The 65,393-nt window shown below is 46.2% G+C and overlaps 1 protein-coding gene and 1 pseudogene across 1 annotated transcript; one reads left to right on the top strand and one right to left on the bottom strand.

Moving 5' to 3' along the window:
* Positions 1 to 32,570: 32,570 nt before the first annotated feature.
* Positions 32,571 to 34,060, bottom strand: LOC119293873 (annotated as a pseudogene).
* A 17,086-nt stretch (positions 34,061 to 51,146) lies between these two features.
* On the top strand, positions 51,147 to 52,837 carry LOC119293872. The gene is made up of 5 exons (XM_037572209.1): positions 51,147 to 51,271; positions 51,371 to 51,430; positions 51,538 to 51,588; positions 52,289 to 52,396; positions 52,514 to 52,837. Exons 1-5 carry the CDS (start codon positions 51,263 to 51,265, stop codon positions 52,610 to 52,612), a joined length of 327 nt encoding a protein of 108 aa, XP_037428106.1. The 5' UTR covers positions 51,147 to 51,262; the 3' UTR covers positions 52,613 to 52,837.
* The last annotated feature ends 12,556 nt before the right edge of the window (positions 52,838 to 65,393 follow it).

The raw sequence follows: 65,393 nt of genomic DNA, 5'->3' as shown, positions 1-65,393 counted from the left end.
AACCCGCCGGCGGTTAGTCGCCGGCGAGGTCCGCGGCGTACATGTGCCCCGGGTTTCCTCTGTGGTGCTCCAAATGGCGCGCGGCTAGGTGCGTTGGAAAGCTAGCTCGATGGCGCGTCGGGCGGTGGCCGTGGCTGGGCCTGGGGTGGCCGGAGTCGACGGCGGCGAGCTCGGCTGCGGCCGCCGGAGTTTGGTCGTGCACGAAAACGCGGTTGGAGCTCGAAGGCAAGCGAAGCAAAGCACTAGGGATGCTCTACGGGGCCTTACGAACTTGTTGGACTTGCCGGGGTGACCAAATGGTCACCGGAGCTGCGTCGATGGCGAGCTCGGCGGCGGCGGAGGTTCGGCCGTGGTGGGGAACGGAGCTACGGCGCGGGAACGAGGGGGAGAAGAGAGGGGAAACGGGGAGATGCTCACGGTGGATCCAGTGAAGGCGTCAGCGGGCTCGGGGACGTCCTGCGTGCGGCGAATCGACGGCGGTGCTGGTCGGAGCCCGAGGTGGAAGACGACGGCGATGGCGGCTCCACAGGGCGTCCGGCATCTTGTGGCTTGACGGGGAGCTTCAGGGCGAGGGGGCGGAGCTCCTGCGCGTGTCGGGGAGGCGAGGGGAGGCCGGTGGCGGCGGCTATGGCGAACGGCGGCGACCGACGCGTTCGGACACGGGAGAGAGAGAGCGAGGGAGAGGAGAGGAAGAATCGGGGGAGAGTGAGAGGGTACGGGGGGGGGGGCGTGGCGACGCGCGGGATCGTCCAGAGCGACGAGGGGGGCGCCAGGCAAGCAGGGAGGCTGGTGGTGTGGCGCGGTGGCGCGCGCGCGCGCCGGGCACGCTCCCCTCCCTGTGTCGAGGACGAAGACGACAGAGGAGGAGGCGGGCTGGGCCGCCTGCTGGCTGGGCCGGCCTGCTGCTGCTGGGCTGCACAGGGAGGAGGCCCAGGTAAGTCTCCCTCTTTTATTTTTGTTTTCTAATTTTTCTGACATTTGTTTTGATTTAATTTAAAATATTAAATCATTTAATTACCTTATGCCAATTTTTGCAGGAGCTAGCTATATTATTCCAGAGCTCCCCAATAGGTGGCATAATTTTTGGACATATATTAATATATATAACTAATATATTTCCAATGCAAATATTTATGCATTAATTCCAAATGGCCAAAATAAATATCCATGAGCTCCTAAAAATATTGGTTTGATTTTTATCTCTGTCCAATATTTTCAGAGAGCAACATGAGCATTTTCTTGGACCCTTTTGGAGAAATTTTTATTTGGGTCATTTTCAAAAATGATTCTGAGGGTTCCACCAATCCTCATTTCAAATTTAAATGAAATTTAAACATGATGCACAACAACTAGCTAGTCTAGGTCATACCAGACTAGGGATGTGACAGAAGGATAAATCATCACCAACACTGCCACCCCACGGATTACACGGAGCAGGCATACCGGCATCGCCGCACGGTCGCTTCATCAAGCCGGCATCGACCACGTCACGACCTGCATCGGCAGGGCCGCGCTATTGGTTCTTCAAGATGGTGTCCATCACGCCGACCTACTTCGACATCTCGGCTGGACCGGGGGCTTCGCCATCACTTCATCAACCTACTCCGGACACTTCGGCGTCACTAGCCGACTAGGCAATGGGTGCGCGGATCGAGTCCCAATTTTGGGAGTCACCTTCCTTCGGATTGCTACAACAAATAAACCAGGTGCTATTAATCCTAGTATTTCTTTTTGCTTGTTTGGGTTAATTTTTCCCAAGGAATTATTACTCTGGTTAGTCCATCATATGTACACAGGTCTATCAAATATTGGCCGCATTATCGATGGTCGCATGATAGTTCGGTCAGTTTCTGTACATAGTCCGGTGAACGCCGCATCCGGAACTCGGACCGACCTGTGAATCCAAACTTTGCCACGCCTTTATTGCATTACGCCGATGACCTGCATCGACATCGACTTCGGCAGCATGCCATATTTCTTTTATTACTCACTTTGCATAAATTATTTATTATGCAACGATTTTTTTTACTATTATCTCTGGTTTGCACTATTTTTTATGCACAGGAAAATGATCCAGCCGGACTATATCCTTTGACGTCACCTCGGCTGGACGGGGGGCTTCATCAATGCTTCATTACCCCATGCCAGGGACTTCGGCATCACTCTGCCGTCCTGCATTGACCATGCTATGTCACCACTTCACAGTGCCGAGCTCTTTGCTCCGCCACCTCGGGACCGGCTTGGGGGATGGAACCTTGTCCCGCATCAAGCTCGGACCGCATCGTCAATACCGAACACATTAACCAGCTAAGTTGCCTTCATGCTCAAAGTTTTAAAATTTCTAACTTGTGTTCGGTTCGACCAAGCATTATACTTTCTCGGGAAAAAGTTGCTTATCTTCCTTGTCGAAACTTTGTTCGCACACACTTGACGCGCTACCCGCGCTCATTTTACCTGGGGCTTCTTTAACAGAAGCTTATTAATTCGGGCTTTATGCCCAACACATGTGTCACACTTCCGCATGTACCTTTTATTCACCATTATATGCATCGATATGACTTAAGTTTTGGCCAAGCTGGGTTGCCTGGCTCCAGTGCTTACCCCTACGTTCCCGATTGTTCGGCTAGGTGGTAAAGGGAGCACCTCTGCGATTGTTACTGCCGGGTCAGCCGGATGTGTACCTCGGACTGGGTGAAGCCGAAAGCTAGCGTTCTTAAGGGAATACTCGGTCGGTGAACTAAAAGATGATTTCTTACCTATTTATTTACCTGCCCCCAGATGTTTTTCTGCTCTTTTCACTGTCTGGACATGCACTTTAGGGCATGCCTCCCAGGGAAAGGAACCCCTAACGGAACTATTCTCCCTGGAAGATGTTTCTTACTAACCATGTAATATAACATAACTAGTTGGGCACTTGTCTGATAAAGCACTAATGACCCCTACGCCTGGTCTGCACGCATGCCCCGGTTTTTATAACCGCGAGGGTATTCGGACACACTCCGGACTATTGGGTCCAGAGGTTGAAGCGAAAAGGTCCGCTACGACAAACGATCTACAATCCGTCTAGAAGGCATTCTACATGTCACCTTACATTATCAACTTTTACCCAAGTCACTTGGGGGCTCTTATGTTTATTTGAGCCGTTTCATACTAAGTGTTTCTCTTCCTAGCCGTTGCAAAGTTTTTATTATTATTTATCACTCCTTTTTTCGACACAAGTGTGCGGTCACTAGCCGGGGAGCCTAATTTCTCTCTCAAAGCCGCTAAAGTTTAGTTTGCTAAACTGGCCTAGTAAGAAGTACTCCGTCTCCGGGATAGGAGGTTGAAGCCGTAGGCTGACCCGCTTGAAGTTTTGAGATAGGATGTGTCATGTTAAAGCACGACAGAAGCACCTTTTTTCTAAAGTCCAATTTTCGGATTGGCACCGAACACTTGATCTAGTTCGGACATTAATCTTTTGAATAAGTTTTTTGGCTTTTCGAGCCCATGGCACTTTTAAACTATTTGTGTGTTTTCAGCACAAGTCTTGCAGTGCAAAGCCGGACACCTTTTGAGATTCAGCAAAAACATTCTCGGATATTGCTATATATGCATCAGTTTTGAATTGTGTCTTCGGTCAATAGTTGGGTTGCCCGGCTCCCGCGCTTGCCTCCTACGTTCCGCTTTGTTCGGCTAGGTGTGCAAAGGGAGAACCACTGCGATTGTGCTTCCAGCTCGCATGGTCAAGCACCTCAGTGGAGAAAGCCGAAAACTGACTGTCACAATAGGTGTAAACTGGGCAGCGATCCGATGACTATATTAAATGACGGGCCATTCATTGGCCGAAGTGTTTCCGGCTTGACCTCGATTGTCGCCGAACACTATCGGGGGCTATTAACTGGCCTCCCAAACTAAATCCTCGATATTTTGCTCTTACATTGGAGCAGAGGTTTCATGATCATGCTTAGCATGACAACCCAAAGAAAGGAACCGATAGCGGGACTATTTTCTCTGGAAGACATTTCTTCTGTTAAACAGTAATATAACATGTCTCTCCGCGTACCTTTGTTTATAAAACCGTATGGCCAGATTGCCTTGTTTGTTGTAAATCTTTGCCCTCATAAAGGCTTTATAAAGTAGGACAAACACTCCTCGGCTATTGGCTGAGGAGGTGGAAGCCGATGGTCGGTCAATAAAGTTTTGTACAATGCGGATCCGAGCTTTAATAACGTAAAGTACTTGGATACATAGAGTCATTACACATAATTTGTGATTTTACTATGGATATCGATCCTTAATTCGGCCTCCCGTGCCTGCATTAAGGCTCGGGGGCTACTGGGCTTCGGGCTTATTATTTATACAAATATTAAAGGGGCACATCGATCCCCTGATCTGATATTGCCACCCGACCAGTGTCTCGGGGGCTACTGCATTGCCTGTTTTATGCAGAAAATTTTAAGTGCAATACAGTTTCCGAGGAGATTTTGATCCTCAGGTTGGTCGGCCGCACCCAACCTGAGTCTCGAGGACTAAGCGTGCCGCTTTTTGTGTCCCGAAGTATTCTGCCGAGCTAGGACTTGATCCTCAGACCGATTTTGCAAATCAACCTGAGTCTCAGCAGCTACGGGGATCAGCGGTCTTATGTCATCCTTCATGTGTATCTCGGGTTTTAGACCGATACCCACGTTGAGGGCTACTGGCACCAATCAAAAATATTGACAAAAATTGGCCCACATTCGGGGTGGTGCACCACCTCAGAAGCAGTCCGGCATAAAGCTCGGGCGCTAATGGCTGGCTCCATAGAGGGCATTTCCGGCATTAAGCTCGGCTAAACTCCTTCAACTTTTTTGGACCAAGATGATCTATGACATCTTGGATACAGTCCGGCGTTGGAGCTTGGATACACAGTCCGGCGTTGGAGCTCGGATACATAGTCCGGCGTTGGAGCTTGGATACATAGTCCGGCGTTAGAGCTCGGATACCGTCCGGCGTTGGAGCTCGGATACATAGTCCGGCGTTAGAGCTGGGAAGCAGTCCGGCATTGGTGCTCGACTGCAAAGGATACCTCGAATGCAGTCCGGCGTTGGAGCTCGAACGCAAGAGGATGTTGCCACCCGGGAACAACTTCAAACCCGAGGCATGGCATAAAAATAACAAGGCATTGATAAAGGTCGTAAACTTAAAGGGGCTCCTCAGATACCCGACGTATAAACTCGTCGAATGCATTTCGGCGATCCTCAAGATCGAAGATGAGAAGATTTGTTGAACCAGTTTTCAAGACCGGCAACCGAAGATGAAGAACAGTTCAGAAGAATCGAGGAGCGTCCCTAACTTGAAGACTGGTTCAGGGGGCTACTGACGGTGTCCTGGACTAGGGGGTACTCACCACGTCGTCTCCCAATCAGTTGGATTGGGCCGAGGACCCCCATGGCCGTATACTCATGGGCCAGTCCGGACAACTGCCGCATACAAGGAAGAATCAACAAGACTTGGCGATCAAGACAAGGACTCCTCCCCCCACCGGCGTATTCGGCTAGGACTCTTGTTATCCTAGGCCTCTGGTGCATTATATAAACCGAGGCCAGGCTAGTCGATAGAGATACAACAATCATACCATAGGCTAGCTTCTAGGGTTTAGCCTCCTTGATCTCGTGGTAGATCTACTCTTGTAATACCCACATTGTCAATATCAATCAAGCAGGACGTAGGGTTTTACCTCCATCAAGAGGGCCCGAACCTGGGTAAAACATCGTGTCCCTTGTCTCCTGTTACCATTGATCCTAAGACGCACTGCTTGGGACCCCCTACCCGAGATCCGCCGGTTTTGACATCGACAGCCGTCTTCCGTGCATATGAGGCAGAATGGAGGATTTTCACAGCGAGACTGAAAGTGGCCAGGGCGATGACACGCGAAGCAGGTGAGCATGGGGTTGGAGACCTGAGAGTGAGGGGGGATGCGACCAGGACCGTGAGAAGGAGGAGGGAGAATGCCATCACCAGACGCACCAGAACCACAGCCGGCGCCACGCCCCGCAGCACAGCCAACTGGACGACGAACTGGGGGCCCCTACGCGCCACGAAGCGAGACGGACCACCACCAGCCACCGCCGACGCTCGCGACGGCCCGCCACCCCGGGGGACAGCTCCCTTCAAAGGAGGCGATGGTACCGGCCCCGAAGAGCCCGCCCGACTCCCCAACGCCGCCAGCTCCCAGGGGTCGACCGCAGCCACCGGAGCACCATGCGCGGGGGGCGGAGGATCTAACGGGCCAGATCCAGAGGCACAGGGGGACGCACCGGCCAACACCGACACAGCCCCCGCACCCGGAGCAAGCGAGGCCTGAAGCTTAGCACGGAGCGCTGCCTCATACTCCAGATCGGCGGCATCCTCGCCGGAGCCATCGCGCCTCCGCTTCTGGCCGGAGACCACCTTGCTAGAGGACCCACAAGATCGATCCATCGCAGCCACCACCGTGAAGGAGAGAGAGAGCAGAGAGGGAGGAGCAGATCTGACGAAACAGCGGATGGGCAGGCGGCGCCGACGCAAATCGGACGAGGAAGCAGGAAACCCTAGAAAAGGGGGAATCGCACCCTTCCGAACCCATAAATAGCCGGAGCGAGCCAGGCCGTGCTCGCCAAGGGGGGACGCGGGAGGGGTGGGCTGAGCCTGGGCAAACCGCGGCCCAGGGGCCACCGACAGGAGGTGGGAAATCAAAAGGAGAAGCCAACGAAGGGACCAAAACAGGCCCACCCGGCCCAACATCATCCAAAGGGGCCCGCGGCCCAGACAGGGGCACCAGCGCCAACCCTGAACCAAGATCTAGGGTTGACACCAGCACCGACGCCGCCGGAGAGGTGGGAGCCGAGGCCGAAGGCGAGTCAGGGAGGGAATCCACCGGAGAGGAGGGCGTCGGCGACACCACCGCCGCCTCACCGGAGCCCAATGCCGACCCATCCAGAGGCCAAGACACACCACGCCGGCGACCACGAGAGACGCGACACCAGCCATCCACGCCCACGCCGGGCCTGACTGGCCGCTGATGACTCACAAGTATAGGGGATCGCAACATTTTTCGAGGGTAGAGTATTCAACCCAAATTTGTTGATTCGACACAAGGGGAGCCAAAGAATATTCTCAAGTATTAGCAGCTGAGTTGTCAATTCAACCACACCTGGAAACTTAGTATCTGCAGCAAGGTGTTTAGTAGCAAAGTAATATGATAGTGGGGGTAACGGTAACAAATGTAAAGACAGTAAAAGTAATGTTTTTGGTATTTTGTAGTGATTGTAACAGTAGCAACGAAAAAGTAAATAAGCGTAAGCCAGTATATGGAAAACTCGTAGGCACCAGATCAATGATGGATAATTATGCCGGATGTGGTTCATCATGTAACATTCATAACATAGGGTGACACAGAACTAGCTCCAGTTCATCAATGTAATGTAGGCATGTATTCCGAATATAGTCATGCGTGCTTATGGAAAAGAACTTGCATGACATCTTTTGTCCTACCCTCCCGTGGTAGCGGGGTCCTATTGGAAACTAAGGGATATTAAGGCCTCCTTTTAATAGAGAACCGGAACAAAGCATTAGCACAAAGTGAATACATGAACTCCTCAAACTATGGTCATCACCGGGAGTGGTTCCGATTATTGTCACTTCGGGGTTGCCGGATCATAACACATAGTAGGTGACTATAGACTTGCAAGATAGGATCAAGAACTCACATATATTCATGAAAACATAATAGGTTCAGATCTGAAATCATGGCACTCGGGCCCTAGTACAAGCATTAAGCATAGCAATGTCATAGCAACATCAATCTCAGAACATAGTGGATACTAGGGATCAAACCCTAAAAAAACTAACTCGATTACATGATAAATCTCATCCAACCCATCACCGTCCAGCAAGCCTACAATGGAATTACTCACGCATGACGGTGAGCATCATGAAATTGGTGATGGAGGATGGTTGATGATGATGACGACGATGAATCCCCCTCTCCAGAGCCCCGAACGGACTCCAGATCAGCCCTCCCGAGAGAGATTAGGGCTTGGCGGCGGCTCCGTATCGTAAAACGCGATGATTTCTTCTCTCTGATTTTTTTCTCCCCGAAAGCCAGTATATGGAGTTGGAGTTGGCGTCGGAGGGCCACCAGGGGGGCCACGAGGTAGGGGGCGCGCCCAGGGGGGCGCCCCCCACCCTCATGAGCAGGGTGTGGGCCCCTGGTCTTCATCTTTTGCGAGGATTTTTCTTTATTTTTTCTCAGGTGTTCCGTGGAGTTTCAGGACATTCCGAGAATCTTTATTTTCTGCACAAAAACAACACTATCGCAGTTCTGCTAAAAACAGCGTCAGTCCGGGTTAGTTCCATTCAAATCATACAAGTTAGAGTCCAAAACAAGGGCAAAAGTGTTCGGAAAAGTAGATACGATGGAGACATATCAACTTCCCCAAGCTTAAACCCTTGCTTGTCCTCAAGCAATTCAGTTGACAAACTAAAAGAGAAAAAGAATTTTTTTTACAAACTCTGTTTGCTCTTGTTGTTGTAAACATGAAAAGCCAGCATTCAAGTCTCAGCAATTATTATGAACTAACCATACTCACAATGACACGTAGGTCTCACAATTGCTCATATCAATAGCATAATCAGCTAGCGAGCCATAATAGCAAAACTCGGATGACAACACTTTCTCAAAATAGTCATAACATGGTATAACAAAATGGTATCTCGCTAGCCCTTTCTGAGACCGCAAAACATAAATGCAGAGCACCTTTAAAGATCAAGGACTGACTAAACATTGTAATTCATGGTAAAAGAGATCCAGTCAAGTCATACCCAATATAAACCAATAATAATGAATGCAAACGACAGTGTGCTTTCTAGCGGGTGCTTTTTAATAAGAAGGGTGATGACTCAACATAAAAGTAAATAGATAGGCCCTTCGCAGAGGGAAGCAGGGATTTGTAGAGGTGCTAGAGCTCGGTTTTGAAATAGAGATAAATTATATTTTGAGCAGCATACTTTCATTGTCAACATAACAACTAAAAGACGACGATATCTTCCATGCTAAACAGATTATAGGCGGTTCCCAAACAGAATGGTAAAGTTTATAGTCCCCTTCCTCCACAAGCATCAATCCATGGCTTGCTCGAAACAACGAGTGCCTCCAACATTCAACGGGTCCCAAGGGGAGTTTTGTTTGCAATTATTTTGATTTAGTTTGCATAAAGCATGGGACTGGGCATCCCGGATACCAGCCTTTTTCTCGTGAATGAGGAGCGGAGTCCACTCCTCTTGAGAATAACCCGCCTAACACGGAAGATAAGGGCAGCTCTAGTTGACATATGAGCTATTCGAGTATGCAAAACATAATGTTTATTTGAAGGTTTAGAGTTTGGCACATACAAATTTACTTGGAACGGCAGGTAAATACCGCATATAGGTAGGTATAGTGGACTCATATGGAATAACTTTGGGGTTTAAGGAGTTTGGATGCACAAGCAGTATTCCCGCTTAGTACAGGTGAAGGCTAGCAAAATACTGGGAAGCGACCAACTGAGAGAGTGACAACAGTCGTAAACATGCATTAAAATTAATTCACACCGAGTACAAGCATGAGTAGGATATAATCCACCATGAACATAAATATCATGAAGGCTATGTTGATTGGATTCAGCTACATGCGTGAACATGTGCCAAGTCGCGTCACTCAATTCATTTAAAGGAGGATACCACCCCATCATACCACATCATAATCATTCTAATAGCATGTTGGCACACAAGGTAAACCATTATAACTCATAGCTAGTCAAGCATGGCACAAGCAACTATAATCTCTAAATGTCATTGCAAATATGTTTACTTCATAATAGCTGAATCAAGAACGATGAATCATCATATTTACATAAACAAGAGAGGTCGAGTTCATACCAGCTTTTCTCCCCTCAATAAGTCCATCATATATCATCGTTATTGCCTTTCACTTGCACGACCGAACGATGTGGATAATAATAGGAGTGCACGTGCATTGGACTAAGCTGGAATATGCAAGCATTCAACTCAAGAGAGAAGACAAGTAATATGGGCTCTGAGTTTAAATAATCAATCATGCATATAAGAGCCACTAAGCATTTTGAATATAGTCTTCTTGACCCCCAAAAAAAGGAAACGAAATAAAAACTATTTACACGGGAAAGCTCCCAACAAACAAAAGAAGAACGGGAAATATTTTTGGGTTTTCTGTTTTAATTACTACAACAAAGAAATAAAGTACTACTAACTTTTTGTTTTTCTTAAGATTTATTAAACGCACAAGAAGAAAGCAGGAAAAAGAAAATAAACTAGCATGGATATTACAGTGAAAGAGTATGAACACCGACATCTAGCAATGAGTGTGTGTAAACATGAATGTAATGTCAGTGGGAAATACGTACCCCCCCAAGCTTAGGCTTTTAGCCTAAGTTGGTCTATTGCCAGGAATGGCCTGGCTGATACCCATAAGTGAAGCTGGGGTCATATTGTGATGAAGAAGGCTCCGGCTGCCATTGGCTGGCAGCCTCCTCTGGATCCCAAGAATAAACAGATAGTCGTGGAGGCTCATCTTCTGGCTTCGGTTCAGGGGCGGGTGCAGGATTTTGATAGGCTTGAATGGCCGCCCACGGAACGATGTGAGGACCTGCAGACAAGTTAAACAAAGAGGGAGCAGGCAAAGTAATAATCTCAGGGTGATGTTTATCAAAGTGCAATTTATATTTGAGCTCCCCTTCACGGCTTTTAACAAGAAAAACATGTGCTAGCATACTCCTATAATCTAAATAAGCACGAGGCAGCGATGTTTCCTCTTCCTCCTCATGCCTAAAAGGTATTTCAAAATGTTCAGCTAGGCGTGAGGCATAAATGCCTCCAAAGATGGGGCCCTTAGTATGGTTCAGACTTAACCGTCTAGCAACAATTCCACCCATACTAACAGAGTTATTTTGATATAAACCATGGAACAAAATGATAACATCAGGAATACTAAGGTTTCCACAGTTTCCGCGGCCTATCAGTCAACGACTAGCAAATAAGGCGAAGTAGCGTAAAACAGGAAAATGAATGCTAGTGATTCTTGCATCAAAAACCTTCCTGGTTTCTCCCACTGTGATAGTGTTAATAAAAGCTTCTATTTTGTTACGATGTGGTTCATCCAAGGTGCCCTCAAAAGGTATTTTGCAAACCTCGCAAAATTCAGCTAATGGCAACCGCTTAACAACGTCATATAAATGAAATTCTACCGATAGAGGTGAACTCTTAGGGAAAAAGTAGAAATTTTGCACAAAAGTATTTGTGAGTAAGAGATACTGATGACGTTGGTCGCGGAGGAAATCGGTGAGGCCAGCATTCTCAATTAATAAGTAGAAGTCTTCATAAATCCCAGCTCTCCTCAAGAAGTCATCGGAAGGCCATTCACATGGCCGGACCTCCGCGGTGCGAGGCAAATTAAATTTGGGTTTCTGTTCTTCTTCCTTTTGTTTTTCCTTCGAGCTTCGGCTCGATGAGCCCCTCAAAAATCTCTTCATTAATTCTAAAACAATCTGAATTTTTTAGTAACTTCAAATAAAAGTGAACCAACTTCAATAAAATTGATAGCAACAACTCCTGCAAGTGCCTAGAGCCTATATAAAGCATTGGAACTAATTGGAACCATATAAATTTGTCATGCAAGCTCAAGAACATGGTCACCTATGCAGCACAAATTTGCAATGAATAAAGCACTAGAACAAAAACTAATTGGACCAATGGAGGAGTCACATACCAAGGAACAATCTCCCCAAGCAGTTTTGCGAGAGGTGCTTTGAGCAAGGAGATCGAAAATCACAGCAACGAGGGCTGGAACTCGTGCTTGAGTTGGTTTTTCGTGTTTGTGTGAGACAGAGGAAGAAGATGGGTGCAGGAATAAGTGGACGAGGGCCACCGTGGGCCCACGAGGTAGGGGGCGCGCCCAGGGGTGTAGGGCGCGCCCTCCACCCTCGTGGCCAGGTGGCAGCTCCCCTCATGGTAATTTTTGCACAGCAAATTCTCAAATATTCCCGAAAAAATCATATAAAATTGGCATGGTATTCTGAGGACTTTTATTTTCGGGATATTTTAATATTGTACGGATAAGTCAGGAAACAGACAAAAAAATACTATTTTACTTTATTTCTACTAAATAACAGAAAATATAAAGAGGGTACAGAAGGTTGTGCTTCTAGTTTCATCCATCTCGTGATCATCAAAATGAACCCACTAACAAGGTTGATCAAGTCGTGTTAACAAACTCATTCCGAATAATCACGGAACCGGAGAAATTTCGAATGACACTAAGTTACCTCAACGGGGATATGAAAATCCCCAACAATAAGAATATCATACTTTTTCTTAACAGTACGGAGAGGAAATTCGAAACCTCCAAATATAATCGATGGAACTTTTCCAATAGAGTTGATACTATAAACTTGAGGTTGTTTCCTCGGAAAATGTACCGTGTGCTCATTGCCATTAACATGAAAAGTGATATTGCCTTTTGCAATCAATAACAGCCCCTGCAGTATTAAGGAAAGGTCTACCAAGAATGATGGACATACTATCATCCTCGGGAATATCAAGAATAACAAAGTCCGTTAAAATAGTAACGTTTGCAACTACAACAGGCACATCCTCACAAATACCGACAGGTATAGCAGTTGATTTATCAGCCATTTGCAAAGATATTTTAGTAGGTGTCAACTTATTCAAGTCAAGTCTACGATATAAAGAGAGAGGCATAACACAAACACCGGCTCCAAGATCACACAAAGCGGTTTTAACATAATTTCTCTTAATGGAGCATGGTATAGTAGGTACTCCGGGATCTCCAAGTTTCTTTGGTATTCCACCCTTAAAAATATAATTAGCAAGCATGGTGGAAATTTCAGCTTCAGGTATCTTTCTTTTATTAGTAATAATATCCTTCATATACTTAGCATAAGGATTTGTTTTGAGCACATCAGTTAATCGCATACGCAAAAAGATGGGTCTAATCATTTCAGCAAAGCGCTCAAAATCCTCATCATCCTTTTTCTTGGATGGTTTCGGAGGAAAAGGCATGGGTTTCTGAACCCATGGTTCCCTTTCTTTACCATGTTTCCTAGCAACAAAATCTCTTTTATCATAACGTTGATTCTTTGATTGTGGGTTATCAAGATCAACAGTAGGTTCAACTTCTACATCATTATCATTACTAGGTTGAGCATCAACATGAACATTATCATTAACATTATCACTAGGTTCATGTTCATCACCTGATTGTGTTTCAGCATCAGAAATAGAGATATCATTCGGATTCTCAGGTGACTCAGCGATAGGTTCACTAGAAGTTTGCAAAGTCCTATCATTTTTATTTTTCTTCCTTTTAGAAGAACTAGGTACATCAATATCATTTCTCTGAGAATCTTGCTCGATTCTCTTAGGGTGGCCTTCAGGATACAAAGGTTCCTGAGTCATTCTACCGGTTCTAGTAGCCACTCTAACAGCATAATCATTTTTCTTACTATTCATTTCATCAAGCACTTCTTTTTGAGCTTTAAGTACTTGTTCTACTTGAGTGGTAACCATAGAAGCATGTTTGCTAACAAGTTTAAGTTCACCTCTAATATCAGCCATATAATCACCCAAGCGTTTAATCATATAGGCATCTTGTTTTAATTGTCTACCAAAATAAGCATTAAAGTCATCTTGCTTAAACATAAAGTTATCAAACTCATCCAAGCACTAACTAGCAATTTTAGTAGGAGGGACTTCAGCTTTATCATATCTATAGAGAGAATTTACCTTTACCACCTATGTCGGGATATCGGGAGGTTCTTCAGTAAATAAGTAATTGAGATCATATACCTCTTCAACAGGCGGTAAATTAAGACCGTGTATTTCTTCAATAGGAGGTAGATTCTTAACATCTTCAGCTTTAATACCTTTTTCTTTCCTAGATTTCTTTGCCTCTTGCATATCTTCGGGACTAAGAAATAGAACACCTCTCTTCTTCGGAGTTGGTTTAGGAATAGGCTCAATAATTGGCTCAGAAGCTAGCTCTGGAGGTGCCGAATTATTATCATTATCCAACATATTATTCAATAGAATTTCAGCGTCATCTGGTGTTCTTTCCTTGAAAAGAGAACCAGCATAACTATCCAGGTAATCTCTGGAAGAATCAGTTAGTCCATTATAAAAGATATCAAATATTTCAGGTTTCTTAAGAGGATTTTCGGGCAAAGCATTAAGTAACTTGAGAAGCCTCCCCCAAGCTTGTGGGAGACTCTCTTCTTCAATTTGCACAAAATTGTATATTTCCCTCAAAGCAGCTTGCTTCTTATGAGCAGGGAAATATTTAGCAGAGAAGTAATAAATCATATCCTGGGGACTTTGCACACAACCAGGATCAAGAGAATTATACCATATCTTAGCATCACCCTTTAACGAGAACAGAAATATCTTAAGTAAATAAAGGTAGCGCGATCTCTCATTATTAGTAAACAGGGCAGCTATATCATTCAACTTAGTAAGATGTGCCACAACAGTTTCAGATTCATAGCCATAGAAAGGATCGGATTCAACCAAAGTAATTATATCTGGATCAACAGAAAAATCATAATAATCCTTATCGGGAACACAAATAGGTGAAGTGGCAAAAGCAGGGTCGGGTCTCATTCTATCTCTAAGAGATTCTTTACCCCATTTAATTAGCAACCTCTTAAGTTCATATCTATCCTGGCAAGCAAAAATAGCGGCAGAAGATTCTGCATCAAAAAGATAACCTTCAGGAATAGGAGGCATATTTTCATCATCACTCTCATCATTGTATTCAGGTGCAATAATTTCTCTTTCTTTAGACCTAGCAATTTGCTCATCAAGAAATTCACCAAGGGGCACAGTAGTATCAAGCATAGAAGTGGTTTCATCACAAGTATCATGCATAGCAGAAGTGGCATCATCAATAACATGCGACATATCAGAATTCATAGCGGTAGCAGGTTTAGGCGTCGCAAGCTTACTTATGACAGAAGGAGAATCTAGTGCAGAGCTAGATGGCAGTTCCTTACCTCCCCTCGTAGTTGAGGGCAAAATCTTGGTCTTAGCGTCTTTCAAGTTCTTCATAGTGTCCAACAGATATAAATCCCAAGTGACTCAAAGAATAGAGCTATGCTCCCCGGCAACGGTGCCAGAAAATAGTCTTGATAACCCACAAGTATAGGGGATCGCAACAGTTTTCGAGGGTAGAGTATTCAACCCAAATTTGTTGATTCGACACAAGGGGAGCCAAAGAATATTCTCAAGTATTAGCAGCTGAGTTGTCAATTCAACCACACCTGGAAACTTAGTATCTGCATCAAGGTGTTTAGTAGCAAAGTAATATGATAGTGGGGGTAACGGTAACAAAAGTGAAGACAGTAAAAGTAATGTTTTTGGTATTTTGTAGTGATTGTGACAGTAGCAACGAAAAAGTAAATAAGCGTAAGCCAGTACATGGAAAACTCGTAGGCACCGGATCAATGATGGATAATTATGCCGGATGTGGTTCATCATGTAACAGTCATAACATAGGGTGACACAAAACTAGCTCCAGTTCATCAATGTAATGTAGGCATGTATTCCGAATATAGTCATACATGCTTATGGAAAAGAACTTGCATGACATCTTTTGTCCTACCCTCCCGTGGCAGCGGGGTCCTATTGGAAACTAAGGGATATTAAGGCCTCCTTTTAATAGAGAACCGGAACAAAGCATTAGCACAAAGTGAATACATGAACTCCTCAAACTATGGTCATCACCGGGAGTGGTTCCGATTATTGTCACTTCGGGGTTGCCGGATCATAACACATAGTAGGTGACTATAGACTTGCAAGATAGGATCAAGATTTCACATATATTCATGAAAACATAATAGTTTCAGATCTGAAATCATGGCACTCGGGCCCTAGTGACAAGCATTAAGCATAGCAAAGTCATAGCAACATCAATCTCAGAACATAGTGGATACTAGGGATCAAACCCTAACAAAACTAACTCGATTACATGATAAATCTCATCCAACCCATCACCGTCCAGCAAGCCTACGATGGAATTACTCACGCACGGCGGTGAGCATCATGAAATTGGTGATGGAGGATGGTTGATGATGACGACGGCGACGAATCCCCCTCTCCGGAGCCCCGAACGGACTCCAGATCGGCCCTCCCGAGAGAGATTAGGGCTTGGTGGCGGCTCCGTATCGTAAAACGTGATGATTTCTTCTCTCTGATTTTTTCTCCCTGAAAGCCAATATATGGAGTTGGAGTTGGCGTCGGAGAGCCACCAGGGGCCCACGAGGTAGGGGGCGCGCCCAGGGGGGCGCCCCCCACCCTCGTGAGCAGGGTGTGGGCCCCCTGGTCTTCATCTTTTGCGAGGATTTTTCTTTATTTTTTCTAAGGTGTTCCGTGGAGTTTCAGGACACTCCGAGAATCTTTATTTTCTGCACAACAACAACACCATGGCAGTTCTGCTGAAAACAACGTCAGTCCGGGTTAGTTCCATTCAAATCATACAAGTTAGACTCCAAAACAAGGGCAAAAGTGTTTGGAAAAGTAGATACGACGGAGACGTATCAGCCGCCCCCTACCACCCGGAGTAAACTTACGCCGACGACCCACCGCCGGAGCCACAGGAGACCCAACCACCTGAGCCGGACGGGAAGGAGGAGGGAGGACCTCAGAGTCCGAGTCGGAATCTTCCGAATCGAGCGCCCAAAATCTGTTAGACCGGGGCGCACCCAGAGCCACAGAACGGGGCGGGAGGGTCTAGGAGAGGGGAAGGACGAGGCTCACTGTCGGCGAGGAGCCCAAAGAAGGCCTCGGAGGGGAGGGAGACGGGAATGCCGCACGGGGCAAGGTCACCAACGGGGGGGAGCCGCAGGCCGGCGACGCCCCAGGAGAGAGGGGAACGAGAGGAGAAAGAAGCACCATTCGTTCGCGTGGTGGACGGTAGTTGTTGTGCACAACTCTTATGGATGAGGCAAACTTTAAAGGATTATGGTGTCATTTGTGACAAAGTGCCTCTTTGGTGTGACAATGAAAGTGCCATCAAGATTTCTCTCAACCCGGTGCAACACTTCAAGACGAAGCATATTGAGATTCGGTATCACTTCATCCGGGATCATATTAGGCGAGGGGAGATCGAGCTCAAGTATGTCAACGCTCATGATAACCTTGTAGATATTTTCACGAAGCCCTTGGATAAAGCAAGATTTCGCGAGTTAAGGCATGAGCTAAATATCATTGATTCAAGAAATGTGACTTGAACCCTTGCACACCCCAACACACTCAATTTGTTGTCTAGTATAGGTGTAGGCATGGACATAGGGGGAGTATTGTTCTCTCAATGAATTCTCCCTCCCCCATTATGCATAAATTAATCAACTCTTTCACATTCGCCATTCTTGATGGTACTTGTGCTTCAAAGACGAGTTTTGGTCATGGGCCCAAGGATAATTCTTCGCGGTGCCATACCAATCGACTCAAACATAGGTGGCTCCGGCCACCGCCCTCTCCTTGGAGAGGTCGGTTCTCGTTTTGTGGTCCTTGTTGTCTCTTCATGCCTAGCTTGTGCTTGTGGTGCCTCGTCTTTCAGCTCGTTGGTGTGTTCGTTCGCTTGAAGGTTCCGTGCAAAGTTGTTTCTCCCTTTGGTTGGAACTGCATTTACTTGGGTTCACGGTACTACCGTGGCATGCCACGGTACTACCGCAAGGACACGGTACTACCGCAACCAGCACGGCAGTAATTTTTTATTGCCGCTGGTGGAGCAGTACTACCGCCCACGGCGCGGTACTTCCGCTCGGGCAGTACTACCGCGAGGACACGCGGTACTATCGTGGAGTAGCGAGCGCATGGGGGTTAAGAGCATGCAGGAGGAGTTCCAACTCCCCCATACCCATTCACTCTTCCTTCCCCATGCCACCTCTCTCTCTCCTGCCCATGAACAGCGCCGGAGGCCCTCGTCGGATCTCCGTCCCCGGCCGCTCTCCTCGGATTCCGACCAGTGGGATCGTTCCCCACCACGCCCTCTTGCCATGGACCAAGGTTTCTCCCCAAATCCCTTTCTTGTTGGTTCATTCTTGTGCTTCTAGGTCTTTGGGGAGATGGATGTGGTTCTTGAGATTTTAGGCTAAATCTATGAAAGAGTAGGATGTGGGAGAGTAGTAATGCATAGAGATAGTACTTGATATGTTGCCCCATGGTAGTTTTGATCGACCGTAGTACCGCTTTGTTGTCGCGGTAGTACTCAGATCCAGTGGCAGTTTCGGATCTAACTCTGTGCGGTACTACCACGCCCCACGAGCGGTACTACCGCCGGAGCGGTACTACCGCATCTCCAGCGCGGTACTACCGCCGTCGCGGTACTACCATGACTTGGAGCGGCACTAATTTTTTAGTACCGCACATCCAAACGGTTTTACGGTTGCTGTCAAACCTCTCATGTGGCAATTATCAAGCGCTAGTTCTACTTGTTTCACTGTTTTGTTGTGTTCTTTGCATTGATCCTTCTTGCTCTTTGTGTGTGTTCTTGTGCTTTGTGTCTTAGGTGGTGGCTCCGGTGCCTCTGCTCGCCGTTCCAATCCGAGCTGTGACACGAGCTCCAAGCGTTTGCGAAATCAAGATGAAGCTCCAGAGGGCTCCAGTGCCCTCAACGCAGGACCAAGACCACATCCACCAAGGACAAGGAACCCACCATGGGCATGGATGAGATGACACTTGCTGAGTACATCACTCGAAGGAAACTCAACCCCTATGTGAATCCTCGTGCCAACTTCCGAGGGAATGATCTGTTCTGGACCAAGCAGAAGAATCTCATTTATTTGGATGTGATCAAGGCCAAGCGAAACATCTATGTGGATGTGCACTGGATCGACATGCATCATCTGAGGGAAGCGAAGCACCGGGACTACTTTGGTGAGGCTCTGGATCTTGTGGAACAATTTGGCATTGAGCACATCATCTCTTTCCGCAAAGACTATGACCCTGAGATTGTGGCACAGTTCTTTGCCTCTGTGTACTTTCATCCTAATGAGGAACGGGCTATGACTTGGATGACCAATGGTCAGCAGCTGTCTGCTACTTGTAAGTAGTTCATGACTTTGCTTGGTGTTCAGGATGAGGGGCTCGCCACTCCCCAAGGCATTCATCCTCATGCCAATCCCGAGTCAGCTAACAAGAACAAAATTCAGCCTTTCTATGTTGAGAAGAATCTCTCCAATGCCAAGTCATCTTGGGTGATCAACTCCTTTCTTGATATCATGTACCGGATCTTCCGCAACTCTCTCTTTCCTCGCATTGGTGACAAGGACAAGGTGCATGCTTATCTTGTGGACATGATGTTTCTGTGTGAGGAAGCGCGCAACTCTCAGTCGCCACCACTTGATGTCTCACATATCATGTGGTGTGAGCTTCGGTTTGCGGTATTCAACCGCAAGGTCCCCATCTATGGACCTTATCTGTTTCATTTGATCTCTGCGACTTGGGAGAAGCAGTTCCCTCTGGAGGAGTTTGAGGCCCCTGGTTGGATCCGACACAAGTCCATCAGGCTCCGTGTCAAGTCTCAGTGGGCCAACACCACTTATCGTGTTGAGGCCGCGGCTGCCATGGATGTGGATGCAGATGAGGATGAGGAGGAGGCAGAGGACGAGGTTAGCTCTGAGGGTTTCATCCCTCCCACCTCTGAGCCATCTTGGGCTAAGAGGCTGAAGAACAAGATGAAGAACTTATTCTGCATGCAGGCAAAGGGGCAGTACAAGAATCGCGTTGCCTCCAAGGAGAGTCGCCGCCGTGACAAGAAGATTATGAGTCTCTTTGGAGAGGATGTTTCTGGCGGCTCTGAGGACCGCATCACTCCCGAGGCTGAGTGGATCGCTAAACAAGGCTACCAGTGGAATGATTCTGAGGAGGACGACGAGGAGACCATTCCCGATGCCGAGTCTAAGGAGGAGCGTGCGTCTGATTACTCCGCTTGATCCACCACTTGGGTTGTAGGTGTCCTATCTGCCTTTTTGGCATCTCAATGCCAACGGGGGAGAGAGTGTAGGGATTTCCGAGTCTTGTGTCGTGCATGTGTTTGCTTTGCTCGCGTTTGTTTCATTGAACCTTGCTTGCTTTGGTTTAGTTTGCTCATGAGACTTGGTCTATCATATGGTGTAAGACATATGCACCCTATCGTACCTTACTTGAGCTTATGTTATATTGTGCTAGTTATGCTATGCTCATATTTATCATATTTGTCTAGTGTTAGCCTTATTGTTGCCAATATGCCTTGCTTACAAAATATAGGGGGAGTGTTGATCCTAGTATACGTGCCGTGCAGTCCAAAGCACTTATCTAGTTAGCACGCATCTAGGGGGAGCTCGTCTATATTTTGGAGTTGTAGGGTTTGCATATGTTCTATTTTGTTTCCCTTTGTGCAAATCATGTATTGTCATCAATCCACAAAAAAGGGGGAGATTGTAAGGGCATATTTATCCCTAAGGCCTTGTTTGACAGGAAGGGATTGTGGAGGTTTGGAGAGGAGAGGATTCCAGGGGATTTGGTGAATCCCCCTCTTCCACCCAATCCCCTTGAAACCTCAAATCCCCGTCCAGCCACACATCCCTCAAATCCCCCTCCATATAGAACACTGTTTGACAGAGAGGGATTTCCATATTAAACTAAAATGGTGTAAAATAGTTAAAAATCTAATCTTGCAACAGTTTTTCACATGAACAACATAATTTGCTTGACTTCGAACCAATATATCATCACATAATTGCAATGTCACATAGCAGCAACATAATCTCTCACATCAGCATGACTTGAACCAAAAATATCTCATACGTTTTCGGCATTCACAAGTCCGAGGAAAGACATGCATACATTTAAGCATGCTGAGAATACATAAGACATGCGTACATTTAAGCATGCTGGCAACAATAGCACCGACACAAAAGCAACTGACGAGACTCTCAAACAAACGATTTCGAGGGACCATGCAAACGTCCCATTCTTCCTCTGTTTTGTTCCACTTCTCAACCTGGTTTAATGACACCAAAAAAAACTGATGATACTGAAGAAAACAAGGTAATGTTGCTACTGTTGACAAAATTATATCTCATTTGAATTCAATGCAGATATTTCTCATTCAATTTCAATTCCAAGACCCACAAACAGAGGAGCCAGTTGATAGAGGGAGTACTTATGTACAAGTAAATGATCAGGTATATTTCAAGTAAATGATATTAAGAGCAGAACAACAATCAGGTATATTTCAAGGAATTATATCATGGCCTTGTTAGAGCTACATCAAGACCAACAGAGGTTGTAGACTGTTTGCAAAGGGAAAAGTACAATGAAGAAATAGTATGAATTATTTCATGGCCTTGTTAGAGCTACATCAAGACCAACTTAATACAGAAACTTCTAGACCGAACAGATTTTTCGTGGAAGAGAAAAACTCACAACAAAGTCCGATGAGCAAACAATTTATTTGCAGTTTGAAACAGTCACAAGGCAAGACAAACACAAGAGTAGTCTCAAGTAATTTCTTTAAAAAATATTCAGTAATTTCTTTAAAAAATGTGCAGTCACAAACCAAATTGCCTCCCTTCTGAAACTCCAAACACTACTACTACACTGTCTTATCTTAAAAAGAATGTGCAGTAATTTCGTTTGCATATACTGTGTTAGTGAGCTAAGTAAATAAAGTACACTACCTTCGCCAAGCTCTGCTGCACACGGCGATAAATTCCTTTTGAAGTAATCTATCCATCCTGGAAAACAAGTGCAGCTTGTTGTTAGAGTGGCTGCAGTTTGGAATAAACTATTGCAATTGTTGGCCTCTTCTATTTATTCTCAAATTAAATCTTACCAAGGAAAAGGCCAGCTCTTCGGTCGGGGTTAAGGAGGCTGATGGTGGTGGAGCGTGGAAGAGGCTGCAAGGTCCGTGGAGGGAGAACAAGTTAGCAAGGTCCATTACATAGATTCAGTTCAATGTAAACTACAGCCAGAGGACTATTTGCTTCACCAAAAGTGCACAGAAATCAGACCTGTAGCTTGTAGTCGACAAAATAGGCAATTAAAACAGAACTACAGAACAATGGGTTCTGCACAAACTGATGCAGCAAAAACCTATGCGAGGGCCATGAATTTTAAGCACAGACTTTTGGAGCTGAAATGAAGAGTGGAGTACTTATTTTGGCAAAGTATTTGCGCTGGGATCACTGGATCACTCGGGGATGGTACTCAGGTAAATACATGGACTGATACTGGACTCGGCGAGTGCTACATCCTTTGTCAGCACAATAATCTACGGTACAAGAATAGAGGAAAGTAGGAAATCTCCACCAACCAAATAAGAAGTCAACAATGCTTCTTGCTGTTGATGCTAAATAAACAAGCAAGCAGGTGCACAGCATTGTAGAACAAGACGGAGCGCTGCTCGAATATCTATTACAGAGTTGCAGAAAAGATGCACAAATGGAGATCAACTTTGTCCCCAGCAAAACAACACAATGCATCAAATACACGTCTGTTCCTAAATCACAAATCCATCATAGATTATCTACTACTTGCAGATAACCACATCAAGCATTACCACTACTTGCAGTTCAAATCAAGATTCAGAGTCGATAGTGAATCACTAAACCCACAGTAACCTGCTACTAGATTCAGGGGACACAATCTAAGAGGAGGTGAACTTGGTGATGGCTTTGGTGCCCTCGGAGACGTCGTGCTTGGCGAGCTCGCCGGGGAAGATGAGGCGGCAACCATGGCCCGGCGGATTGAAGAACCCTAGACGACGAGGGGAAAGGAGGGGAGGTGAGGCGAGGGCTTACCACCAAGGAGAAGGCCAGCGGAGGAGGTACGCTGGCGTAGAGATGTCGTTCGATGATGGCGTGTTGTGGAGGAATCGAGCGGCGGCGTGGTGAGCAGGTGGCGGCGGCGTGGTGTCGTTCCTCCCAAATCCGCGAGGCCCCCCTCGAGGGTTCTGTACCACGTGGAAAGGAGGGTGTAGGAGGGGGTCGGAGGGGGTTGGGCCAATGAATACCCGCGTACCAAATGGGCCCTCGCGGTTCTGCTGGGTTTCTGGGCCACGCGAGGAAATTGTCTTCAAAACCCCTTGGATCCTCTCCTACCAAACGAGGCCTAAGGTGTTTTGGTGATTGATGACAATGCTTTTGCGGACTAATCATGTGCCTTGGGTATCTCAGACAATTCGTCACTAGGCACAAGACGGTTTGGTGCCCCTCGAAGACTATTGAAGACGACGTTTTTCTACGGTTCTTTTCGGTGGTGTGAGTCAAAGGAAAGCCGTACTATTAAGAGGGGGTCCGCGTTGGAAAGGTTCGGGTGGAATCATCACGTACACATTTTCCTCCTTTACACCACCTTTCCCTCTATGCTTTGGAGCATCCTCCATTTTCGTCATTTGCGCAAAAAGAAGGATTCCTAGTGTTGCTGTTCTGAGGCATGCGGTAGTACTGCTCTTAGGAGCGGTAGTACCGCAGGCCACCGTGGTAGTACCGCACGCCGTTGCGGTAGAACCGTAGGTTCCCACGGTAGTACCGCTCTTAAGGAGCGGTAGTACCGTGGCCTCGGACCAGACCCAGTCGCTCGTGCGATTGTAGGGGCGGATGTAACTTTTTACATCCGCGCCCCTGCGCGGTAGTACCGCCCCATGCGCGCGGTAGTACCATGGGTCCTGATCTAGTACAACAACACGAGCGGAAGTAGGGGCGGATGTAATTTTTTACATCCGCTCCCTGTGCGGTAGAACCGCATGTCAGGTGCGGTAGTACCGTGTCGTATTTTTGCACGGTCTGATTCTCAGCGGAAGTAGGCACGGATGTATTTTTATTCATCCGCGCCCTTTCCAGACTAGTCCATTCCAGCCTTGCGGTAGTACCACAATGGGGAGCGGTAGTACCGCGCCAGCGTAATTACCGCTCTTAGCCCTTGCGGCTCTGGCCTGGACTAGTGCCTGCCGTAGCAGCGGTAGTACCGCGGCCCACCGTGGTAGTACCGTGAGCCCTTGCGGTAGTACCACTGGTTTGGGGCGGTAGTACCGCAGGTCACGGGTTGAGTAAGTGGATAACGGTTGGATTTTTCTCTCCACTATATAAGGGGTGTCTTCTTTCTCTAGTTGACCACCTCTTCCAACCCTAAGCTCCATCGTTGCTTCAAGCTCCATTTTAGCCCGATCTCTCTCCCTAGCCAATCAAACTTGTTGATTTGCTCGGGATTGGTCGAGAAGGCCCCAATCTACACTTCCACCAAGAGAAATTTGATTCCCCCACTAATCCCTAGCGGATCTTGTTACTCTTGGGTGTTTGAGCACCCTAGACGGTTGAGGTCACCGCGGAGCCATAGTCCATTGTGGTGAAGCTTCATGGTGTCATTGGGAGCCTCCAATTAAGTTGTGGAGATAGCCCCAACCTTGTTTGTAAAGGTTCGGTCGCCGTCTTCAAGGGCACCAATAGTGGAATCTCGACATCTCGCATTGTGTGAGGGCGTGAGGAGAATACGGTGGCCCTAGTGGCTTCTTGGGGAGCATTGTGCCTCCACACTGCTCTAATGGAGACGTACTTCCCTTCAAAAGGAAGGAACTTCGGTAACACATCCTCGTCTCCATCGGCTCCACTCTTGGTTATCTCGTGGCTTTACTTGTGCAAGCTTATTTGTGTTGTATCCCTTGCTTGCTTGTGCACTTGTTGTTTGTTACATCATATAGGTTGCTCACCTAGTTGCATATCTAGACAACCTACTTTGATGCAAAGTTTAATTTGGTAAAGAAAAGCTAAAAATTGTTAGTTGCCTATTCACCCCCCCCCCTCTAGTCAACTATATCGATCCTTTCACCATCTATCTGATGGCCTATATAACGTGGCACTGGTCTGTGAAATGAACCCTAACTCACTCACTCACTCCTTGAACAACTCTAGCCGTCATCTACTGTTCCTCTCAGTGTGCTACTTCCAATGGTTTCATCCCGACGACCGCGTGCACGGTTGGTCGGGAGAGCAGGTGCCTCTGGATTCCTGTCGTTCGAGATCCTTCCCGGGAGGACAGCAATAAGGTTTTAGGGAGCATCTCTGCGAGACCGCTCCCGATCCGTCCCCGTCTCCATCCGCCTCTACTTCGACTACTTCCACTGCATCGGCTCCATGGCCGGCGCCGCGACCAATAAGAAGAAGGCCATGGACAGGAGCTCCCACTTAAGAAAAAAAAACCTAACTCATCATAGGTATACCGAGCCCATCTTTCGCTACTTCTGGGAAAGCTATAAGCTAAGTAAGTTAAGTTCGCATGTCAAAAAGTAAGTCAAGCTCAGGGATTTAAGTTTAGAGGAAGGACTAGTTTTTTTTGGAAATGGAGGCATGCCCCCGGCCTCTGCATCGTGATGATGCATGCAGCCATCTTATTAACAATCCACAAAATATCGTCATAAAAGTCTTACAACTCGCAAATGGAGCAGAACAAAGTAAAAAAGCAAAATCACATGCTGACAAAGATAACCGATACGGTAATAAGAAGGATAAGCTCCCTAGACTCCTATCATGTTATGCGAGCGCCATCCGAACCGGTTGAATATAACCCGAGCTACCATCTCCCATTGGTTGCACCCAGTAACCAAAGGCTCCATGGATGCCATAGGAGTGAGTAAGGACCAGGTCCGGATCCAAGCTGTAGCTCTGAAGATAACTTGCAAGAAAGTTAAAGTTTGTTGTCTGTTAAAAATCATATCATTCCTGCAGTCCCAGCGCACATATTCCAATCCGAATACGAGCCGCAGTAATCTGTTCAACCCCAGCTAGCCACGTCCCAAACAATGACGCAATATCGACTGGAGGATTAGTGTTGAAGGCTATATGAATCGTTCTCCAAAGTAACTTGGCAAGTGGGCATTCAAGAAATAAGTGTTGTATGTTTCCTCATGATCACAAAAACAGCACCGCGAACTTCCTACCCAATGCCTTTTAATTAAGTTGTCCTATGTGAGTATCACTTGCTTGTGGACAAACCGCATAAAAAATTTAATTCGCAAGGGAACCTTAACCTTCCAAATGTGCAACGACCTTGAGAGTGGGCCAGAATTAATCAAATCCATATAGAATGATTTCACCGTAAACATCCCATTCTTAGTTAACTTCCATTGTGTCGAATCCGGCTGGTCGGAGAGTTGAACTTCTATCAATCTTCGAACCAAGTGCATCCAGGCGGTCCATCTCTCACCAACTAACGTACGTCTAAACTGGATGTTCAAGGGAATGGTTTGAAGGACTGTGCCTACGTAATCCTCCTTACGTTGCACAATATTATAGAGGGTAGGATATTGGACGGCCAAGGGCGTCTCTCCTAACCACGTATCTTTCCAAAATCTTGTTGTCATCCCATTGCCAACCAAGAATTTGACTCTACGAAAGAACAAGTCCTTCGTTCGCATAAGTCCCTTCTAGAATGGCAAGTCATTCGGTCTCATGGTAATTTGGGCTAATGTTTTCGAGTGCAAATACTTATTGCGCGGGATTTGAGACCACATACCCTCCGCCTCTGTCTCTAACCTGTATAACCATTTGCTCATAAGACATTTATTCTTAATTTCTAGGTTCTCAATACCGATACCCCCTTGGTCTTTAGGTCGGCAAAGGATATCCCATCGCGCGAGACGGTATTTCCTCTTGGCCTCATCAGACTGCCAAAGGAAACGATATCTAAAGAAATCAAGTTGCTTTCGAACCCCTTTCGAAATTTCAAAGAACGAAAGTAGAAACATCGGCATACTAGTCAGTACTTAGTTAATCAGGACTAGCCGACCTCCATATGACATAAGCTTGCCCTTCCAGCAGCTAAGTTTTTTTTTCAATTCGTTCTTCAATACACTTCCATTCTTTATTGGATAGCTTATGGTGATGGATCGGAATACCCAAGTAACTGAAAGGTAAAGCACCTAATTCACATCCAAACAATTGTCTATAAGTGTGTTCCTCGTCTTTGGCCTTCCCAAAGCAGAACAACTCGCTCTTATGAAAATTAATTTTTAAGCCAGACAATTGTTCGAAAAGACATAAGATAAGTTTCATCTTACGTGCCTTAGCCATGTCATGTTCCATGAATAGGATAGTGTCATCAGCATACTGTAGAATGGATACCCCTCCATCGTCTAGATGAGGAACTAGACCCTCTACCTGGCCATGCTGCTTGGCCCTGCCAATAATGACGGCCAACATATCTGCGACAATATTGAACAAGAGAGGAGACATGGAGTCCCCTTGTCTCAAGCCCTTATGTGTATGAAAATAGTGACCAATATCATCGTTCACCTTGATTCCGACACTACCCCTCTGGACTTGGGCATCCACTTGGTTCCTCCAGGCTTCACTAAAACCTTTCATGGGCATGGCCTGTTGAAGAAAAAACCACTTTACTTTATCATACGCCTTCTCAAAATCCACTTTGAAGATAACCCCATTTAGTTTCTTCGAGTGGATCTCATGAAGCGTTTCATGTAGAACGACCACCCCTTCTAGTATGTGTCGCCCCGGCATGAACAAAGTCTGACTTGGTTGGATCACTGAATGAGCAATTTGTGTCAATCTATTGGTTTCAACCTTTGTGAAAATTTTGAAACTCACATTCAACAGGCATATGGGCCGCAATTTTTCGATCCGAACTGCCTCATCTTTCTTAGGTAGCAGCTTTATCGTACCAAAGTTAAGATGAAATAACTCTAAATGGCCGTTGAAAAAATCGTGAAATATAGGCATAAGATCATCTTTAATGATATGCCAACATTTCTTATAGAATTCAGCTGGAAACCCATCTGGTCCCGGTGCTTTATTCGGCTTCATTTGTGATATTGCCTGAAGAACCTCTTTTTCAGTAAACGGTGCAGAGAGAATATCATTCTCTGCTACCTGTAATTGAGGAATATCATCAATCACAGATTCATCAAGTGACACCGTACTTGAATTCGGGGGTCCAAAAAGTTTCTTATAATAATTTGAAATATATGCTTTCAGGTTTTCATGTCCCACTATTGTCCCCTCGTCCTGTTCAAGCTGTATAATTTTCTTCTTTCTTTGTTTACCATTTGCAACCATGTGGAAGAATTGTGTATTGTCGTCCCCATGGACAACCTTAAGCGCTTTCGCACGCAATACCCACTTAAGCTCCTCCTCTCTCAAGAGAGCTCATAGACCTTGCTCAGCCTCGGACTTGGTTCGTTGCTCATTAACAGAAAGAAGAGTGGCTTCAGCCTTTAAGTCTAGTGCCTCAATCAGCTGAGTAAGACGCTCTTTTTCTAGTTTGTAAATCCCACTCTCATTTCTGGCTCACCCTCTCAGAAACTGTCGGAGATGACTAATTTTATTTTGCCATCTCTCAACATGCGTCCTTCCACTAACCGACTTATCCCATTCGCGTGCAATGATCTCCAAAAACCCTTCTCGCTCAAACCAGCTTTGTTCGAAAGAGAAAGTATTTTTATTTGCCACATGGGTAGCCTCACCCGAGTCTAATAGAAGTGGTGTGTGATCCAAGATTGCTCTCTGCATCACATGGACCGACACCAATGGATATTTTTGTTCCCACTCCACACTAGCCAGTACCCTATCCAGCTTTTCATAAGTCGGAGTGGGTAACGAGTTGGCCCATGTAGATTGTCTACTGGTGAGTTCTATTTCTCTTAAATTAAGAATCTCGATAATCATATTAAACATCATAGACCAACGTCCATCAAAATTGTCATTGTTCTTTTCATCTCTCCTCCTGATGATATTAAAATCTCCCCCGACTAGTATTGGCAGATTTTCATCTCCACAAATCCGCACCAAACCAGCCAAAAAAGTCTGGTTTGAATTCAGGTTGTGCTGCCCCATATACAGCAACAAGAGACCACCGGACTAGTAATAGAGAAGTTTTGTTCCTCAAACTTTTGAGGAGTTAAGTTTAGTGGAGCAATATAAGGAGTTATTAATGTTTAGGAGAAAAGCTCGAGGCTTTGTAGCTAATACGTGTAGGGTGTGCTTCATAGAGGAGAGTGTATGTGGGTGTATGTGAGCATATTTGATTGTAATCTCTACTACTTAGAAAGAACATAAGGTTCTCATTTCACCTTTCTTTTCACCACCCCTTCGTCCAACCTTCCATGTGTCTCTACAACTTACTAGTTAGCATGCACGTGCAATGCACGTATTAAACATGAAAAATTCTAACCAAATAGTGATAGATTTCTTGAAATTTTTTTAAATCATACAGAGTGCATAATACCCAATTCTTGACTCATACAAACAATTTGATTTTCGGTTTTGGGCCTTGGTGCTCTTGTGTCTGGCTCTGACGATCTTCCTGATGTCGCATCTATGTTTACCCCAAGCTTTAGTGTTTTTCTTCTTCTGTTTTTAGGTTGTCACTCCGTTTTTCCTAATTATAACCAGAAAATGTTAGGGTTTTTTCTGGCTTCCTTTATAAACTGGATCATCTCTCTCTTCTTAATAAAATGCTGGACCCCTGCCCTCATGATGAGGTTCTTCCAAAAAAATGATATATCAATCTTCATGAATCAACATTCTTCTACAAACAAATATCTCTTATCTAAATGCACAGTTTCTCATTGCATAGTGCCCAAATTATTATAATCTCATGTAAATGAATTTCAGTGTGTGAAAAAAATATCCAAGCGGGCTTCGGCCCATTGCAGTATATGTCAAACATACTACCATTTGAATTTTTTGCAAATCATATAGTTATAGTAATCGAATCAGAAATTAGAACCCCCTTGTTGGACAATGGATTATTATAAAGTTTCATCACCATTCTCCATACACAGACACATACAAGTATTGTTCAGTAAATAACCATTTATGTATCAACAAAATTTAGTAAAGAACTATTACTAAGAGATAATCTAGTGTCGTTCACAAAAGTGAGAAGATGCCATTGTCAAAGTTCAGTGACAATTTCCTTGAGGGACTATGAAGGCTAAGGTGAAACAAGAAAAAACTGCTGGAGGTGGACGAACAGTGCTCGGGCGCCCTTGCTATCGGAATCGAGTCCGATTGTTATGTGTGGGTGATAATTGACAACTAATAAATCTGCAACATCAAACCAATAGAGCCAACGCCGACGTTGTTATCTCCTCCCTTCACCCATGTTTGGAAGTTCACATATTGGAATCGATCCGATTGTTATCTCCTCCCTTCTATTTGGCCTTCATATTGGAAACATCACACCTGTATATAAAAATTCACATTTAGATATGCTATATAAGAAAGAACATCTAGATACCAAAGGTATGCTTGGTTTGTAAGAAATTAACCACCTTTATTTAAAATTCAGAGAATATTGCAGTTCAAATGATTACCTTGATGCTATCTGCTCTTGCTGGCCTTCACATTCTAAATATATAGTCAATAGCATAAAGATTTAAGTTTATCTGGTTGTTAATATATAGTAGTACCGAACTGATTATAACGTACTATTCTGCTGAAGAATAAGTGATATACATATGTACGTAACCAAGACATCACAGTGTGGTAAAGAAATTAATGAGTATGGTAATCTCCAAATTTCAGTCCTACAAGAAAGAAAAGAAGACCGAGCCTTCAGTCTCTGCGTACACTACGTAACTAATATGACTATATGACAATACAATTACCATCTACAGTCCAAATGAAAACATACTAAATTGGAAGGACATGAAAGAAAAATACATCACTATGGCTGCCATGGCATGTCATTTCTAATCTTTTCTTCCTTATCAGGCTGCCCTGCGTCAGTCTCAACAGAATTTCGAGGACTAAACCTGCAAAGACATAAGTAATCTGCATATCCAAGGTTCCAGATATGGTAGGATATCTTCACTCATGTCTTCACAGAAAACCACTAATGCATAATATGATATCTCCTACAAAATCATATTGATTATTCGCATTACATAATTACCACGGAGTTGTCATGCAAAATTAACCAATATTTATATCCAAGGTCTCTCCCTATTTTACCTTAACCCCATCTGATGGGTCTTCAACTGCATTTAAGATGCATGGAACTACACTCTCATAGTGAGATCGAATTTCTGGCTGCACGTGTTCAGCAAACTGACCAAGAGCAAATGATGTATTGCCTCTGACCATCCGCTTTTGACCCTTTCAAGATTCTAAAACAACTCTGAGACATTCCTCCAATTAATCCTCAAATCGTTTCCGCCATAGAAGTTGAAAATGACTGCAGAAATACAAAATTATCGTGAATTAGTTTGCACCAACCGAATTCATGACCTGCATTTGCTTTCTACCTTGTGCGACAAAGTCAACAACCACGGCGGCAAGATAGGGCGTACGTGAACCATGCTTTGTCCGGTGGCACTGCCGAGTGTCGAGTTGCGAGAGGAGTTCGTTGCCGCCCTTTGCATTCATTGTGAGTGCCATGACCAACCCTCCATGGGCTCCCATTGATGCACTCAATCACAAGGCGGTGGTGGTCTGCGGCGTGTCCCCCATGTGCATGTGCTCTAGCATCACCAGATCAAAGCATTCCCGAACAAGTGGCGCTGCCGGCCGTCCCGCCCTCCCCTGCTCCCCCAGCCCACCGGCCCTCCCAACCTGACTCCGCTCCTTGGCTCAGTCCCTCATCACTCATCAGGCTGGTCGTACATGCCAGGCGGCGCTCTTGATCCGTCCACGAGCCATGGATCACCCAGGCTGGTGGCGGAAAGGCAACGACGCTCGCCGGCATGCTCCCCAGTGGCACACGGGACGACGGTGGGGCGAGGAGATCCGGCGGGCTCCGGCTCTAGGACGCAGGCGCTCAAGCGAAAGCTCCCCCCCCCCCTGGTGGTCAGCGGCGGATGGGATCGGGTAAGCGCACAATGGGGCTGGGTCTCCCAGCGGACGGCCTCTCACCATGGGATGTTAGCGCTAATTACGCGGTGGCATTAAGTGTATACGTAACGAACCTTCTTTTCATCCGATCGTGGGACAACAGAGTTTTCGTCCGCCTCTTCAAATTGCTAGAGGCACTTTTGATGAGGGTTTATTGTGATTTTGGCGGTTAGATCTAAATGAATGGGCTTAATCGTGTGACTCTAATTGCTATAATTGTTGTGTGTACGTTAGACGGGGTGCGCTTAGGAAAAATAATGTTCGCTTGTTTAATAGTAGTAGAGAAAAGAGAACATAAGGTTCCCATTTCACCTTTCTTTTCACCACCCCTTCGTCCAACCTTCCATGTGATAATCAATCACCTTAATTTACTTACTTTCTGTTTCACTTTAATTTATTTACCTCCTGAACCAATTCAACTTTAAGTTACTTACCAAATTTCTAATCAAAATATAAGGTAAATTTTTTTTTGCGATAAAAATATAAGGTAATTCACTGTCAGAATTTGATGAACATTTGTTTACACAATCGTATTATTATTGGCAGATAAATCACAAGCTAACGTACTAAAATATTTATATCCCGTTGCAACGCATGGGCATTGTTCTAGTGAAAAACAAGTTTAGGGGAAGGGCTTTTAGTTGAAGGCAGGTATTGAAATAGTCTGTGTGCCGGATCAAAGATATAGATTTGTCCAGCTTTGCTAGACAGCTATCGAAATAGTCTGTGTGCCGCAGTCGGAGTCCGGCATCATGAGTCTGCTATCGAAAAAGTATACTGTATTAAGTTACATTTCTCACAGCTCACAGCGTGCCGCAGTCGTAGTCCGGCATCATGAGGAGCCCCTTGGCGAGCATCCCGGACAGCAGCCTGTCCCGCGCAAACCTCACCACGGCGTGATCGCTCTGCTGCAGCAGCCCCACCATGTAGGACGCGGCGATCACCTGCGCGCTCCTCCACCGCCGGATCCCTGCGTACCGGCGCAGAGCCGCCTCGACCGACTCCCGTTCCTTCCCGACGATGGCGTCGCCGAGGCACCGCGCGAGGACGACCGCGTCCTCCAGCGCGACGCACGCGCCCTGCGCCAGGTCCGGCGTCGTCGGGTGGAGCGCGTCGCCGGCGACGCACACGTTCCCCTTGCTGATGCTGGCGAACAGGAGCGACAGCGGGGGACGGTACCGCAGGGGCGCCACGAGGACGTCGTTCATCTCGCTCCTCTCGACCGCTTCCAGCACATCGGCGGGGGGCTTGATGCTTCTGAGCTTCGCCAGCACGAACTGCTTCATCTCCGCCGGGTTCTGCTCGGTGTCATCCTTACCGTCCGGAGTAGGAGGAGACCATGTGAAGAACCAGTAGACGTCGGTGTGGTTGCAGGGGACCAAGCCCGCGCGGAATCCCTGGCCGCTGAACTGCAGCATCTTGTGCTCGAAGCCATGGCCGTCGGGGTACTTGGCGTTGGCCCCGCGTGGCCCTGCGCCCCGAGTCCCGCGGCTTGGCGAGCCCCAGCCATTTCGCCACCACCGAGTTGATCCCGTCACAGCTGATCAGCACCTTTGCACGGAGAGTTGAGCCGTCAGCAAGATGGAGGATCTTGGCGTCGCCGTCGCCGTCGCCGTCTTGGTCGTCGATGGAGACGATCTTGGAGGAGTAGCGGATGGTGCCTCTGGGCAGTTCTTCCTCCAGTGCCTGGAGCAACACGTTACGCTGCACGCACTGGGCTTCATGGGGTCCCCTGCATCGTCAAGGATTACTTCACGAAGAACAGAGTAGCTCTAAACCAACTCTGTAATTCAGGTTAAGGATCCGTGTCTCACCATTTTCCTTGCACCCGGAGATCAATCTCTCGCGCCACTTCCCCTGTTGTCGAAGACATGACACACGCCCTACCAACAACGAAGGAGAACATCTAATTAATTACAAACCCAACGACTGAAAATTGATGGGAAATCGAGTGATTAGAACCATGCGCACCCCTTGATCTGCAGGTGTTTCCTCCTAATGGTGTCGCCTACCCCAAGGGCATCAAGCGCGCGGAAGGCGTTCGTCCATGCGGCGATCGCGAATCCGGAAGTCCGGAGCACCGGCGACGACTCCAGCACCACGCACCAAACGCCCTTCCTGCGGTTCATCCCCGTCTGAGCACATCAGGATGCAGAATTGCAGACATATGTATGTATGTACAGGCTGGAGGACGAAGCTTTGCTTTACCTGTGGAGTCCCAGGGCGACGGCGAGGCCTGCCACGCCGGCGCCTGCGATGACGAATTAACGATCTCCTCGGCAGCGTCCTGCTGCTCCACCATGTTTACCATGTCTTATGGAGTGATGGGACAGGCTGACTGACTGACTATAGTTTGCTCGCGAGACTTGTGCTGAACAGTGGTGCGCTGGGAAGGCGTTGACCGTTGAGCGAATCGAGCATTCCTGGTGAGTGTATATATAAAAATATGTCTGCAGCGTTAGCAAGAGGGAGCATTGATGAGATGATATCAGATCAGAGAAAGGGTTTCCTTTGCTTGAAGAAAAAGAAGCCGAGAAGGAGAAGAATGGCGTCACTGCTGATGATGCAGTGAGCCAGGGAGGGAGGGAGCTTCGTGTCGAGCCGCATCCAAGGAAGTAAACAAAGAAAATGGCCCATGCCTCTCTTTTTCTTCTGAAGCAAATGGCCCATGCCTCCAAACTGAGTGAACATGATCAAGTGTTTGTGTCTGACTGCCCGAGGTGAGCTGGTCAATTTTTAATTTGATGCCGCGAGAAATTTGGCGGAAACTTTTCAATGGGATAAATTGAGTGTGAAACAAATGATCTGAGCAATCAGGCTAGGGTTGCTCTTTGTACATCTCATTTCAACTCTACAATCGGGAGATGTTGGGCTTGTTTGAGCTTTCCGCGTGCAGTGGGATAAGTTACAGATCACGGCCCGCTTGGTTGGAGAAATTGAGGAATAGGTGCAGTGGGATCGCTGGCTCCCGAGCTCTTAGGGGTTGTTTGGATAGCAAATATTAGGCGTTGATTTATATAAAACGAGTTTTTACCTGATTTTTAGCAAAACCAGTTTTACTATTTTTCTGTTACTACTAAGTGTGCACGTGCAACGCACGAATAACCGTACAAAGGAAATTCCCCCTTCATAATAAGATGATTTTTTTTAGAAAAAAAAACACTGTTACACATCAAAAACAGTCAACTGGATGAGTTTCTACTAACCCCTTGCAAGAAATGAAATAAAAACCGGGTAAACTCCTCACTTCATAATCCACAGACCAGACCATGCATGTTCGTATTATGCGAATGGGCCATTCGAAAATAAAATTTATATTAGCTACTTTCCATTTAATGTATGTCCCGTACTAATACTAATGTAGTTGTAGAAAGAGTATCTCCTTTTACCTGGACTTCAATAATTTATAGCGCTCTTAGTTCAGTTCGGTAGGGGGCGGATCTCCAAAACCCGACGCCGTAGGTTTAACTGTATGAACTTCTACCAACCATTTGCAAGGAATAAAATAAAAACATACTGGATTAACTTCTTCGTAGAGAACTTATGGGCATAAGCTATTTAGTCTGTGTATAGTAAAAAATGGAATAAAAAAATCCAAAATGTCTATTTTATAATGCAAACTTCACAAGACTTGTGATACAATTAAGCATTGTACAGATGGACATGGTAGAGACACAAACTTGGAACAAAGGGACAAAACTGGAAAATATGAACATACTAAATGAGTCCCAAACATTAAACTTTATCAGCAGTATAATTGATTAAGGGCTATACACTATCGCAAGGATAATCCTAATATGATTGTTCATGGTTCTTACATGATGAACCACAAATTTTCCCAAAAACAAACAAGGAAAACGGCATCCAATAATATCTGGTTTATAAGAACAAGCTCATGTCATACATACATGATAATAACGCAAGATTCACAAATCAACATCAATCTTAATTAACACGTAGAACAATGTCAATTATAACCATGCCGGTCCAAGGAACAATTTAACAATCTATACTGATCACAATTGGTTTAATTTTACACATAGAATTATATGAATGTTTGTGTCTGCAAGTCATTGATGCTGCCAGAGACAGGGTTCATACATATATAATCTACATTAGATGTAGAACCATTAACTTGGGTGGTCCTGGAGTAATAAAGGAAAGGTTGCAACACTGTTTGTGTCTGCAGGTCATTGATAGTGCCAGACACTGCGCAGTAGAGACACTGAGCAGTAGAGATTGATAGTCTAATTTGGTAGTACATTATGTGCCATCCTCCCATCTTACCTGAACAAAAGAGTATAATTTTAGTTCATAGATGATCACTGAACCAGCCTGCTATATATTCATGCTGAATAACTAAAAAAGCACAACCCTTAATCCATCTTAATTAGAACATAACTTCTCATTATGAGTTCATTTTCTAAGAAACGTTTTAATCCCCATGCCATGCTTACCCGAAGGTCAAAATCTAAAAAAACAATGCATTTTAGCTGTCAGGCTCCGAAAACAATCTTATTTGGTATAGGTGGATTGACAAGTCCCACACAAAATGGATTATTTCAAGCTCTTCAGGAACTTCCAATATGGAACAACGAATTCCAATAATTGAGATTCAAATTCTGTATGCAATGTTGCCAAATGAAAAAGAATAGCATTTTATGTGCATACTTTTTTACTGACCTTTACATATTATAATTCCTATCCTTGACGCAGAACATGTCTTATTTTTGTGCTTAGTTTAAAAGCCTACAAAATAATTTTCTCTCCTCTGAAAAAATATTAGATGGAAATAATGTTTACCAGCAACAAAATAATACTGTAGTATATATCAAAATATAGTGTTGCATCTGTCGTGTACATCTGTCGTGTGGCTTTAAGAAAGAATTAGTTTGATTGTTTAATAGTAAAATACTAGTAAGCGTGCACGTGCAACGCACGTATTATTATCAAAGTTTTAAATAGCCGTCTATAGCACCGATATAGCCTACTATACCGGTTTGAGCAGGATGATGCTAATGCTCTGTTTGGATGTTGATATTCAAGGCCTTGGAATTGAATTGGCCCCAATATCAAATCCTCCCGACTTTGATATTGACATTGCACCCGAATTCTGGTGTTTGGATGTTCACATAATTGACATCTGGAATTTGCATGAGAGGGCCAATTGCAAAGCGTGTTTGGATGGCCAATGTGTACATTGGAATTGGTTATTGTCATAGGATGCACATTGTACTTCTATGTAAATTTTTAGTTAAATTCTATGCATCATGTGAATATATTTTTTAATGTTTAAATTTAAAGAATACAACCACAACACTTGCAAAAAAAAGCGTTACTTGCACAAAAAAGGGCATCACTACTTATACAACAACAACTTTTTCTTCCACAGCCAAATACAGTACAACTATCCCGAGCTACTCTTTGTGAGATAAGGTATGTCATCCAGACAACTACACAATAATTAAGTAATTATGCATCAATGTGTACAACATATATCAATCAATCAAGATAATGTATGTTCAGTCAAGCATCGGAAGGACTGGAAGCAAATTTTGTATCAACATCACACGTTTATAACAGACCAATATCACACACAAACCACGTCAAGTACTTTGGATCTGCCTGCTGGGGAACAAAGCTCAAATCGATTGACCTGCAGAAGACAGTTGTTTTTCAGAACATCAGCACATAGTGTGGGGGTTTGAAGGGATCAGGGGATTGGGTTTTCTGCCTAGGAAAGGGAGGGGGCTAGTGGGACGGACGCACGGGGAGGGACGGGAGCCATCTGCCATGGGGGCATGCGCGCGGTGGTGGGTCGGGCCAACGACGGCCAGTGGGGCGGACGCATGGGGGGGAGGACGGGCTCGCGAGGAGGGAGGCAGGCGCGCGGAGAGAGAGGTAGGCACACAGGGGAGGAGCAGATCCGCCGGAGAGATGGGAGAAGGAGGAGGGTGGAGAGGGGCTGACCAGCGCCGCCGGGACCTCCCGCGTCGCGCTTCCGTTCGTCTTCTGTAGCACACGTCTGGCCTATTTATTTTCGCTTGAGAGCGGGCGAAGCGGTAAGTCGAACGAGCAATCCCGAATATCTCACGAAGTCGAGCTCTTGTGCTCTGAATTCAGGAACAGCCAAGCGGGCTGGGAGAGTGGGCTAGCGAATATCGCGGGCCAATTCAGCGAGTCAATTCTGTGACCATGTGAACAATGGCATTCGGGTTGCCCAATGCCAATATCAATTTTTAGGCCCCAATATCAACATCCAAACGAGGTATAAATGGTATTCATAAACAATTATTCACTAAAGTTATGAGATAGTCTTTGGTTTCGTTGTAATACATGTCTCATTAATAAAATAAGAATTCAGCTACAAGCCACGTAACACGTAAACACCAACATTACATGACTGATAAGATAGGATAATCCTACGCAAAAAACCAGTCCCTCTCCATCAAGGAAAAGGAGACAGAAAAAGAAGGAAAGATTGATCTTATTGTTTTTCCTGCTCTAATAAAATACCTGATAGTAACATTCCACGATACAGACGAACTCGAGTGACCAAGATCGCACATTTTGACATGAAATGTTAGCAACTTAAAATGTACACCAGAATTACTACAAAATAGCAGGTAGCAACTCAAAAAGATTCAGATGTTTCTTCATGCACTTTCTGTTCAACTCACCCATGTCTTCTCTTTTTATACCATCAGTGCTCCGAGGAACTTGAGACTTCAGAATGAGGCCTAGGCAGACGTATGTGCACCACCTAAATGAGAGAACAGGCCTGGAGAAGCATGAGGAGCCGATGCACCACCTTGATCGATGGTGTCAAGTGTTCTAGAAGCCTCATGACCAGTACACCGGCGATGTACGACATCCCGGACAAGCTCACAACGATTGTAAGGTAGTAAATGAGAGTCTTGAAGTATGTCATGGCTCTTTTGTGGCCAGAACCTTCCCGAGCGCTAGCAGAGCGATGCAGGCAAGCGAAGCACTGGTGACATCCATCATCTTGTTCTCCCTGTCGTTACTCTCGCGGAACGACAACCCGCAGAGCACTGGTGGAAGTAGCCCGGACACCATGTGTGAGAGCAGTGGTAGAACCATGTGGAGCCAGGCTTTCGACCACAACCAAGCTTGAGTCAGTAGTGGCCGACCTTCTCATTTGTCCTCGTTCATGACTCCGCTGTCTCTCAAATCAGCAATCTGTTATCCACAAGAAAATGATATGTTAGTTTTTGGAGTTTTGGATGTGAGTTTTCTGTAATGGTCACTAAAATATTTTGAAAATTCAGCCACGAGAGAAGTTCGTTACATTGTGAAAAATGAGAGGAAGTCCACCAATAAAGTTGGCTATGCCCAAGATGAAAGTAACTGACATGTTTATGGCGCCGCTTGATGCTGCTCTTGAAACAACGAAGAGGCTGGTGATTGACTTCACTAAGCCTCCATACACTGGCTTTCAGTATCCCAATCACCCCTCTGTTGTTGCCTAGGAGTAGACAGATTCACATCGACTGACAACACTACATCTGTTGCTCGAGGAATTCGAGACTTTGGTCTGTCGCCCCTTCGGATGATACATGGTATAGGGAAAAATACTTGGTGATCAGATACACAAGAAAGACTTAGACGGCACAAAAGATAAAGGCAGCAACTTTCACAGAATTGGTTGTCGTCGGAGATTTTTTTGTTCAGTACATGCATGTGAAACTTATCTTGATTAACTTACTGATGACAGATAGTGTGCAACTGTGGAATAATAAATCTAAAAGGAAAATAATTTGGCCTGTTACGATATTTGTCACAATTGGGCTGAAAAATGCGCCGTTATCTGCAGTTCCGCGAGCATCTAAGCAAATTAAGTTACTATTATCAGAATGTATCTCTGAATAACAGTAAGTAGCTCATGCATGCATGCTGATCACTTAATCGGACCTACCTTTGTCGCCAATTAGGTGGTGAGTTGGATCCATGATAGCTTCACTAGCAGGCATTTCATCGGTTACAACTTCAATCACATCTTTCTTGAAGATTTCTGCATGCGATGTTTCTACTCTCTGGAAACACTATTTTAGTATGGGTGTAAGGTGGATTGGCAAGTCCCTTCATAGAAATTTAATGGTGAATAAACCTGAATGTGACAGGGGATCTTAGCACACTTCAAGAATTTTCAAGCCTCATCAGGAGCATGGTCAGGCAATATAAAATGTCTAGAAAATAATACACTTTTCCAAAATATTGCAAGACGCCTTGTTGCGTGAACTCTTGTTACAGCTTGAAGAAATAAATGTTGAAGCAGTTATGAGAGTTTTTCTGACTTGAGAAGCCCTTCAACATTAGAAGGGGCCTGACACCATGAGAGGGCATCAAGAGGGAGTGGCCCATTTTGCGATGAATTTTTGCTACATTGCTGTCACAGGAGAGAGAGAGGGAGAGTTAATACAAACTGAATGGAAGTAGCAAATGAGCATTATGCAAGCTCTTCCATTTTATTAGAACCTAGGTTAGCGCATAAACCGGTCGACCGTAGAGATAGTAGTGCAATCTCAATCTCTCAGATAGTAGCGCTGATAGCTGACTACTGAGATAATCCTACTTGCCACCACATCCTTATATAAGCTAGTGTTACACAAAAATGCCAAATCAGAGCTAACAAAGGGCATACAGTAGTGCAATCTCAATCTCTCATAGTGCAGTGCCACTTTCTACATCCCCTCGCTCATAGTCACTAAAAGGTTTTCAACAATTGATCTTGGCTCCACTTTTACTCTAGCTTGTCATTGCCGAACAATACAAGACTTGAGCTGCAGGTGGTTCTTGCCTACTTTCACAATTTTGTACAGCTAAATGCCTAAAGCAGATGGTTCTCAATACAAAATGCAGGCAACGGTGCAAATAGGATCTAATTCAGGCAAGCAGTCAGAAGATTTCCATAGCAAATTGTACAAGTAGCAGGAAGAAACAAATAAAATGTAAATAAAAAATAGCTTACCTTCAGTACATGATTTTTCCTAAGAAGGAAGGCGAGATGAACACAATATGTATACTCAGTAGCCCGGCCTGATGAGTTAAGAACCTAACAAAAACAGTAGAAAAACACATTGGAGTCACAAATCATCTATTGTAGGCCATGAATCCAACATTTGAATGATCTGTCGAGGATAATGACAATAACAGAAACAACATACATTAGAATCGCACACCAGAAACTGATACATAGGGCTAATTAGTTTACCCAATCCAATACACTCAAGTAAATGTAAAAAATCCTACTTGTCAGATAGTAGTGTCATACAACAAACTTCAGAATTTAGCACATCTCTGAAATCAGGACAAAGTCTCATAACCTAAAATCATTTCAGTCTCATTATTCATGGATGAACACTTCTATAGCATTGCGATTAGTATAATATTGAGTACCTGTCAGATGGTAGTGTCGTAGAACAAATGGTACTTGCCCGCGTCCATGGGGCAGCAGAGGAGAGCGGTAGGCGGCGACGACGGCCCATGCTCGCGTCCATGGGGCAGTAGAGTAGGAGCGGATGGCGGCGACTGAAATCCGCGCTCGTGGGGCAGTAGAAGAGGAGCGGATGGCGGCGACTGAAATCTGCGCTCGTGGGGCAGTAGAAGAGGAGCGGGCAGCGGCGACGGCGATCCGCGCTCGCGCCCATCTGGCAGCAGAGGAGGAGCGGCGGGCGGCGGGTGGCGGCTTCGATCCTCGCTCGCGTCCGTCGGGAGCAGAGGAGTAGCGGCAAGGCGTTGTGATGACAAAGAGAAAATCACGGATCAAGGGATGGTAATCCCCGCTAATCACGGACGCGGGACTGGTATTTCGTGCTGGTGGATGGATGGTGGAGGTGGAGCACGGTCAGTCACGGAAATTTGCTAAGTGCACACCATAGAGGTATTAGATGAATCACGGCTGTTAGATTAAGATTTGTGGGATTAATTGTGTGGTGTTGATTGGTTCGTGTGTTTTGTGGGACTAATTGCTGGGTGCACGTAAGAGAGTTTTTGTTTGATTGTTTAATAGTAGTAGAGATTAATAGTAGTAGATATATAGAAGAATCAGTTTCTATAAGACTATGTTTAGGTTGGAAAGTGTGTTTGTCAGACCCTTATTTGACAATTGGAAAGTGTGTTTGTGAGACCCTTATTTGACAATGATTCAGACTATTCCTATTCTTCGGCGATCTTCCCATTCTCCGGTCAAATTCCGTTGAGGTACGCAAGTACAGTAGAGTGGGCTCACCGATCTCGCCGGATGGCCACATACAGGCTCATGTAGAAGCTAGGTACCGAGGCAAGCGTTGGATCAATTCGATCCGCCTGCTGCCGAATGCACAAAATTATGGCCGTGAGCACGCACACAGATGTAGAACCTTGTTGTGCAGAGCAATGGCTGGATAATTCTATCGGCCGGCTGCAGAACGTATTAAACGACGGCATGTGCACGTGCATGTAGAAGGTAGCTACCGGGGAACCAACTGGGTCGATTTGATACGCCGGTTGCGGACGCATGTATGGGAATGCTAAGGAACTGACCTTGGCGGCGACCACCAAGATGGACGACACTGAAGAAGTGGCGGCCGGTGGCCGGCAGCTAGGGGAGGACGGCCTCGATCTGTGGCACACCGGGGAGAACTCATCGCGGCTGTCGTCGGTCACTGGTGTCTCTAGATTCTAATTATACGGCTGATGAACGTGCCCAGGAGGATCGGTGAGTAAGGATATACGAATCCTAGGATGGGCTCGAGAGATATAGGAATCGCGTTTATAGAAAAATGACTAATGGTGGTTTTTCTACAAACCCGAAACTCCAGGTTTATGGGAATCTAGTTTTGCACATCCGTGGATTAGTTGGAAGAGCCAAACTTGGTTTTAGTCGGTTAAACCATTTTTCTGTTTTATATAAAATGGATTCTCTATATTCCATCTATGCAAACAACCCCTTGGAGTACTTTATTTTAATTTAAAGCAATCAAATTAAGTTTTTTTTAGTGAACAGAGCGTACATCAAATGATTATGTTTCTTGGGGGCTAATTTATTTGGCGTTTGTGATGACTTTGTTAATTTTAAAGTGTTGTGCCGGCTAAGTATCTCAAAGGTGCTCATAGGGATAGAATGTGTGTATGAACATTTATAGGAATGAGTGTATGTGAGCCTCTGCATTTCTACTGTGTTTATAAAAAAATAAGTCTTAGATAAATGTAGACTATAAACTAGAAGGGTGATGTTGTTGTGTTGTTATGGCGTTTTAGACTCCGTTCCTAAATATAAGCCTTTGAAGAGATTTCACTATAAATTACATACGAAATAGAATGAATGAATCTATACTCTAAAACACCTTTATAACTATCGAACGTTCGGTACATTGTAAAAGACCCGAACGATCACATCCAGCCATCTAGCTTTCCTCCCGCGACTCACTCTCGCTATGTAATCCCGCATGTAGCTCCTAATTTCTGATTCCCACTAATAATCATGCATGCATAAACTGACCCTCTTTCTTTTTTCTTATCTACTACCACTATAAAAGAAAGAGAGGGCAGAAAATCAGATCATCCTATTCATCGAAACCTGCAACCTGATGGTCTATATCCCTCCAACATACTAAACGTGTTTTACGCTTTAATTATTCATCATGCCATTACTTAATTAATCTACTACCCCTAATCGCTCGCTAATCCAACCCAACGATCAGAAACCCCCACGCAAAAAAAAAGAAACCCCACGCCTTAGAGCAAGTATAATAGAGATGAGTCAGCAGACTATATGAAATAAACTAGTATATTTTTGCTTAGTTGGAGGAAAGAGAAGAGGAGAGAGAAGGTAAGCGGGCTCTTCGTGAAGAGCCAGCTCTAGCACGTGTTCCTAGACACTTTGTGAGAATAAAAAGTGGGCCACATAATAAAAAAGTAGTACACTCTTTTGATCTACTATTATACATGTTGGCTATAAAATGAATTGTAGATAACATGGCACTGGCTTATAGCCAGCAGCTGGCTATACTATTAACCATGCTCTTACGCTCCCACGCTCGCGCAGCCGCCGCTCGCCGCAACAACTACAGTCAGATTCCAGAAGAAAAAAAACCTATAATGACGCAGCCCCAATCCTCACCCGAACTGCCCCGCGACACCCTCCCGGGGCTCTCCCCGCCTCCCGTACAACGCCCTCTTTGGCGCGCTCATCGCCGGAGCGGCTCGGAGCGGCGTGCGCTGGAAGCCGGAGTCGGGAAGGAGTGCGACCACCAGCGGGAGACAAGGGGAGGCGCCGTCGTGCTCTCTCTGGTCGCCTGCACGGCCACCAGAGGGGAGAGGGTCAGGGGAAGCGGCGGCCTACGACTCTGTTGGGGGATGCAGCGTATGGCGAGAGGGGGCGCGCAGTAGGGAAGGCAGCGGTCGGATCCAAGCGGGGGTGAGGCCTGGTCGCCAGGCCCATGGCGGCCAGATCCGGGCCACGCATGGAGTTGGCGGCGTCCCGCCGATGTGTAAAGGAAGCACAGGGCGGCGCGTCAGCGTGTCGTGGTGCACAACACCGTGCGGGGTGAGCGGTGGGATGCGAACGGCGTTGTAGGCGCCGATGCCGTACATGCTTTGATTTGCTGCCGCCGCCGCCTCCGCTTGAGTTCTACGGACGCTGCCCTTTGAGCCGGAACCGCATCCGTTGAGGACTCCAGGTATCGCCATCCAGGACGACCATCTAGAACCGAGCTGGAAACGCCACTATCGAGGATGATAGACCGCCACCGAGGCTGATTGTTGTGGACGCGCCTGCGCACCACCAGTCTCCTGGTTGTGGATTTCTGCTCACGTTGGTATGCATGAATCGTTGAGAATAATGTGGAATCATCTCATCTTCATGCTACTTCCAGCCAAGTAAGATTAATTTCTTTTATCTGTAGTTCATTTTTATTACATACAGGAGGTGATCTGAATTAAAACAAGAATTCTGTGTAGTCTGCTTGAATCAATTGTTCATCTCTACATTAACGAATAGGATGGAGTTGTTTACTGTTACTTCAAAATAGCAAGACTGTCTGATGCTTGCTACATAGTGATTAACATACCACTAAATATAATATCCATTTCCTTTTAAGAAGTGCTATATACACTTGTTCTCTGGAACTGAAAGTAATGTCATTGTACCGGCTTGTCAATAGATGGTGGTTCTTATGTATGCTTCTTTAATAGCAAGATCATAGTTAATTGTGTTCTTCTTTATTTCCTCAAGGCGTTGATTGCTATTTCTTCCTCTTTTGTACTGAGATTACTAGAGCATCCTGGGCCTCCGACTTCTTGATATGATCACTGGATTGTTCTTTAATGTTTAACAACCGAGACTGTTCTTTCCCGCAAAAGAGTATCTGTTCTGTCATGAACTACTGATGTCACTATGATGTCTCGAAGAGCTTTCTTAGTTTGTGGTTATGCAGATATACATGATCTGGTAAAGGGGGAGACAATGCTAGAGGCAGAGATGGCAAGGTAGAGGTGGAGGAAGAAGGTGTGGTAGAGGAGGTAAAATTCATGCCAAACAGAAGAAGCAGGGGTTGAGGAAGCTCAGGTACAAGCTGAAGATTAGGAGGAAGATTTACAAACCAATGTTGAAGGATGCATGTATCATATTTTGTTTGCTTGTAGCTACAACCCAAAAGGGAGAAATGCAGAAGAATTTGTTCAGACTTCAAACATCTGTGGTCGAGGAGAGAGCAACACCCAACAGTCTGCACTACACACTTGACATATGTGCAAAGGTGAAAAATTGCCCTTTTCTTGATGCTTGTAATTATTGATGTCTCATAGTTAGGATAATGAGTATGCACTTTGTGATGCTTTTGTTTTGCCCCAAAGAACTAATGTCATGATACAGTTTGTCATGATATATCATAGTTATACTCTATCAAATGACATTTGTTTTGTTATCTCTGATTAGAGCTTGTTCTGTGTCCATGTGTAGAAGAAAAATATTTTTGCGAGCGTACTATGACATTTCTGTGCCATGGCACATTTGATTTCAATTTTTTGGAGCATGCAGATGTATACATCATGATAATCTGTTTCTAAGCATGTTCATGGAAATTACACTTATGTTGGATCATTCTGAATTTTACTAACCTCATCGGTAATGCATCTGTGCATGATCGTACTTGATTTCATATTCTCATTCAACATGAATGAGTGCCCTCACAACTAATATATAGTTGTACGTCTATGGAACAGCTACTCCCTTCGTTCCAAAATAGATGACCCAACTTTGTACTAACTTTAATACAAAGTTGGGTCATCTATTTTGGAACGGAGGGAGTACATGTTAAACTGAAGTACCAATCAGGCACATTGGCTCTTCTGTACGTGTACTTCTGTTGTGAAGCACGGGAAGGATATAACCAGATAGATCATGTTGAAATTAGGAGTTAATCATGGCTTAGATTTTTTTTAGTTTCATAGACGTGAAAGAGTTGAGTGTTCTTGAGCAGCTTATAAAATGTAGTCCCTTGTGGTGTGGCCATGTTAGCTCCTATTATGTTTTGTCGGGTCTCATCTAAGAGCTATTCAACTTATAATCCTGAATAGTTGCCGGCAATTTTAAGAATGATTAAAAATCTGTTCCGGGATTTATGTGGGCACATGACATACCCGTACATATTGTGAAAGTTTACAAGAGAAGCATATGCTATTCTGAATGAATAGTTGCAAATACCGTCTGGACCTGGCCATGGAAGGATGAACACTAAATGACCACAAATGAGATACATTTATCAGGTTATGAGTAGTTCTACCTTTTGTGGGCTTGCACATCTGGTTTGCCCGTCAGTGAGTTCTCTGATTGGTTTCACGTGCACAAACTTGTATCTTACACCTTACATGAATTATGTCATTTGATCGGCATATGTGGAATCCACTTATTTCTATACACATACTTGCATATCAAATTGATTTGCTTTTTGGTGCCTATTGTAATGTCCGTTTCATAGGAACCAAATAGAAGGAAATAGGATTGCTATCTTTCTGATTGAAAATAGTATACCTCATATTTAGTTAATTATGAGAAATCTTAGACAGGCCGAGCTATGAAGTTATTTTTGTGATACAGGACGAACAGTGATGTCCATCTATGGTACAGTGGTTGTCGGCGCTAGCTAAAGGGGTGTCACCATGGTGCATCAATTTCTTTAGAAGGTCTATATGATGATAGAATTAATTAAGAATCATATGCTCTTCGTACGAGTTATCTATTTTTTTAGAAGGTCTATATGCTGATGGATTTATATTTCATAATAAAATGTATTTTAGTGGAAACGTGCGTTGCACGTGCATACTAACTAGTTAGTACCAAATTAAGCATGTATTTTCTCCACCTTTTTCTCCTTCCTCACGATGTATTAGAAGCGACTGATTGCATGCATGCAGAAAAGACAAAAAGCTGATGTCATCATATATTCTCTTCTTTTGAAAACTTTCAAAAGTTTTGTAGCTCAAACCGTCGTGCCGATTGAAAAACCGTTTTCACATAAAAAAAGTCAACGCGATGAGACCTTCGGAACTAGATCCCATGTTGGTATGTTCCAACATATTTTTTTTGTCAAGAAGTTACCACGCTTAGACAACATAAGTTATCATGACTATGGTACATAAGTCACCATGTTATTTACGCTGAAATTATTGGGGCATAGCCTCCAACATTCTCACCACATGCATACACTAGAGGACAAAAAAGGTTAAATGACGTCCTATATTCTCCCTATTTTGAGGATTCATTAAGTTTTGTAGGTCAAACAGTTTGTCTGATTCAAAATCTGTTTCCTAGACGAGTCCTTCAAAATTAGATCACATGTTAGCGTGTTACGATGACCTTTTTTGGTCAAAAGGTTACCACATCTGGGCTACATGAGTTATATTTCTGTTGTGCGTATATTATCATGATATTTACACACGAGTAACCCGAGAGGGGGTGTTCTTCAACAAAAAGTCGTGGGTCATTTTTTTACCAACATGGGTAAAGTAACTTATCAACTCTGATGTGCGTGTATGACCATACTATTTACACATGATTTATCAGGGGTGTTTTTTCAACAACCTTTTGACCTCACAAAAAAATTATCACGCCTGGGCTCGGTAAGTTATCAGCTCTGATCAAAAGTTAATGGGGTATGTTTAAAAAAAATTGTCCCAAGGTCAAAAATTATCATGGTGTTTCTAATGAGTTATCAGCTTTGTTGTGTACATATTACCATGTTATTTGACAAAATTTATCGTGGTATGTTTTTCATCAACTTTTTTTCCTGGGTCAAAAAATTACCGCATGTTTGTACATGACTTATCAGCTCTATTGTGCGTATGTTACCATGCTATTTACACATCAGTTGTCGGGAATGTTTGTCAACACCTTTTATTCCCGGGTCTAAAAATTACCACACCTGGACTGAGTAAGTTATCAACTCTGTTATGCGGTTATTACCCTACTATTTAAACAGAAGTTACCGGGGATATGTTTTTTTAACAAGCTTTTATCCGGTGGTCAAAAGTTATCATGTTGTTTCTAGTGAGTTATTAGATTTGTTGCGTGCATATTACCATGTTATTTGCACATAAGTTACCGAGATATGTTTTTCAACACTCCCCCTCCTTCCCACACCCGGGGTCAAAGTTATTGTGGTATTTGTGCATGATGACCATGTTATGTGGTGCTTATATTATCATGCTAATTACACATAAATTATCGGGTTGTGTTTTTCGACAACTTCCTCTTCACCTCTAAAGTTACCATGGTGTTTGTACATAGGTTATCAGTTCTACCGTGTGTGTATTTTCATGCTATTTACACATAGTTATCACTGAATTTGTGCGAAACATAAGTGCCATCGATTCAATGGCCCACGAGTCGTTCTTTTTTGTTGCAAAATTTAGGTGGTTCTTCATGTAACAATTTTTTTTAAAAACTGAACTTAGAAAAAACTAGTTTTTTGTCAAGGTAAAAAAACACTACACAATGATCAAATAGCATCAGGTTTTCCCTATTTGATAAGAAACCAACAGAGATGAGCTGGGTACCATGCTAGAAACGACCAGCAAGCAAAAAGAAACTACTTTTCTTTTGCTGTCATGGGGTTTAAAAAAGGTCATCTAGAGACTTTCCAACTGTAAAACATGAAAATGGCATGAGGTGCGTTGGTCATTGTCATCATACAAAAGCTAGAAGACCCAGGTTCGATTGCTGCTGGACACAATAATTTTTTTGGAGAGGAAAAAAGACAGTTACCGAATATAGGGAGAAAATCACGGGATTAGCCAAAAAGAGGCAGTGACATGATCGTTCGGATCTATTCCCAAGATCCAAACGTTCGGAAAATACAAAAATCATACTCTAAAATGCATCTATATACATCCATATATGATCTATCATGTAATCTCTACAAAAGACTTATATTTAGGAACAGAGGGAGTACATGATGTGGAGACTTTGTATTATTTCCTGCGGCAGTTATTTGTCTTTCGTACAATATTCAATTTAATTTACCTTCATATGCTAGAGTTTGAAATCACTAATTAAGGAGTACTCCTTGGGGAGATCACTCCAACTTCCCAGGTTCGTTCTGCATGTGCGTCACTTGTCGCAACCTGGTAGTTTTTTTATTTTTGTAGATCCGTTTATTCAAAACGTTTTATCTCTTAAACCGTGCGTCCAAATCTCGAACCGCTTTCGCCGTTGGATTCCTCGCGTCAAGATCTTCAAAATTAGATTCCATGTTGATAGGTTTTGACGAACTTTTTTTCACGAAAAAAATCGGACGAAAAAACCGAACCGGGAGCACGGGTTTATTTCCCTTTCCGAATGAGGCACGGCCGTGCCTCTGACGAAATCACAACCGTGCCTCCCGCGGAAGCAAAACCGTGCCTCTCGTGAAAGAAAAAAAAACAGAAAATGCATTTTTTTCGTTTCCGAGGAGGCACGGCCGTGACTCTCGCGAAAGCACAACCGTGCCTCTCGCGGAAGCAAAACCATGCCTCCCGCGAAAGAAAAAAAACATGTTTTTTTTGTTTCCAAGAGGCACGGCCATGACTCTCGCGAAAGCACAACCGTGCCTCTCGCGGAAGCAAAACCGTGCCTCTCGTGAAAGGAAAAAAAACAGAAAATGCATTTTTTTTTCGTTTCCAAAAGGCACGGCCGTGCCTCTCGCGAAAGCACAACCGTACCTCTCGCTAAAACAAAACCGTGACTCTGACGAAAAAATGTGTTTTTTTGCACAATTTTTTTGCTCGAAAAGCTAGGGAAGACCGGTGAAAAACCAAAACGTAAAAAAAAAAACAGAAAAAAAATCATTTGAAAAGCGAAAAACGCGTGCGGAAAAATAAAAAACCAAAATCCGGAGGGAGCGCCCAGAGCGCGACACGTGGTGAATGGCTGAGAGCGCGCCAAGTGGCGCTGATCGTTGCGAGGCTCCCGAAGGAGCGCTCGTTAATTAGTTGCTCCTGCTAGAGTTTCGTATAATTTTAGCATCTTTCTAAGGAAACAGAAAATAACTCACTTGCTGCAACAGTATTGGGCCAGCCCAGTAGCCCAGGGGCGTAGGCGAGATGTATTAGAATTCGCAGCAGGCGAGAAATAGCATTTGCGGAGGAGTTGCAGAGAACTCGGGGAATCCCACAAATGAGTGTGAACATATATTCCATCCAGATAAAAGATAGTAGGAAACGACAACACTTGATACACATAGTCTCAACTTAGCTAGGGAACGACAACACTAGGTACAAAAAGTCTCAACCTAGTTAACTGCATATACCTTGGAATCTCACTCACTCGGATGTTCAGAAATGTCTGCACCCTTGTGGGTAACAAAACATTTTGGCCTTCTCCGGCAAAAAAATGTTGGTGCCTGGCGGCTGGCTCGCAAACAAAATTGTGACAGACGCACGACATTTTAATCGCCCAAATTTACAGGGGTAACACCAAGCAACCAGCCGGGGGTTGCAGAACCGAAGAAACGGGACTGAATTAACATGCCCGGTGAAAACAACATGCATAGCAATTGCTGTTCCTTGGGCTCTATATAAAGGAGGTTGATCATCGCATACCTGCACACACACAGACGACGTATAGGTCGCAGGCAACTGACAAGCATGGCTAACGGGAAGCTGCTGGCCGTGTTTGCTCTCTTGCAGGTTCTGGCGCTCCTCTTCCACGTCCATGACGTCTCAATTGTTTTTCAAGTAGTATCTCAACAGGTAGACTGCGGAAAGTCTGTTGCAAGGATGTTCCCCTAGTTTCTTCAGTCGAGAGTGCTGATTCCTTGAAAGACCCTTATGTGCCTAATGATTTTGCTGATGATGGTTCTAATGCTATGTCTTTGGTAGTTATTATTTGTCTTCTTATCTTGTTTTCATTTTCTTTTCTATTTTTCTTTCTTTATTTATTTTTGTTCTTGTTTTCTATTTTTTTCCTATTGCAGGGTTGTCCCAGTGATGATGAAGAGTTTGATAAAGCACTTTACAATTTCTATGTGAATAATGTAAGCCATTTTTCCATGTTTCTGGTGATGATGAAGAGTTTGATGTTTTTAATCCATATTTTTTCATATGTTGGTTTGATGATTTATGTTTTTTGTTTTTTGATCAGAAAGTCAAGTACCTGAAGAGAAAATTATCATCTGCTGGCAGAAGGAATGTTGTAAGTCTTTCTTCCTCTTCCGTTAATCATTGGGTCATTTGTATGGTAGCTACACTATAATCCTACACCTTTTTTACAACGTAAATTTACCCATATCTACATTGTAATCCGATGCCCCTTTTTTTACACAGTAATTTGATTGATAGTTACTGTGTAATTTGTATGTTAGTTACATTGTAACCCTTACTCCTCTTTTTACAGTGAAAATTACCTATATCTACACTGTAATCCGATGACTTTTTTTTACTCACTAATTTACCCATATCATGTGTAATTTTGTATGGTAGTTAGGCTGTAATCCTACACCTTTCTTACAGTGTAAATTTACCCATATCTACAATGTAATTCGAATGCCTTTTTTTACACAGTAATTTGACTGATAATTACGGTGTAATTTTCTATGGTGTTGCACTTTAATCCTACACCTCTTTTACAGTGTAAATTTACCCATATCTGCTTCTGAGTTTCAGTTGAAAAGGAAATTCATCCCCTTAACTCTGACCCCTATGTTCCTCAAGTAAATCGTTATTCGGTTTCTGCTCAAGAAAGGTGTCACCATCTTGCCATGATTCAGATTGCAAGTCATCAGAATGGTGCACATAAGTTTTGTTCCGTTTCTTTTGTTCTAACCTCTTCAGTGTATGAAGCAATTCGATATGAAAGAGCTTACTGTAGTTACCGTAATCTTTCTTCTCTCCAGTTCAAAGCCCGTGTAGACAATTTCTTGATCTTGTGCGTGTGTCGTTATCTATTCAATGAAGCTCACCCTTCCATTTCTAAGAAGCATTTCTTCTTCTCATATATTGTTGTAAGTTGTTCTTCTGCTACTTTCTTGTATATATTTTTGTGTCTTCTATAGTTGTTTGTGAATTTTATTCCTTTTAATGTAAGGTGTCTTACTTCGGTCTTCATTTCTCTCACATAGGAAACGATTTTGAATGGTTCTAATCAAGAGTGTGTTGCTAATGCTTTCAACAGTGCTAATAGTGCTTTTCCCATGTGGAGAAGCAATATGGTGGTCTAGCGTGAAGATTTTCTTGGTGGTCAACAAGACTGGAGATTCATCCATCCTTTATTAGCTTCGTATAGTTTTCATGATGTGTTAGCTATTTTGATACAACAGTATTATTGGTCCAAGAATGTTCTGATTCAATGTACTTTTTAGACCGATAACTTGTATCATCGCCCCTGTAACAGTTTTAGGTTCCTTTTGTTACTGGAATGCTTTTCTGGTGCATTATTAGCTATTTTTACCTGAATGGTTTGTGCATTTTATTAGCCAGTTGTTTCTTTTTTCTGATTTTTTTCCTGTCAGGTGCTTTTGACGGGTCAAGGAAAGGACAGTAGGAGTGACTGGTTCAACCTTTTCTCGCTGTTAGTCGCTTGACGGGTTACATATACAGCCCGACCTGTTTTCTTCAGGAAAAACAGACATACAACTGTCAACAGTAATAGGTTGGAAAATTTGAGTGATAACCAATTACAAATCAGTCGATTGTTGAATAGACAGTCCCAAAAAAAAACCTGCCTTGTTCTTGCTCTCGTCGCCATGCATCTCCTTCCCTCCATGACAAGTTCACAACCCACATGACAGACACTATTGGGATCCATGATTTTGCCTAGTGTTGGCTTATAACCGAGTCAATTTTGTCTGGCATTCGGCAAACTTGAATTTTGCAGTGTCCTGGCAAAAACACTTGACAAAAACCTGACACTAGGCAAATTGGTCACTGGTCGTTTGCTTTAGTGTTTACACCCGACAAACGAACACACAAGGCAAAGAGCGGGCTTTGCCAAGTGCTTTTTAGAAAACACTTAGCAAAGAATTTAGTCTTCCTTTTTATTCTCTCTATTTATTTTAAAAAAATTGCTTCTATTTTCTTTCTACAAATATGAAGCTATTTTTAAATTCTAAAAAATGTAAATGAATTAAAAAAATATATGAATTTGGCATGGTGTCATGATTCATCATTTGAGTGAAACTTTTTTACGCGTATCATACACCATCACATGTTCCATGTCAAAATTTGGCATTTTGTCGAGGCTTGTTTGCTATTTTTAAGCCACTATTCCTAGGCATTTAGTAAATATAATTCAAATTTGAAAAATAAGTGCATGAAAAGGTTGGCAAAATGTATTGATTTTTTTTTCATATTTCAGTTCTTCAGTCTCTTTTTTTGCCTTATCCATTAAGAGGAAAGGAATTCCGGACTTTAGGGTACCAAGACTCGACCCCAAAATGGAGGTTCTTGGTGTTTATTTCGGAAATGCAAAGAGAGTATTAAAAACATGAAACCTAGTGTGGTGTCATTATGTGATCCCTAGTGGTAGATTCAGGAGATCCAAGCCTATTGTACATAAATGTGTTGTACAAACAATGTATATGATCCCTAGAGGAAGCTGAGGTCAAAAATAGACACTCGATCGACTACATATACATAAAATTCATATGGTAAAGAAAACAAAATGTATTGTACTACAAATATAAACCTACATGATCAGATACAAGAAGAATAAAGTGGAGAGAAATTAAATGAACAAGATAAGATCATGTATCATCTTCGAAAAACAATATGTATTGTAGTCTTTTCTTTTGCAGGTGATGAAGTTGAATTGTGCAACTCTCAGTCAGTGGCGGACCTAGAACGTATTTTGACTAGGGGCAAACTACTTGAGTGGGGGCATATTCTATAAAAACTCAAAGAATGTAAGCATATTTTTCAGAAAATACAAGCAAATCTTAGTAGAACTTCAAATTTTGAGTGGGGGCTCAGGCCCCCACTCACCTCAATGTAGGTCCGCCCCTGCTCTCGGTGTCTTTGTATTTGTCGGATATCGGGTTCCGGCAAAACCCTTAAGGTTTGAACTCTGGGGTGCGCACGAAGATCTTCTCCCTACCGATACACGCCCACAACCTCGCCGCGATTCTAAGCTAGCACGATGAACAACACAAGAGACACGAGGTTTATACTGGTTCGGGCCACCATTGTGGTGTAATATCCTAATCTAGTGTGTGGTGTGGTGGATTGTCTCTTGGGCTGATGATGAACAGTACAGAGGAAGAACAACCTCGCGAGGAGAGGTGTTCTTATGGTGGTGTATGGATGAGCTAGGTTCGAATCAAATTTCTCTTCTACTGTGGTGGCTGGCCCTATTTATAGAGGCCCTGATCCTCTTTTCAAATATTGAGTGGGAAGGGAGCCAATAACTGCCATTTTGAAAGGGAGCAACTAGTACAAGCTATCCTGACTAAAGGTGGTCTTTGACTGCCAAAGTCACTGGTGATGACACCGTCTTGGGCTCCACGGTGACCTCCGTCCTGCTGTCCTGCTGGTCTTGGTCTCGTTGCACTGATATGGAAACCTTTGCTTGATGCCTCGGTACTCCACGCCTGCGCTTGCCCCCTTTGCACCAAAAAGGAAACGAGGACACTGTGCAGGCTGGCGCCCGCCTGGCGCCCGTCTGGTCTTGATCGTCATGGCTTGTGACATGAGCACCTCGCGAGGTACCCCTTGCCTTGATCTCTCCACCTCCTCGCGAGCCTGCCTGGTTAGGACGCCCCTGAGGAGGCCTTGCATCATCCGCCCCGCGAGGCTTGGCCCCTCGCAAGGGTCTTGAGCGTTTGTTGATGAAGACGGACCGTATTGGGCCACTGGTTGAGCCACGCTGCAGGCCGCAGGCAGGCAAGTCTGGGGACCCCCGTTCCCAGAACACCGACAGTAGCCCCCGGGCCCAGGGCATGCTTGGACTTGGCTTAACAGCGAAGCCAAAGGGCAAGTGCTGAGCGCCGCGGGCCCCAAAAGCCTGCGGCCTTGGTCGCCGCGTGGCAGTTGATTGGTCGTGGGCGTCTCTGCTTCCCAACGCTGCCTCAACAACTACCCGATTTGACGAGTCCCTGCTGCATGCAAAAAGAGTCATCATTACCTATGATTGTGGAGGCCGACGGTTGGCTTCCCCTGGACTATAAATACGGAGAGGCGAGAGCCCCCGTTGTCCATCTCTTCCTGCTCCGCCTGCTTCTTCTCCCTTGCTCCACCTCCATTCTTGACGCCAATGGCACCAATCTGCAGGTTCTCAGCCGAAGAGAAAGGAAAGCCCCCCCGGGAGGGGCCTGACCCGCTCCCACCAAAGAAACAGCCGGTCCCATGCCGCCGCGACGAGGTTGCGAGGCCGGAGATGACGAGGCCTTGGTGCGAGCGGCCACCTCCTGGGTTCCCGCTACCCCTGTACGCCCAGGCTGAGGGCCCTGGAGAAAGGGATGACGAGCGACGCTGCCCGCGCCGCAGGCGAGGTCGATGAACCGTGGCGGCGCGCGCCATTGCTCCTGGAGTCCACACCGTGGACTCCTCTCGCGAGCTCGTGCTTCACGCCGCGATGCCTCCAAGCACCTGGATCCGCTTCCCTTCATTCTTCGCCTTCGAGATGCCGCCGAGGGGGCCTCTCGAGCTTTGGCTGCAGCACACCGACTGCGGTGCTCCGGCGACCGGAGCGGAGGTTGAAGTCATCGCTTCGGGCAAGGTCTTCATGACCCGAGGCTGGGGTGAGATTGCCCGGGTCTGCCGAACAGGGGGTGCCCTCGTGATTCATTTTAAATACGATGGCGCCTCCTTGATGTTCTGTCCCGGCTTGGTTCCCCCTTTCTAATCTCGCGAAGGTTTGGTGCTCTACGCTGACAGGTCCCGGTCCCCAGGCAGGCTTCAGCCGTCACTGGTATGCCAGGTCGCGATGTCGTGGTCAAGGACAGGAGGTGAGCGGCCCGAGGTGCAGTAAGAGCCCCTGAGGCGCGATGCTCAGGAGGTCCCCTTTAGCGTGCAAGCAACCGCCAAAAGGTGAGAAAGGAAGGCAACATTGCCGCCACAGAGCCGCATTAAGCGGAGATTCTGTGTCGCATCAATTAGCCATTCTAGGCGCGAAACTTATCTTGAAAACATGGAGTCGTTCCTTCGAGTTGCGCCGGACTTGTACGTCGGCAGTTGGGATGTAGCTGGGTTAGGCGCTCGCGAGCTTCCCTTCTCTTCCCCACACTTTCCTTGGTGCTCTACGTCCTCAGGTCCCAGCCTTGAACAAGCTCAGCCGCCGCTGGTATGCCAGGTCGCGATGCCATGGACAAGGCCAAGGGGTGAGGGCTGGAGAGCCAGTAAGAGCTCCCGAGTCGCGATGCTTAGGAGCCCCCCTTTTAACGCGTAAGTGAATCGTGCGGGAAAGAGGGAGAGAGCCCATGGTGCCACCTGCTATAGACCTCAGGACTCAGGAGGTTCATGTCAACCAACACGAGAAAAGCACGGGTTGCCATTATGATTGCCGACCGGCCATTGGTTGCTCCGAGAGAGGGGTGAGGGCACTGAGGGCCTGGTGAGGTGATGCTTGCGAGGCTGCCGCAGGCCAGAGCTCGACCACTCAGATTTGTCAACGTTGCAGGGACGGACCCATGCGCAAGTGCCATGCCAGCGTAAGCAGCTCCAGAGGTAGGCGTCAGATGATAATCATAGGCAGATTAAGCATGAAGGGCAAATCAATTTAGATAAATGCAGAAAGGATACATGCCACTGGGCTAGGCCCGAGCGGCTTGGGGATTATGCAGCCCGAGGGGCGCCTCCAGCAAGGTAAACTAAAGACATAAGCAAAAGAGATACATGCCGCAGGGACAGACCCATGCGGCCTGGGAATGATGCAGCCCTAAGGGTGCTCCCAGCTGAAAGGAACTCAGAAGATGTCACCTGGTGCCATTGTAGAAGGGGTGTTGGAGTAGCTGACGATGCGCGGTGAAGAGGCCGACCCTCACGAGCCACCAGAGCCCTGAGCCTCGGGAGGCCCTGGGGGTCCAGGCGGTTCCTTGAGGACCATCTCCATCTCCGCCAGGACCGCGTGATGCCTGGCCTCCTGAGCCGCCAGAATGCTCCGCAGATGGCGCTGGTGAGTAGAAGCCATGTACGGCAGGCCGAAAGGCATGCGAACGTAGCTGTGCGGCGGATCCTCGCAACGCCCCACGCGTGAAGGCCAGAGGCGCTCCTGAGATGCGGCTCGGTTGAGCCCTGGGACATTGATACGGACGCGCAGACCACCATCCTCGCCTGGATGGGGAGCTACACCAAGCAAACGGCGATCACCGCGCATGGCTCTTGCTTCCTGAAGCTCCTGAGTGGCCTTGGTGATGAACTCCTGAGGGTTGGGCATTCCACACCCCATGCCTTCCTGGGGGAAACGTGCTGTGAAGCACACCTCCAAGTGGTGCCCGAGTGCCTCCCTCGTGATTTTGGCAAAGTCTGAGGCCCTCCAGAAGAGAGCCCCCGAGCCCTGCCCGAGGAGGGCGCCGGGCGCGCCTTCCTATGCGATGGAAGGATGCGCCCCTTGCATGGGCGTGGATCCTGATGCGGCACCTCCTGAAATGCCAACCTCCTGAGGCCTTGAGCTGGGTGGTGTCTTCTTCTTCTTGGGGACTACCTCAGGAGGGTTCTCGCCCTTGTTGTCCGGGTCCTCGATTGATGCAGCTTAGAAGGCGCGCTCGAGGGAGCACACCGCATCTTTCTCTTCACAGAGGACTGTGATGATTCCGCCGCTTCTTGGCATCTTGAGGACATTGTAGCCATGGTGGGTCACCGCCATGAACTTGGCCAGGGCCGGATACCCGAGGATGGCATTGTATGGCAGACGGATATGGGCGACGTCGAAGTCGATGAGCTCGGTGTGGTAGTTGTTGCGCTGTCCGAAGATGACAGGGAGGCGGACCTGCCCTATCGGGGTGGTGGAGCCGTCAGTAACTCCTGAGAAAGGCTTGGTAGGCTGAAGTTGATCATATGGCACTTGAAGGTTGTTGAACATCTCGACGGATAGGACGTTGAGCCCTGCCGCCATCGATGAGGGTCATGGTGACTTGCACGTTGCTGATGACTGGGGAACAAAGCATTGGGAGGACGCCAGCAGTAGCCGCACACTTGAGTTGATCTGCTGAGCTGAAAGTGATGATGCACTTGGACCACCTGAGCAGGCGCGTGGCCTCGAGCTTGGGGAGGACTGCATTCACCTCGTGAGCAAACTGCTTGAAGATGCGCTGAGAGGTTGGGGCCTGGGCACCGCCCAAGATGCAAGCGATAGCACGTGGCTCCTGGAAGCCCCTAGCTCCCTCGTCCTGGTGGTGGTCGCCATTCCTTCTTGGCGGTGGCGGCAGAGGAGGAAAGCCTGTGTTGCCCTGCGGGCGGTCCTTGCGAGGCTGATCCCTCCAGGCTCCCTCGCGAGGCTGGTCCTGCCAGCGATCCTCGCGAGGTCGGTCACGCCACTCCTGGTGAGGGCCTCGGTCGTCCCATCGTCCTCCGTCTCATCCTCCTCCTCAGTCGTAGCCCCGGTCGTTGCACTCGGGGTGTCGACCGAAGCATCCTTCTCGAACAGCCCTGAGCTCCTGGCTCTCTTTGGTGTTGTGGGTCTGGAGGTTGTGGTAGGCGCAGAATTGGCTGCCCTTGGACGACTCCGCCTGGTCCCTGCCACGCTTCATGTCTGGCTCTGCTGCGAGCACGGACGCTCCTTTGCGCTTCACGTCCTTGGCCTTGGCCTTCTTCTCTTCTGGGTCAGCAGCTAGAAGCTCGAGGAGGGAGAGGCGTCCCTCCTCAGCTCTTGCGCACTTGGTCGCCAGGTTGAACAGTTCCAGGGATGTGCACAGGTCCTCGTGGATGGCGAGCTCCTCCTTCATCTTGACATCGCGGACGCCATCAGAAAGCGTTAAGATGATGGCCTCATCCGTCACCTTGGGGATCTTGAGGCGGGCGCTGTTGAAACGCTAGATGTACTTCTACAGGGTCTCCCCAGGCTGCTTCTTGATGCGGCGCATGTCACCAGCGGCCGAAGGGCGGTCGTGAGTGTTGGGGAACATAGTAATTTCAAAAAATTTCCTACGCACACGCAAGATCATGGTGATGCATAGCAATGAGAGGGGAGAGTGTTGTCTACGTACCCTCGTAGACCGTAAGCGGAAGCGTTAGAACAACGCGGTTGATGTAGGCGTACGTCTTCACGGGCCGACCGATCAAGCACCGAAACTATGGCACCTCCGAGTTCTAGCACATGTTCAGCTCGATGATGTCCCTCGAACTCCGATCCAGCCGAGTGTCGAGGGAGAGTTCCGTCAGCACGACGACGTGGTGACGATCTTGATGTTCTACCGTCGCAGGGCTTCGCCTAAGCACTACTACGATATTATCGAGGTGGAATATGGTGGAGCGGGGCACCGCACACGGCTAATAGATCTCAAGGATCAATTGTTGTTCTGTCTAGAGGTGCCCCCCTGCCCCCGTATATAAAGGATCAAGGGGGAGGGGGCGGCCGGCCAGGAGGAGGCGCGCCAAGGAGGAGTCCTACTCCCACCGGGAGTAGGATTCCCCCCTTCCAAGTAGTAGGAGTAGGAGTCAAGGAAAGGGGGAAGAGAAGAGAAGGAAGGAGGGGGCACAGCCCCTCCCCTTAGTCCAATTCGGACTAGGCCTTGGGGGGGCGCCCAACCTTTTCTCTCTCTTTACCCTAAAGCCCAATAAGGCCCATATACTCCCCGGCGAATTCCGTAACTCTCCAGTACTCCGAAAAATACCCGAATCACTCAGAACCTTTCCGAACTCCGAATATAGTCGTCCAATATATCGATCTTTATGTCTCGACCATTTCGAGACTCCTTGTCATGTCCCCAATCTCATCCGGGACTCCAAACTCCTTTGGTACATCAAAACACATAAACTCATAATATAACTGTCATCGAAACCTTAAGCGTGCGGACCCTACGGGTTCGAGAACTATGTAGACATGACCAAGACACATCTCCGGTCAATAACCAATTGCGGAACCTGGATGCTCATATTGGCTCCCACATATTCTACGAAGATCTTTATCGGTCAAACCGCATAACAACATACGTTGTTCCCTTTGTCATCGATATGTTACTTGCCCGAGATTCGATCGTCGGTATCTCAATACCTAGTTTAATCTCGTTACCGGCAAGTCTCTTTACTCGTTCCATAATACATCATCCCGCAAATAACTCATTAGTTGCAATGCTTGCAAGGCTTAAGTGATGTGTATTACCGAGAGGGCCCAGAGATACCTCTCCGACAATCGGAGTGACAAATCCTAATCTCGAAATACGCCAACCCAACATGTACCTTCAGAGACACCTGTAGAGCTCCTTTATAATCACCCAGTTACGTTGTGACGTTTGGTAGCACACAAAGTGTTCCTCCGGTAAACGGGAGTTGCATAATCTCATAGTCATAGGAACATGTATAAGTCATGAAGAAAGCAATAGCAACATACTAAACGACCAAGTGCTAAGCTAACGGAATGGGTCCAGTCAATCACATCATTCTCCTAATGATGTGATCCCGTTAATCAAATGACAACTCTTTTGTCCATGGCTAGGAAACATAACCATCTTTGATAAACGAGCTAGTCAAGTAGAGGCATACTAGTGACACTATGTTCGTCTATGTATTCACACATTTATTATGTTTCCGGTTAATACAATTCTAGCATGAATAATAAACATTTATCATGATATAAGGAAATAAATAATAACTTTATTATTGCCTCTAGGGCATATTTCCTTCAGTGAGTGCCCTGAAAGTTGGCAATGAACGGCTGCGCATCTCGTCCCAAGAGGAGATCGAGCCAGGAGGCAGGTTCAGGAGCCAGGTGCGGGCGCCATCCTTGAGTGCCATGGGAAACCAGTTCGCAATGGCCTTTTCGTATCTGTTGGCCTCCTCGATGCCCAGCTCGTAGAGCTGCAGGAACTCCGTGGGGTCGGCAGTACCGTCATAGCGAGGAGGCAGGTCTGGCTTGAACTTGCCCGACTAGGCGACGCTACCGAGCTCGGTGGTGAAGGCACGGCAACCTGCGGTGGCCACCGAAACCCTTAGCAGATGCGGGGCTTGCTCCTGATGGTTCCCGCGCACCGCCGCCAGGGGCAGCACGGGGTCTTGGCGTGCTGGTGCAGGGATGCGGTCTTGCCGTGTTGGTACATGGAACACGTGAGCGCCTCCTTGAGGCCAAGGGATTTCTTGGCAGCTTCTTTCTTGCCGCGCGGGCACCGGACGCGGTGGGTCACGTCCAGGGGCCGCGCGCCTTGGAACCAGGGCGCCTTCTTGGGGAGGATGTGGCGGGGACGCTCCCTAGGCCGCGTCGCCCATGCATGACGGAGGGCGAGGCAGCGAGAGGGATGGCGCAGGAGAGCCCCTTGCAGTGCTGACAAGCTCGGTGATGTGAGCGAGCCACTCCTTGTAGAGGTCGTCCATGGGGCGGTAGTGCAGGAGCTCATGTGCTAGGAGCAACGCGGCCTGCGCGTCCGTGGGGGCGTGACGAGCGTGAGACGATGAACCAGCGGGGGTCAGCGATGGAGTGGCGGTGCGGCCTTCCTACCACGCCGAGGGGTGCAGCGAAGATGCCTGCTGCTTGTTCCCCGCCGGGCCGGTGGAGGCGTTGGCGGCAGGCAATGGAGAATGATGAGGAGGCCCACCGACGGGAGCCGTCTGGGCGACGCGGGAGGCGAGAGCAGCCCGGCGCTCGGCGCGGGCTCGACGAGCGTCTGCCATGGATGCGACGAAGCGATGGGACGCAGATCAGTGGGAAGAAGATTTCGGTGCACCCCTACCTGGCGCGCCAAATGTCGGATATCGGGTTCCGGCAAAACCCTTAAGGTTCAAACTCTAGGGTGCGCACGAAGATCTTCTCCCTACCGATACACGCCCACAACCTCGCCGCGATTCTAAGCTAGCACGATGAACAACACAAGAGACACGAGGTTTATACTGGTTCGGGCCACCGTTGTGGTGTAATACCCTAATCCCGTGTGTGGTGTGGTGGATTGCCTCTTGGGCTGATGATGAACAATACAGAGGAAGAACAGCCTCGCAAGGAGAGGTGTTCTTATGGCGGTGTGTGGATGAGCTAGGTTCAGATCAGATTTCTCTTCCACTGTGGTGGCTGGCCCTATTTATAGTGGCCCTGGTCCTCTTCCCAAATATTGAGCGGGAAGGGAGCCAACAAATGCCATTTTGAAAGGGGAAAGCTAGTACAAGCTATCCTGACTAAAGGTGGTCTTCGACTGCCAAAGGCACTGGTGATGACGCCGTCTTGGGCTCCACGGTGACCTCCATCCTGCTGTCCTGCTGGTCTTGGTCTCGTTGCACTGATATGTAAACCTTTGCTTGATGCCTCGGTGTCGTGGTAACGATTCCGACAATAAGAGAGGGGTAGGATAAAGCAGCAGGATCTATCGAGATGCATATGGGTGACACGGTGGTTTTAGCGAGTTCGAGCCTCTCACGATGGAGATAACAACCCTACGTCTCATGCTCCGGAGAGGCTTTGTTTTATCTGAGTATATATCCAGAGATTACAATGTGTGTGTGTGAGAGAGAGGAACGGATCCCCATGCCTGAGCTAAGTCCTGGCTAAGTCCTGAGACTAATGGTGAAAAGAGAGAGAGGTGGAAGCCCAGAGCCCCCTAGTCTAGTGGTCGGGGGTGGCTTATATAGAGTGCGCCACCCCCTCACCTCCTATGTTACAAAGTGGGGCATGAATGCCATAATGCCAGCCCACTATCAAGCCCTCACTATTAGAATGATGCCGACTGCTTTGCTGCCTGCTGGTCTTCGTATATCCGAGTGAGTCGTACGGTCGAGTGGTGAACTGTCATCCGGGTGGATGGTATGCTGCTTGGTCGAGTGGATAGTATGCTGCTTGTCCGAGTGGATAGTGTGTCTGTATGAAATTTACCTGGACCCACATGTTGTGTGGACCCCATGCTTCATGATATTTTGACCCTTCGTGGGCCTACCTGTTATGTATATCCCCAACATTAGCCCCCGATTCGATTGCGATTTTGCAGAACGAGTTTGTGAAAGACACAGTTTGGTCCGAGTGATTACAGAAATACTCGGTACATGTCGTCATGCTTTCAGACAACCAAGGTTTGAACAAAATCTCAATGGATTCCGGCACCACGCTTCCCGACTGATCGGGGTAAGTGCCTGTGAGGAGCAACTTGGTGACATCTGTTCATCTCTCGAAAGAGGTTAACTCGTGATCTGAGTATGGGTGTGTCATTAAATCTGTGCAATAAGATTGACACATGGACTGCTCTCTTAGAGAGATGCCATTCTTATCCCGGAGGAACGTCAATACGAGTCGGTTTTAGATCCACACTTGTGAGTTTCATGCTTTGAGTCCTAGAGGAAGGCTCAAAACAGGTCCACACAGGAGCGTTAAACTCACCTTATAGATTTTTTTTGGAGTGATTTGGAGATGGTCCTGCATCGAGTAACTGATTACTCGGAATTTCTTCACGCCTGGAACGTGTCTTTTTTTTGTTTTTGGCCGTCACTCGGACCGGGCGGACCGTTCCGAGTGGATACCATTCCAGTGGGGGCACACTGAGTGCACCCACTGGGTGTAGTCCCCGAGACTGCCGTCGACTGCGGGCAGTCGGCGGGAGTCTTAGAGCCTGTCTTTTTTTGTTGTTTGGCCGTCACTCGGACCGGGCGGACTGTTCCGAGTGGATACCATTCCAGTGGGGGCACGCTGAGTGCACCCACTGGGTGTAGTCCCCGAGCCTCTGTCGGACTAGATGAGTCTGGCAGAGGGTTTAAGTCTCCCGGTAAACCTCCATGCAGTCGGCATGGTAAATATCTTTGTTTGAAATTGAGTCAATCGGATGGATCTTCAAGCGCTTGGCATGGTAAATAAGCTCAGCTTGGAGCTAAGTTAGTGGGACTGATCTTCGTGCACTTGGCACTATAAATTAATTGAATCTAGAACTGGATCAATCAAGTGATCTTTGTGCACTCGACACGATGAATGAATTCGGCCTTGAAACTGCCGACTGTAGAAAAAAGCTCGACACTCCAGGGAGTAATCGTTCTAGTAGTAGTTCTTATATTGACCATTAGCTTTTGCAGGAAAGGGGTATCTGTAAGAGTACACGTGTTTCCCGACTGATCGGTGTATGTTGATTGCATGGAAAAACTTGGTGGCACTCGTATGTCTCTCGGAGGAGATAGACTAGTGGTCCTATGTGGACGTGCCATGAAACCCGAGTGTTGAGGCTAGTGTGTTGGCTGACTCTCCGGAGAGAGGCCACTCATTATGCCAGGGGAACACCAGCACATGCCATCTCCGGTCCAAGTTTGTGAAACTCACGCGGAGCCTAGAATAAGGGCCAAGTGTATCCGTAAAGGAGCGTCGTTTTCATCCTTTCACGGTCCTGAAGATGACTCCAAGTAATGATTTGGGCGATTGTCTGAGTGGACGGTGCTACACTTATAGATCTTCGGCGGACCGAGCATGTATGGTCAGAAGAATATTCCTGATGTGATCAACAGGTTGACCAAATGGGCGTAACCCATGAGGGCGACATGGCCCAGGGCTGTGCGAAGCCCCCGAGTGATGCTCGAAAAAGGTAAGCTTGCTACGGAGTGTGGTATGAGGTTTGAACATATGAGTAACTTAGTTGTTCTTGTGTTGGGAGTGTAGAGGTGAGGACATGTCCAACTGATGGTGACGCGCATGGCGGCCGAGGGGCGAGGACGTGTACAACTGAGTGGCAACGTGCGGGGCGGCCGAGTGGCGAAGACGTGCACAACTGAGTGGCGACGCGCGGGGCGGCCGAGTGGCGAAGACGTGCACAACCGAGTGGCGACGCACGGGGCGGCCGAGTGGTGAAGACATGCAGAACAGAGTGGCCACGCGCGGGGCGGCCGAGTGGTGAAGACGTGCAGAACCGAGTGCCAACGCGCGGGGCGGCCGAGTGGCGAAGACGTGCACACTCGAGTGGCGAC

Source organism: Triticum dicoccoides, chromosome 4B (genome assembly GCF_002162155.2).
Source record: "Triticum dicoccoides isolate Atlit2015 ecotype Zavitan chromosome 4B, WEW_v2.0, whole genome shotgun sequence".
NCBI classification, from domain to species: domain Eukaryota; kingdom Viridiplantae; phylum Streptophyta; class Magnoliopsida; order Poales; family Poaceae; genus Triticum; species Triticum dicoccoides.
Note: the sequence above shows the minus strand (reverse complement) of the source record. Positions and strands in the feature narration are given on the sequence as shown.

Excerpts from the sequence above, each read along its gene's own strand:
- LOC119293872 (XM_037572209.1), top strand. Across the intron at positions 51,431-51,537 it reads ACAATTTCTATGTGAATAAT|AAAGTCAAGTACCTGAAGAG; the intron begins GTAAGCCATTTT and ends TTTTTTGATCAG. Across the intron at positions 51,589-52,288 it reads CTGCTGGCAGAAGGAATGTT|TTCAAAGCCCGTGTAGACAA; the intron begins GTAAGTCTTTCT and ends TCTTCTCTCCAG.